This window comes from Castanea sativa, chromosome 10 (assembly GCF_040712315.1).
Source record: "Castanea sativa cultivar Marrone di Chiusa Pesio chromosome 10, ASM4071231v1".
NCBI lineage: Eukaryota > Viridiplantae > Streptophyta > Magnoliopsida > Fagales > Fagaceae > Castanea > Castanea sativa.
Genome location: NC_134022.1, coordinates 8,840,122 through 8,911,981, shown reverse-complemented (window position 1 = coordinate 8,911,981; position 71,860 = coordinate 8,840,122). Strand labels below are relative to the sequence as shown.

The 71,860-nt window shown below is 34.6% G+C and overlaps 5 protein-coding genes, 2 long non-coding RNA genes and 1 pseudogene across 9 annotated transcripts; 6 read left to right on the top strand and 2 right to left on the bottom strand.

Moving 5' to 3' along the window:
* The first annotated feature begins 15,544 nt into the window (after window positions 1–15,544).
* On the top strand, window positions 15,545–23,823 carry LOC142613330 (GATA transcription factor 26). Of its 2 annotated transcripts, none has more exons than XM_075785637.1 (8): window positions 15,545–16,096; window positions 18,549–18,920; window positions 19,735–20,167; window positions 20,536–20,608; window positions 20,925–21,028; window positions 21,839–22,025; window positions 22,133–22,241; window positions 23,244–23,823. In XM_075785637.1, exons 1-8 carry the CDS (start codon window positions 16,057–16,059, stop codon window positions 23,552–23,554), a joined length of 1,629 nt encoding a protein of 542 aa, XP_075641752.1. In that variant the 5' UTR covers window positions 15,545–16,056; the 3' UTR covers window positions 23,555–23,823. The 2 variants fall into 2 exon arrangements, with proteins under 2 accessions (XP_075641752.1, XP_075641751.1); XM_075785636.1 differs by having other exon boundaries at window positions 22,127–22,241.
* Window positions 23,824–31,522: 7,699 nt separating this feature from the next.
* LOC142611977 (histone-lysine N-methyltransferase, H3 lysine-9 specific SUVH6-like) lies at window positions 31,523–32,299 on the bottom strand. The gene has a single exon (XM_075784119.1). It carries the CDS (start codon window positions 32,297–32,299, stop codon window positions 31,523–31,525), a length of 777 nt encoding a protein of 258 aa, XP_075640234.1.
* Window positions 32,300–44,184: 11,885 nt separating this feature from the next.
* On the top strand, window positions 44,185–45,768 carry LOC142614247 (uncharacterized). The gene is made up of 3 exons (XR_012840388.1): window positions 44,185–44,292; window positions 45,463–45,541; window positions 45,616–45,768. It is a non-coding gene; the product is annotated as an uncharacterized LOC142614247 (long non-coding RNA).
* An 85-nt stretch (window positions 45,769–45,853) lies between these two features.
* LOC142614246 (uncharacterized) lies at window positions 45,854–46,477 on the top strand. Its single transcript, XR_012840387.1, has 3 exons — window positions 45,854–45,927; window positions 46,155–46,283; window positions 46,352–46,477. It is a non-coding gene; the product is annotated as an uncharacterized LOC142614246 (long non-coding RNA).
* Window positions 46,478–48,083: 1,606 nt separating this feature from the next.
* On the top strand, window positions 48,084–50,870 carry LOC142611976 (structural maintenance of chromosomes protein 4-like; annotated as a pseudogene).
* Window positions 50,871–58,899: 8,029 nt separating this feature from the next.
* LOC142611975 (uncharacterized) lies at window positions 58,900–60,753 on the bottom strand. The gene is made up of 4 exons (XM_075784118.1): window positions 60,676–60,753; window positions 60,448–60,585; window positions 60,160–60,294; window positions 58,900–59,562 (listed from the first exon to the last, which is right to left on the bottom strand). Exons 1-4 carry the CDS (start codon window positions 60,751–60,753, stop codon window positions 58,900–58,902), a joined length of 1,014 nt encoding a protein of 337 aa, XP_075640233.1.
* Window positions 60,754–63,974: 3,221 nt separating this feature from the next.
* On the top strand, window positions 63,975–68,146 carry LOC142613676 (uncharacterized). 2 transcript variants are annotated; one of them, XM_075786125.1, is made up of 2 exons: window positions 63,975–64,098; window positions 64,702–68,146. In XM_075786125.1, exon 2 carries the CDS (start codon window positions 64,710–64,712, stop codon window positions 67,977–67,979), a length of 3,270 nt encoding a protein of 1,089 aa, XP_075642240.1. In that variant the 5' UTR covers window positions 63,975–64,098; window positions 64,702–64,709; the 3' UTR covers window positions 67,980–68,146. The 2 variants fall into 2 exon arrangements, with proteins under 2 accessions (XP_075642240.1, XP_075642239.1); XM_075786124.1 differs by having other exon boundaries at window positions 64,679–68,146.
* A 1,653-nt stretch (window positions 68,147–69,799) lies between these two features.
* On the top strand, window positions 69,800–70,522 carry LOC142613615 (large ribosomal subunit protein uL24z-like). Its single transcript, XM_075786041.1, has one exon. The coding sequence runs from the start codon at window positions 69,892–69,894 to the stop codon at window positions 70,330–70,332; it is 441 nt and encodes a 146-aa protein (XP_075642156.1). The 5' UTR covers window positions 69,800–69,891; the 3' UTR covers window positions 70,333–70,522.
* Window positions 70,523–71,860: the final 1,338 nt, after the last annotated feature.

Below are 71,860 nucleotides of genomic sequence, written 5' to 3'. Positions count from 1 at the left end.
CTGACTGATTCCCCCTCTTTCTTTGGCCTTCACCCCCCTTAAATACTTCTTTTCCTGATGCTTTATCCACGTGTTGCTCAAACTCCATCCCCTCAAGATATTTCTTCTCTTAGTGCCTTTGAATAGTGACCAGAAGTTTCAGTTCTACTGTTCAAGGGGTCACTTCCCCATTAATGCGGCCAGAGAGGTAGGTGCAGAGTCTTTAATGTGGAGGTGGCAGCCTTTGCTCATGATATTTTTCTAACACCGGTGTATCTAGAAGGTTCAGGGTTTCCCCCTCTTAACCAACAGTCTTTTCGGAATTCTGCCTTGACCTTCGTAGTGAATCTTCGTGTTCTCTTGGGTCTGTCCGAGGAGAAACTGACCCTCGGATGTGTCCTCGGACCCTCGGCGTATGGGCCGATTCGCAGTACTAACAAATTCTTAGCTCAAGAACAGATCGGCCCTCCTTGCTAGAGCCCAAATGCCCAAATGCCCGCTGGGGTCCTTTTTCTCCCCACAAGTATGTTACTCTTTGGTTATGATTTTTTTTTTCCTTTTTTACTTGGCAACATTATTTTGTTTTTCTCCATGAGAAGAATATTGAACATATAAAAAAAATATTTGATTTTTAGTTTATGGGAAAGCCAACTACAAAATGTTAGTTTTATTATTAAATCATGGTTTTTTTTTTTTTTTTTGCTTTGGCCTCTCAAAGTGAAATCATGCTTCTTGTCCTTTAATATTATAGATTTTACTTTTAGGTTGACTCGAATTAACCTAATTGGTTTAAACCAACTCATGGCAAGATGAACATACGGATTTAAACGAGTTTGAGTTTTTAAAATATGAATGGAACTTGTTTGAGATGAAATTTCTAATATTTAAATGGGTTTGAGATCGTAATATATAAAACATTTAACAAGCTTGGACTTGAAAAGGATTTTTCATCCAAATCCTGCATTTTCCCATCCTAACTTCATAGACCTTCTCAAAAAAAAAAAAAAAATCAGGTTTTCCAAGACACATGGCTTTATATATATAAATGTATAAAAGTTGAGTTAACGTACACCAGTGGCGGAGCTAGGATTTTAGTCTAGAGGGGGCAAAATTAAAAGACGATATTAAAAGTAAAATTTATCTAAAAAACATTAATCAACAATAATAACAAAATAAATAAACAATTGTAAGCAAATATGAATATATTTCATATTATTAAAATAAATAAACAAAAACAACCAATTCATAACTACTAAAAAATTTACAAATTGATGGAGTAAAAATATGATTAGTGTTACTTAAAAAATATAATGAATAAATGTTTGAAATTATTTTTTGTGATTGGTGACATGCCAATTTGTAAGACATAAGTAGTAAAATTTGTAATATTTCTAGCATCATTCAAAGATAAAATACTATAAAAAGTATCATAAATAGTAAAAATAGTATAAATAATGATATAAAAAAAAAAAGTGAAATAGGTGGTTTGGTCACTTTCAAGTTTTAACAAGTAGAAGTCTTTTTTTCTTTTTTTCCTCCATGTGACTACTAATACCACACAAAAAAAAAAAAAAAAAATCTAGTAGTCAGGGGGGGCAGGTGCCCCCCCTCGCCCCCCTCTGGCTCCGCCAATGACGTACACATAGTGTAACTAATTAATAACTTGTTATGTAATTTGTAATGTGAAAATCCTATCGTTAAATTATATATTTTATATGTTCTTAACATTTAATCAATAAACTCATTTTTTATGCATTATTTTTAAATATAAAAACTTGAATTTAAACAATTGATTGATAATATGACTATTAATCTTTGATCACTTTAAAATTTTGCAAGTATGAAGAATACACAAAAATAATGTAATCTAACGGTGGATTTTTCAAAATTTGCATCTACTTAATTGGATTTGATTAATCTGCACTTAAAAAAATAAATTGGTTTAATTTATAGATTAAACTACTTAGAAGGTCAAAATAGAAGAAGAAAAAGAAAAGGTTACAATTGCTACGAAGTGGACACTTTTTTTTTTAGAAGAACGAAGTGGACACTTTGCTGTGGAATAGACACCAGTACAAATTTTACCTAATGAGTGAAAATAATATAGAATATAAGTTGAGATATAAAATTAGTGATTGTGATGAGCAATATATATATAGTGATTGTGCTAAGTAAATATTCTAAGTATCACATTTGCAGCAACTTTTACTATTAGCTTAATAACTTTTTATTTACAGTTTTTAATGCAATTCTTATCGTTCTCATCAACTTTTTTTTTTATTGAATTATTTCTATTAATTTTTAAGTAATAGTTTTTCTTTTTAAATCTTAGAACATGTTAATTATGCCATAAGAGCATTTGTATCAATTTGTGCAAAAATTTATGTTTATTTTAATATAAAAATCTATTTTTTCTATTTTACATCATTACTTTTCAAAATCATACACATCAAATTATATATTCTACATTCTACTTTATTTAAATAATCATTCTTCATTCTTTGTTTATTATTATCTTCAGAGAGAGAGAGAGAGAGAGAGAGAGAGAGAGAGAGAGAGAGAGAGAGAGAGAGAGAGAGAGAGAGAGAAGAAGAAGAAGAAGAAGAAGAAGAAGAAAAAAAAGAAGAAGAAGAAGAAGAATAATTTGATGAGACGAGGTGAGAGAACAAAAAATTAAAATAATGATATATAAAGTTATAGTAATCGTATATATTTATACTTTACACATCTCTTAACTTCACTGATATGAGTGATTTTAGGGCTCAAATGTGCAAATTTGACACCTAATACAAGTGCTCTAACGATTCTATAATACACGACATTGATCGAAAGAATTTTCTAAATTTCTGTCATTTGAGAGTTTGTGATGGGAAAGAGCAATATATGAGTGAATAGAAAAGCTCCACAAGTCTCATCCTTCGCAAGCCATCTAGGGTTTCTATGATATAAAGAGTAATCTCATTTGCAAGTCAAGGAAGATTTGATGGGATTTTCCTAATATCACTTCAAACAATGAACTTAATTATTAGTCTAAATTTGGTGCTACTTGATGAGAAGGCAAGATATGAATCAAAATAATGAAATTTATTTTAGATCTTCAAATACGGTTGAACTTTCCTTGTTTTGAATTAAGTTTGGTTCTTAGGTGTTGGGCTTTGTGGAGCCTAGTTGTGTTTGATCCAGTTGATGATCTGACCCGACCCTACATGGTTTTTAACGAGAGATTTTCTGAGGCTTAGTCCATGGTTTTTTGGCTTATTTTGTAGCTCATTATGAATCTTGTGCGCAGGATATAGAAAACCATTGTTTTGGTAATTAGGGTTTCTTGTTGTTGTTGTTTTTTAGAGAATGAAAAACTTTATGGCCACACTTTGTATTTTTTCCTGATAATAGTGAAATCTCTGTAACTCTATGGACGTAGGCAAATTGCCGAACCACGTAAATACTGTCTTATGCGTGTGATTGATTTTTTATTTGGCGTATGTTTTCTATATATATATATATATATTTTTTTTGTTTCTCACAAGTTTGGGAATTTTGTGTTAATTCCCTACACTAGGTTGGTTCTAATACCAGCATTAATTTTTATAAGATAACATTTTTCATGCAAGTATTTGAAAGGCTTTTATTGACCGTTTTATAGATATTATACAAGAATGAAAAATATACAGATTTAAGTATTTCGTAGTTGTAGAAAAAAGGACGTCTATAGTATTGTGATAACGAGTACATAATTAGATTTATGCAACATATGTAAAGCTGACAAGTATCTTCCTACTAAAAAAAAAGTTTCAAGATATTTAAACTGGCTTTATATTTGTTTTAAATTATTTTATGATATATTTGGGTTTTGATAAAAAGTTGGACTTACATGATGTGCATTTATCATTAATATAAAATAAGTTTTTCCTGTACATATGATTCTATATTAATTTAAAATATTTTTCTTCATTTATTTTGTAATCTATAATTAATGCTTAAAATTAATTTTTTTTTAAATTTACATATGATATTTATTACATTCTTTAAATTATATTCTATATAATAAAAATTGGGTTTTAAAAGTTGTGGTTACTTCAAATTGATATCCTACCTAATTGTCATGCATATTGCTTTTAATAATTATTTTAATATTAACATTTTCATTAACATTTTTTTAATCACAATTTTTTTTCTCTTATCAACTCTTTATTATTATTGTTGTTGTTGTTGATAGGGGTATTCACGGGTCGGGCCGGGTCTGGTTTGTGCCCAACTCGGACTCGACCTGATTCTCTCAGATGGGGAAAATTTCGACCCGCAATTGACCTGTGGGAAGTTTCAGATCAATCGGGTCGTATCGGGTTTCGGGTAATAATCGGTCAAGTTTCGGGTTTGTGATTTCACCGGATTTTGGTCGAAATCTTGCCGGATCTCGTTAGATCTGGCCGAATCTAACAAGATTTGACCGATATTCCTTCGTATCTATGGAAATCTAGTCGAAATCTAACGAGATTTGGCCGAGTTAAAGTCGAGCTTACCCGAGTTTGGTCGAGTTTGAGTAGATTCGAGCTAGATTCGCTGGATTTAAGCATATCTGAGTGAGGATTTGAGCGGATTTGAGTTAAGGAAGGCCAAACGTGGCCGGATTGGAGCTGAGAAGCCCAAACTTCGCCAGATTTCAGCTTCTTTTTGAGGTTTTGTCGGGTGGGTCGGGTAGATTGGGTTTTTGAGGACGAAACCCGCCACTTGACCCACTGAGGTCGGGTTCTAAAGATTGGTATCCGTCATCGACCCGTCGGAGGTGTCGGTCCAGTAGTGACGGGTCGGTTCCAGTCGGGCTGATCAGGTCCGGTGGGTCTCTGGGTACCCTAGACAGTCCTAGTTGTTGATGGTGGTGTTGTTGAATATTTCTTGTCAACAATTTAGTAATATTTTTCAATTTTAGTAATTATACAAGTTTTATAGGTCGTGAGGTCTTTTGTTCTTACTAAAAAAAATGGAAGCATATCCCTGCTTTACAAATCCTAACAACCCCGTTTTTGTTGCAACTAGTGTAATAACTACATTCCAACTGTGGAATGCACATTTACGAAGGCAATGATCACCCATGTAACCTACATAAGGATAGCATGACCTCATTTACAAAGGTACAAGAAAAGCTCGGACTAATTTCATATGCAAGCATTTTCACATAAGTTCTAAGAGATCTCTGACTTAAGCATTGGAGACACTTTAGCTAATACCATGGTTGTCAAAATTCTGATATGGATCTTACGATCCTATGATTTTATGATCCCACTTACCTAAAACGATCCGGATCTTTTAAGGATCTTTGCGATCGTTCAGGATCGGTAGGATTGTACTATTCAGATGATCCAATCGACATTGGCTTCTTGTAATCTTCCTTAACTTGACAAAGGACTCAGTTGGACCTAATGAAAAATAAAATTCCAATAGACAAAGTTTTTTCACTCTAATGTAGAAAAAGTGTCAGTTGGACCCATATAAAAAATATTCAATAAAGTGTCACGTTTTGAAGTTTTTGACCTCTTTAAATGATGCTTACAAATGGATATAGTGATGTATGATAATTATATCAATAAATGTATAATTTATGTGATTATTTAACATACCAATGCACATTTTTTGTTTTTTTCTCAAATAATGTAGGATCTTACGATTTACGATCCACGATTCCACCTACCTCCCACAATCCTACGTAGGATCCCAATTTTGACAACCTTGGCTAATACCACACTAATATCTTTCTATAGTATTTTCTTCTTGCAAGTCTTCCAACGATTCGTGATTGGATGAATTGCTCACTGAATGGACAATTAATCACCATCCTCGTTATAATCATCCACACTTGGCTTGTCCACTTAGATGACTGATCATGCATTTTTTTTTAGAATACTAAATATTTTAACACATACACGCGGAGAAAGGGAAGAAGGTAAATGACCATGCGGTTGATTGGTCTAGATAAAGAAAATGTAACAATCAGGATACAATTAATTCATGATTATTTCCAATAGTCATGAACTTGATGACCCGCATCTGTTACAATTAGTGTAATAACTACATTCCAATCATGGAATAAGCATTTATGAAGGCAATGGTAACCCGGGTAACCTATATAATGACAACATGAGCCCATTTGTCTCTCTCTCAAAAAAAAAAAAGAAAAAAAAAGACCCCATTTGTGAAGGAAGAAGAAAATTTTGAATTGATTTCATATATGGGCACTTGCAGCTAAGTTCTGAGATATCTTTGACTTAAGCATCAAAGACACTTAGGTCAGTACCACATTGGTGCCTTTCGATAAGATTTCCTTCATGTAGGTCTTCAGACACTTTTCTTTGTGTTTAAACTAGTAGCTTATTGAAATATTTTGCATCATCAATATATGTTCAAATTTCATACATGGATGTGTTTGCCTTGCAAGTTGTGCTTATCTAGAATTAGGGGTGAACCTACATAGCCTTCAAAAAAAATGTAATACGTTCCCCCACGGGATTATAACAATTAACAATCATTGGTCTAGAATAATGTAACATCTAACTAGCTATAAGAGAATCTCAAAAGGCCCTTATTAATAGAAGTAATAATAAATTTTTACCAAAAAAAAAAGTGATAATAATAATATGCATAAAGGAAATTTCGATCCCGTAATGAAACTAAAAGGAGAAGTGGCAAGCATATATAACTGAGATATTTTTTTCCCCTTTAATATGAAATTATCATAGAAGGATTTATATTGGTTTATAGTTTTACTACTCTTGGATTCATAGTTTTTGTCAATGTTGAGTCATGGAACTGTACTAAATGCCATAACTATTTTGTTTCATTTTTATTCAATTGGACATACATTATTCCATTTTTGTTTTACTGCACTATTCCTTACTGTATTATTTTGCTGCTTACCATATAGTTAAATATAAGTTGAATTTTCTTCTTTGATTTTACTCTCCATTATAGATTTTGGACATTGTTTCTTTTGTAGGCCTAAAAGTGTTACTGTAGTTGATGGATTTCTATAAGTTGGTGTTGAGTTCCAAGCTTGATTCTTAAATACAAACTTGGGTATAACAGGACCAATCAAAGTTTTAAATTCCGTTCCCGAGACCGTTCTTGATTGACAATTGGAATGGAATATTCTGGTACCGGTGTGTTACAGTGCACTGTTTCAAAATTACGCACCGGACACACACACACATATATATTTTTTTGAATCAACACACATATAGAATTTATATATTTATAACTTCATATTTCATTATACCCAATTAACCAACACAAAATTTAAATATGATATGCAAATAAAATTAGTTAAATGATAAATTTGGGTTTCAATGTTTAAAAAAAAATCCAACATAGTTCAGAATATCTTGAAATAAGCCAGAGTTTACATACCAAAACAACCAGAATTCATCCAAAAAACTAGAATAGTCTGAAACAAACTGGAATTTATACCAAAACGAAACAAAAAGGTAAGTGTACCGAATTAAGCACCGAAACGAAATATTCCGGCTGATACAACTGGAATATAATGGAATTTAAAACATTGATACCAATCTTTCATCAATTAACACTTAACCACGTCCTAAGAAAAAAGATACCCCAACAATATTTTTATTTCACAGTACCATTCCTTACTATATTGTTTTGTCACTTACCATATTCCATATAGCTTTATATAAGTTAAAGTTTTTTGTTTGTTTTTACTTTCCTTTATGGATTTTGGGTTTTTTTTTTTGGTAGGCCTAAAAGTGCTATAGTAGTCTACAGACTTCTTCAAGTTGGTTTTGAGTTCAAGACTTGACTCTTAAATACGAACTTGGTTATAACAAGATCAATCTCTCAACAACTTAACCACATCAAATAAGAAAAAGAAAAAAAAAAAAACAATAATTAACTTCTTTTTTTTTTTTTTTTGAGAATCAATTAACTGAAATTTCTTTAGGTAGACACACAATTAACATTTTTCTCCTCCATTTTTTTGAATTTCTTAACTGTTTGTAGTTATGTGCAGCCATGTATTATACTGTTGTGGGTAGGTGTGGTGATTAGCATGAACCATGATGCAACCATGTGTTGTCATTGGGCTTTTAAGTCAGCTCCAGGCGGGTGGCGTCTAGTGGCTCTATTATATCCGACTGAGCCAATCACCACCCCACACACGTCACTACTTTGATGGCTAAAAGTGGATTATGGTCAAGCACTTATGTTCTCATTCATGAACCTATTTCGATTTTGGACCTAAAAAGCTAGTCTTAAGTCTGTGACTCACGAGCCCACTAGATGATTGAAACAGTAAAAGGTTATAGTGCTTTCAATAACCCAAAAAAATAAAAACAAAGAGGGGTTAGGATTTAGTTTTTTTTTTTTTTTTAATGGAAAAGTTGGATTCAAATTCACTATAGCTTGAAGTAATCTACATGATATATACTTTGATTCTCATTTTCTTTTTTCTTTTTAATTCGATCATGTCTCTCACCTTTTTTGGCTTTCAATATTTGATAGAGTTGAAAGAGACCATTGATATCATTATCTTTGATTCTTTGTTGAATTGGCCTACAAATTGACAAATTAGCTGCAGATAAGTTTTAGATATCTATCTCTATAAAATTCAAGTCATTAGAATTCTATTAAACAAATTGAATTTTTAGTATAATGTTGCAAGCACGACATTAGAATTAAAGAAGAAAGAAATTATATGTTTTTTTTGGTGAATAGAAATAAGTAGTGTTAAGCAATTAGAGGGCAAAACATATTCATGTAAAAGGTAATGACAGAGAGTAGAATGTTTTGGTACGGAGAGAGGCTAAATTCTATGTTAAATTTGCACATACCATTTTATAGATTATATATTAAAGGGTAAACTCCGTATTTGGTCCCTATTTTTTACACTAGATTTTAATTTTCTCTCTAATCTTTCAATTGTGTTAATTTGATCCCCTAACTTTTTAGTGTTGTGTCAATTTAGTTTCTATCGTTATATTTTAGATGGAAACTATTGATGTGACTAACAGTCAAAATAAAAATTAGTTTATGTTGATACAGTAATAAACTAATTTTTTATTTTGGCTGTCTATTACGTCATCAGTTTCCATCCAAAAGATAACAGCAACAACTAAATTAACACGGTACTGAAAGGTTAAGAACCAAATTGACACAATTGAAAAGTTAAGAATTAAATTAAAATATGGTGTAAAGAATAGGGACCAAATACATAGTTTACTCTATATTAAATCCATATGGATGTGATGCATTTCCTTATTTCTTAAGTCATAAATGATTGACACATCCTAATGTTTCTAACAAAAATATTTGGGGTTCAAATCCCTCAAGGGTAGCTCCATGTTGAAGACAGTGTGATTGTAGGACCACCTTGACTTGAAACAAAATAATAATTATATATAAAATTTTAAAATTTTAAAATTTTATGATTAGTCTACCCTTAGAAAAAATTATAACCACCTTAAATTTTTTTAAGCCCAACAAAATTAAACTTCGGTCTTCTTAACAATATATTAGACTCCTAAAAAAATAGCCCAAAAAAAAAGTGTCATTGAACTAAAATTTAAAAGAAATATAGCTTGAACATTAATAACGAGATTATCATGTAATGATTTCAAAATATTAAATTGTAAAACTTTATATATTTATGTGTGTGTGTGTGTGTGTGTGTTTTTTTTTTTTGGTCAATATATAAAATTATAGTTTTATTAGATTTTGTATAATTTAATTTTCTTAATGACCACCCTTGAAAACAATTTCTAGAGCCACCACTGAAATCACTCATCTCTCATTATTACTACTAGCTTGTAACCCCATACATATGTATGGATATACTTAAAAATATATAATAAAATGCATAATATAATTCTTATATATATAATTTAAATATTATTGATAGTCATTTTTATATTTTGTTAACTTTAAAATTTTTTTTGTAAGGATATTGTTAAGTATAAAATGTAAATCGTCCATGTTTTTTTTATTATAAATTATTATGAAGTACTTTTTTTTTACGATTCATTTATTCTAAGCTCTTTAGTTTTTGTACTTAATAACTTACCTAGATGAATATTTATGATATGATCTCACATTTGATTCTAAAATTAAGAAATAAAACTCTTTAAGAATAAAAAATTTAGGACACATGGCACAAAATTGGAACTCTAATTTGAAATTCTAATTTGAGTTTCTTTTAACTTCACCTATTATTATATATATAGATATAGATTAAATTATCATCCTTTTAAAAAATATCATTTTCCTGCCATTTTTATTATAAAATTTTTTCTTAACATTTCCACTTCATGTCTCAAAAGTGAGCAAAGAAATAAATGTAGAATATCCCAATATCTTCCATCCAACTGATCTAACAATTTTAATGAATGCACTTAACATTTATATATATATATATATATATATATATATATAATATAAGTTTTTTTTCTTACCTTTTATTTTCTTTAATAAAATTTTATTGATATTTTTGAATTATCTGCCAAATTCTCAAAGCACTATCCATTTTTACTATATGACAATAATTGCTCTTTGTTGACATGAAGGGAAAACAAGACATTTGGACTTTCTACTGAAGTGGTACCTCTCTTGCTTCATAGAATTGGTAAGTTCAAGATTTCAATCATGTGTAATGGAAGGGATGAGTTTTAAGAGTATAGTAAGGCCTACCCTCATTGTAGAGTCATAGTTGACATTTGATTATAACTATTATTTTTTTAATAAATTTTTTGAAAAGGAGGTAAAAGGATAACACAACAAGAGCATGCTATCATTTCTGGACTTTTAGCTTGCATTATCTTTATTGCTTTCAAATTTATTCTCTACTTTCCTCTAAATTACTCTCTCACACACCAACTACTCAACTTTCTGCTTGCTATATTACCAAATAAACCTCAAATTCCTTCCAAAACAGGAGGATTGTGCATAGGTACAGGAAGAAAATAAATGTGCTGATGCTTTTATTAGAGCATTCACATTGGGAATGACATATGCCATATGTAGAAAAAATTTAGCATAAAAGCCCAAAACTCCCCGCACATCCGGACTTGTAAAAACTAATTATTGTAAAAAAATTTGCAATAGTACTATAGTGCAATTCTAAAGGTAAAATTGCACTGTAGCTCAATTTAAAAAAAAAATTGCAATAGTACTATAGTGCAATTCTAAAGGTAAAATTGCACTGTAGCTCAATTTAAAAAAAAAAAAAATATATATATATATATATATTTTTTATTCGCTTACTTTATCAATTCTTCTCTCTCTCATCGGGTTTTTGGGTTTTGGGATATATTATTTTATTGTGTAGAAATATTATTTTAATATGTTGTATTGTAAAATAAAAGTTGAAATGATAAGAGTATTGTAAAATGGTATGGTATAATTGATAAAGTAGTCTTTTGAGATTGTAAAATAAGATGAGATAAAATTTTGGGATGTGAATGCCTTTAGGCTCGATTTCTACTTATCATGTATTTTTACTGTTTTTGATAACTTACCATCTGTGATGGAGATTTTATTAACTTACCACCTGTGATGGAGATTCTATTGTCATTGGAGGTAGAAGGTAAGAAGTGTAACAGACTTATTTCTATTTAGTAATATGCAAATTCGTTTATGCAAATACCACAAAAAAAAAACCTCAAATTCTGAGGGTGTTATGCTGAAAGATAAAAATCTTCTAATAAAAAAGAAAGTGAAAAAAAAAGTAAAAAAAAAAAGAAAAAGAGAGAGACATATAATGGCAAATTAAGAAATTACTTTGTACGGCCTTCTAATTTTTCTGTGAAAATATAGCCAATATTTTGTTGTATTAGGAATCTAATCCCATCACTCATGTGCGCACTAAACTTGTCTAAACATTCCTTATGATATTATAGAAAAAAAATTTCTCTCTCTAATTTATTATTAATATGAAAATCAGAGTTTACTTAACAAGATAATACGATAGAGAATGGAGACAATACCCATGACTCATTGATTCACAAGTCTATATATAATTATATTATATATAAATCTAATGTTTTACCTAAGAAATAAAAATATTAAGTATATAAAGCCAAAAACAACTTACTAGATACATCTAACCACCTAATAGAGGACTTTCTTTACCCTCTACAATTTAGTATTAAACAAGAGATCCCCACCTACTGGTTTTCTACATTGGCTGATTTGGTGTTATTATCTAAGTTCCATTACCTTAGATGTGCAACAATTATTATCTTCTTCTACAAATTTTATTATAAGATCACTTAAACATGATTTAGGTATAATTTAACCAACAATCTAAACCAAAAATTTGACACATAATTCCATCAAATGGCTAGCTTACAATCTTTTACTAGTTTTTTTTTTTTTTTTTTTGATAATTACAAACATATTACTAACTCTTTTATCACAAGACCCCTAAGCATTTTATGCATAAGGAGGTATCGATTAAATTACAAGATTTTTGGCTGATCTTTCACTAGCTTGTTGGCTGGCTGATTTGCTTGCTTGGTGACATATGGACCAAAACAAAGCCATGGTAGATTTGGGCAACCAAAAATCTCATTAGGGCAAAGTCTTAAAAATTAGTTTTATGCATAATTAACACACATTCTAGTCTTAATGACAACACCATAAATAACACTAGTAATGTGGAGTTACTGGTGAGGGGATTATTCCAAAATTTAAGCTTTTTTATTATTTATTTTTTTATGAGTCTATGAGAGGTCCATTGGACCTTTAAATTATATAATGTGAGATAAGCCAATAACCATTTTTTTACCTTCTTTTAAACACTCTTTCCTAATATACATAGAATCCAAACTCTAGATTTTCTCTGCTATGAAAAAGATTTTTTTACCACTAATTGAACTGATAGATTGCCATAAATTCCAATAAATTTCAGGGATGGGTATTTTGAGCACTTTATTATTTTAGCATAGTTTATGGATATCCAATACCATAAAAAAATTGAACTTGACCATTGGTTTTACCGGAGATTAGGTCGATCTTCTGCCCTATTAAAGACGGCTTCTGTTTCGACTTTCAACTTTCCTATTAAATTAATGACACAGAACTTCCTGTGACTATGCACATGACTACAACCATGCACCTTAATTCCTTAGCTGTCCACGTGTCAGTCACAATAAATCCTACTTCATGGCCCCTATAATGATATTAGGGATCTAAAGGATTTGACATTTTTGTAAAAACTCAAAAAATCAGAAATCACTTCAACTAATTCATCATTTTCCGTGTAATAACAAATTGTAATCGGTGTAAATTTGTTTTTCACATGAATATATGGATGTTTCTTTTACTCTATACCACTGGTAAATATATTATGAAAAAGTTATTATTAGACTTATTCTTCTCTATTGAAATTCTTTGAAGCATTCACAGAAATACTTAGGTGATGAGATAATTGATTTAGAATGTGATGTAAATTCAAATATCATTAGATTTAATTTACTATATTATCAGTTCATGAGACATTTATAGATATATAGTGAGATAATCTACCCAAAAGATTGCGGCATTACTATTATATATATTCAAGGAAAATACAAAGTATCGAATGAGTACTTACATGGAATATTTACACTCAAAATGAAAACAATGAAAGGGAGGAAAGGAACTCGATCAAGAACCAGCAGTTATGAGCTCTGCCATGGACCCACTAATGAGTCTGACTATATATTTAATTTTTTTTCAACCTTGATTTAGTGTTTTAAATATTAAAATTTTGTTTTTCTTCTTATATATATATATGAGGTAATGTATGGCAAATTTTTCAGCAATTGCGTGTTGACCATCAATCTGGCATGTTGAACTAATTTCCACCCTTGATCATAACCAACATTGCGTTTCTTGAAGGATTATCATAGCCAAATCTTCTTCTAATTTTTTATGTTATCACAAGCCAATTTTTATATACTTCTATGTTGATTCAGCCCAAAACAGATATGTTAAAGACACATGGAGGATAATGACCATTTAAGAGAAGCTCATCAAGGCCAAATTGGAATATGGTAATAATTTTATCAAATAAAATATAATAAATTGGGCCCATCTAAAACAAATAATTTGACTGAATGAATGGTCTCTGATGCAAAGATTGTAGTAAGTAAAAGGTATGAACAACACTATATAACAAAACAGGCAACACAATTTAATCAATATAATAACAAATCATGTTACTTGGCATGACGTTTGGGATATTGACCTATTTTTTGGCACTCAAAAAGTTTGATGTGATTATCATTTATCAGTCGTTGATTTTGGGGAAATTTTTTTTCATGAGCTGTATGTCAATTGGGTTTTAGATGCGTGATCAAAAATATTTTTGATGAAAAGAAGCATCTATCTAATGGCTAGAATGTCCCTAGTCATACCTTTTTGGTGCAAAATTTAAGAGGTCGGAGAAGCCAACTTCTAAAACACATGGTAGGCAGACTTATAAATAAAAAAGAGAAAAAAAAACTACATGGCACCAAAGGAGTCAAATTCATGGGATGCCCACTATGTACTATTGTCACATTATTGTCCTCTTTATTTTTTTTATATGGGTATTCACAATATATATATATTTCATAATTATTGATGTAATAAAACTTGATTACAACAACATTACTTTTAGATAGGTTTAGTGTTTACACTATTTTTATATTTGTGAAGTATATTTTTGCTTTTGAATTTTTATATTTATACTCAATAGCCCTAAAATAAGTTGCTCAAATCACCCTTAAAACCTAAATTGAAACAATTCTCAAAAAAAGAAAAGAAAAGAAAGAAATACCCATAAACCTAAATTGAAAGAAGAAGAGAGAAGCAATGTTAATCTGGTGGGGTATCTCTCAATGCTCTCATTGCAATTGTTAGGCAAATGAACGATGGCCAAGGGATTTGCAACATCCAATGGTCACAAGGCCGGTGACTTTAGGCTTTATTCTTTTCAGAAAGACCCACTAAATATTTATCAACATCATGTCATCACACACCTAAGAATATATATATAAATAAAAAATATTTTAGGTAAAAAGGAAATAAAGAGGAAGAAGTCTAAGAAGGAAAATATATGAAGCCAAACAAACTCTCCTTGTTTCTTTCTCCTTTTCTTTCTTGTTCTCTAGCTATAGCTTTTCATTTTTTTTTTAAATATCTTTATCAAAATTTCAGCACTTCTATAATACCATATATTAGTTTTTTAGGAGAAAATTTTAAACCAATAAAAATAACTCAAATTCCACTTTAATTCTGTGGTCTTATTTTTCATGGGGCTTTTTTTTTTTTTTTTTTTTCTGACTAAAAAAGTTATATAGGGTTTTGAAAATTTACAAACACTCAGCTAGAAAAGTCCATAGTCAACAGGATATAGGCAATAATATTCTTCCAAAGTTCTACTTCTACCCCTCACCCCCTTTTGTGGGTTAAAAAGAAAAAAATTAAGTTTTTTTTTTTTTCTTGAAGTTTTACATTCTAATAAAAAAGAATTGAAACCTTTCAAAAAAAAAAAAAAAAACATCAAAATAAAGTAAAAGAAAGCTGAACATTTTACTTCATATACAATACAACAACAAGAGGTCACATACAACACACACAGAGACCCTCTCTCTTTCTCTTTCTTCTCTCTCCCATTCCACCTTCCTTTTTTCACAACCATTTATGAGATTCCTCCAATGGTCTTTTCTTTTCCATTGGATTGTACAGATTCCTAGCTGAAATACCCATCTTAATCCCTATATTTCTTGTTCATTTTTAGCTGTTCTTTGTGATTTTTCTAAGACTGTAAAGACATTAAAACTCTTCTGGGTCTCTTTGGCTTTTGCTGTCTTATGCAAACTCTCTTTCTGGGTTGTTGCAGAAAAGCCTTTGTACCCAGTATTATTATTATGCCACACAAGGCTTGAAAAGAACAATTATATATTTTCACACTATTTTTTTTTTTTGTAAAAAAAAAAATTAAACTTTTGTCTATAAATTGGTGCTTTTTATTTGCTACTTTTTTATTATCTATTTCTGGGTGAATTTTCTTTGAATATCTTTTTCTTCACTTGAGGAAAAGAGAGAGACATGGGCAAGCAAGGGCCTTGCTGTCACTGTGGAGTTACAAGTGAGTTCTTGTTTCTCCAATTTTTATTTTATTTTATATATAATTTGAACATAAAATAAAAATTGGTTCTTCATTGCTTTAATTTTCAACTAAATCTTATGCAAATGGTTTTATATAAATAATTCTTTCATGAAAATGAATAACTGTGTAGGAAAGGGAAGATATTACCTGGACAAAGGAAATGAATTTACAGTATGTACTGCTCTTGTATTGTTCTGTTTGCATATTCCAGAACCACAAGTATTCTTGTTTTCAGTTTGAGTTTGTTCATGAATTTATTTTTTAATTTTTGATCGTTTCCTTAACTCTGTACTTTTTATCTCTTTGTTGGGGTTTCTCTCCTTTGACTGTCTTTCAAGTTTAAACTAATCACCTGTTCAAAATTGATTTTTGAGTCTGTTGAATACTGGGTAGTTACAGAGTCTACACGTTACTTGTAGTGCTTTCCCATTGCTCTCTAGGTGTTTGTGAACTAAAATACCAAGTCAAACTGTAGTTTCTGTTGGTGTTTTTGCTAACTTTAGGATTCAACTCACATAAATGTCCCCTTTTTGTGATACCCATGTGTCATTTCCTTTTTGCCTTGGACTATGTTAATGATAGGTTTCTTCCTGGTGTTCCTTCTAAACCATTTCTTGCTGTTTGTCATTGGAGTGTGTTTGTGCTACCATTCTCTCAAACTTCACTGGTCATGGTTACTCTAAATGCTCACGGTTTTAATAAGAACTACTCCTAAACCATTTTCGTTTTCATTGGGATGAAAATTGTTCTGAAGCTTAAACTGTTCCTTTATAATTGCAAAAGAGTTTGGTTTGTTATCAAAAAACCTAGTGTCAAGCACATTATCTTGGGTGCTCGTTCAACATTGAAGATGTTCTTACCTATTTTCCACAACTTCAATAGCTCACGTCGGCTCAACGAAGTTCAATTTTAATCATTTGAGTTAGTACTACAAGTATTCCTTTTGCTTATGAGTCTGTTGAATAGAAGTAGAGCAAAGAGGGTAAAAGCTTATTCACATTACCAATCATTGTTACCTTCTAGTCTGTGCTTCAACCGTGTGAGCTTAATGTTAAAGTGACTCAAAGATTTAACAAAGCTTAATTGGTTTTGGGAATTGCCAATGACCTTTAAGTCAAATGGCATTTCCTGGTGTTTCAAATAGAGCTATTAAGTGTTCCAATCCCCTTCCCCACTTACAATGTATCAAAAATTGGTTTTGGCAACTACTTCTGACAAATGGTGCTGTTGTGAGGAAAACCTCAAGAGCAATCCAATTCGTTTTGATTTGTTTGTTACTCAGTGCCCCTTGTCTCAGTCATTTGTTAATGGGTTAGAGTTCACCTGTTATATCAAAAAGAAAGTCCTATCTTCTTGTCTAGTCCATCTAGCCTTATGCCACGGATTCCATCCTGTATTTCTTCCTGCATTAAGAGAAGTCCATATAGACGTATGCCACGGATTCCATCCCATGTTTCTTCCCGTATAAAGAGAATTATAGTGGTACCTCTCATCCTAGGTTACATTGGGAGAAGTGGCAACCTGGGTTTACATTTTTAAGTATGGATGGGAAACTATTGTTTTTTGAAAGGAAATGAAGCAATGAACTAACAATCTAAATCCGCCACATGCTAGAAAAAGGTACTTGCAAACCTGACAAATCATTAGTTGCAGGTAATGTCCATGTGAAACTGCTGACATCCATTTGTCCCATTCATCTAATTGTAAAAGTGATTTTTTGTTTCTATCTCTTCATAATTGCCATGCACTCTTTCCTTTTTAAATTTTTTTAAAAATAAGTTGTGCTTGGCAACTCATTGATTAAAGGTCAATGCTACTTTCATTCCTGGTCTGAGCTTATGCTCAAACACTATTATACGTTTGGCTGACCAGCTAGAGCTGAGCTATGTTCTAATTTGAGAGTTTTGGGCTTTTCCAATCCTCTTTTCCATAGTCCAGCTATTATTAGTTCCATGGAACCAGCTGCTCTTATATTGTTCTTTTATGTGATAAGAGTCATAGTTAACCATAATGCTATTTAACAGGCATTGCTTCTGAGCATATTGCTCTTTGCTTGTACAGCTGGTTAAAATGCTGGAATCGTTGTCTCATTCCAATCTCTCATTCAACATGAAACTCTGTGGGTGAATACAAACTGTCATAAAATTGTTTAATCTTTGTCTTGCAGATACGCTAAGCTTTGTCCATATAGTTTTGTCATGGCTTGTTTGCACATTTTTCATCTTCTAGGCTTATCTCTTCTTGATACATTGATGAGATGACACATCAGTTTGTGGGGTTCTTTTCATGTTAACATGACAAATGAAATTGGATTAATTTGAAGTTTTAGATGAGCAATTGCTTAAAGTTCATCTGCTAATCTGTATTATATCTCTCTTGTGCTTAAAGTCATTTTATTGTACTGATTGCTGACAACTAAGCATTTTAACAGGCACTCCTCTTTGGCGCAATGGTCCTCCTGATAAGCCAGTCTTGTGCAATGCATGTGGGTCTCGGTGGAGGACAAAGGGAACACTCGCAAATTATACCCCTCTACATGCACGGGCAGAACCTGATGATTATGAGGATCACAGGTATTCCAGGGTGAAAAGTATATCAGTAAATAAGAACAAAGAAGTGAAATTGCTCAAAAGAAAGCAAAATAGTGATAATATGATGGTTGGAGTGGGTGCCCCCGATTACAACCAGGGTTTTCGAAAGGTGATAGATGAAGATACAAGTAATAGATCAAGTTCTGGCTCGGCCATTTCTAACTCAGAGAGCTGTGCACAATTTGGCAGTGCAGATGCAAGTGATTTGACAGGTTGGACACTCGCTACAACTAGTAGTCTTGGGGCCTGTTCCTTTATTGCAAAAAGAGATTCTATTTTGTTTCATTAGAGCAAAGTGATGGAGTTTACCTTATTTTAAAGTAAATGGAAGAGTTTTTAATTCGTTTCCAAATGTCTAATTGCCTGTTGCTATTATAAGTTTTATGTTTGGTATTAGGGAAGAGTGGGTTCAGGGAAAAGGATCCATAATAAAAGAGAAAAAACAGAGAAGAAGACACTATGATATGTAGTTTGCGCCTTTGCGGCAAAATAAGATTGATGTCTTGTTAGATACAAGTCAAAATAAAAGAAGCAACCTCCTCTCGTTTTTCAGAACGCGAAACTCTGGAAGTTAGCTGCTATTCACATCATGTTCATCTCTTATTGGCGAGAAATTCATGGTTTTATGGTACTAAGAAAAATCATAATGATAAATGCCTTATTTGATTAGTATAATTAACTCCATCTACATGTTTGTATTCCCCCTTTAATCTAATGGAGCCCAAAAGTAATTCAACACCATTGATTTTCCTTGATCAAAGTGCTAGATGTGGCTGACAGTTCTAAGTGCATTTTTCCTGTATTCAGGTATGGTATTCATTGTTATAATTTTTTTCTGCAGGTTTTTCCTTGGGAATTAGATCTTTATCTGAATGAGTTTTGGTTATGGACTCATTTTTAATCTGTTTTATTTATTTTTTTCATCAACTTTTGATTATTTTACTGTACCTGCATGATGAAGTTTTGTTCTTTTATTATAGCTTAGTAAATCTGACTATATTTGTCATCCAATTGGTGTCCTTCCAGGTCCAGCTCAGTCAATGGTGTGGGACTCAATGGTGCCTTCTAGAAAGAGGACCTGTGTGAGTCGTCCAAAGCAATCTCCAGTTGAGAAGCTTACAAAAGATCTTCATACAATTTTAAACGAACAACAGTCTTCATATTTCTCTGCATCTTCTGAAGATGATCTGCTTTTTGAGAGTGAAACACCAATGGTCTCTGTTGAGATAGGACATGGAAGTGTTCTCATTAGGCATCCGAGCTCAATAGCTCGAGAAGAGGAATCTGAAGCTAGCTCACTTTCGGTTGAGAACAAACAATTTCCATCTAATGAGGCTTATTCCCACTATGCAATCACTTCTGTACATAATGGAAGCAAAGGTGTCAATTTCCCAAGTCCTGGGGTCGAAAAAATTAAGAATCATGCTGGACAAGGGATGCAACCAGAGCATCTTAAAAGGTAACTTCTTCCTGCACTAGTTTCAGAGCTTGTATGCATACTTAAGTATGAAGATACATATGCAGGTGTTGTCATTCAACTTAGAAAGGAAGTTTTATACTTGTTGACCTCCAAAAATTTTTAGTACAATAGAATTGTTATTGGTAAGCATAACTATAGTTTCATGTCCCAGCATCGATACAGAGCCTGCAACTTGTTTCAAAAGCAATAATAGAAATGTCTTTGCTGTGTATTTTTCCTAGAACACTGATCATAAGTGTGACTGTGAGTCATGGACCATATGTGGAGAAACTGTTACTCCATGGGCAGGGAAACATATTGAAATCATCTCTCACCATAATTAATATTTCTTCTGTTTGCAATTACAGGGACAAGTCTCAGAATGAAAACCTACAAATCCTGGCCAGCCATAATTCACCACTGTGTAATATAGATTTGAATGTAAGTTTTGTTCCTATGCTTCTCCTTTGGTTGTGCCACTGAAGCTGATTTTTTTTCAAATTTGATGTTATTTAACTAATAGCAAATGCAAATAAGGCCTGCGATCAAGTTATCCATTTCTTTAGGAAGCAACCTAAACCGTACATAACTTTATGCATAGCACTATGTGTGGTGTTCACAAACTTCTGAATTTTTGTAATGGTTATGATCCCTTCAATTCTTGTCTTATTCCTATATCCTATTGCAAAGTGATCCTGGACCCAAATTAATTGATGTGTTGAGGGCTTATCATAATTGTAGTTCATGTTTTGTGTAGGATGTTCTAAACTTTGAGGAGTTAATGAGAAACTTGACAAATGAAGAGCAACAGCAATTACTGAACTATTTATCTCCAGTTGACACTCTTAAAGTTCCTGATAGGTTGGCATCCTTTTTGTCATATAATCTTGACATTTATCACTGTTGACCACAAGATACTTTTTCCATAAAATGTCATTTGCAACGATGAGCATTTATTTATTTTTAATTTTGCAAGATGAAACACATTGCATATGCTGTGTTTCATCAATATGTCCTTTGCAAGCATGAATATGTTAAATCCATGTTAGGTACGTATAAAACCATTTCATACATACATTTGCAATAGAGTGGACAATCCAGTCTTTTGGAGTGGAGAAATATTGCTGCATGAGTTTAAGTTATAGCAACACAGATAGATGCACACACTGACACACACACTCCTGAATCCTGATGCTTCAATTCTTTTTGATAGTCACTTAGTATCCAAAGAGAAAGATTAAATAAGGTGAGCTATGGTCTATGGTGTTCACCTTGTTTGGTATTTACTGGGTAATGCCAAAGACTGTGGTGGAGCTTTTAGCATGTTGGCAAGAAAAGTTTGGCCTTCATCACAATGGTGTTATTTGGATGGCTGTCCCTTATTGCTTGATGTAGTGCATTTGGTGGGAGAGAAACAACCAGTGCTTTGAGGGTTCAGAAAGGACAGTAGCTGACCTTAAACTTTTCTTCTTTAGAACGCTGACTAATTGGATGTCCATTGTAGGAAGCCATTCCATTTTTTCAATCTATGATTTGATGGGTGTTTGTAACTTATGTACTTGATTGTTATGATCCCTAGCTGTATATGCCGTGTATAGATTTGAATAAATTTTACATTACTTATCCAAAATAAAGATCCTGCCCTCATGGTTGTTTAATTGTTGCATGCAGCCTCAAAAGCACTTTTGATAGCCCTCAATTCAGGGAGAACTTAATTTACTTTCAGCAACTGCTTGTGGAAGGGGTATTTGACAACTCCTTCTCAGGAGCAAAATCTGAAGACTGCAAGAATTTGACAAGTCTTGCAATATGCAATTCGTTGAAATGCAAATGGGTTGAAAGCTATCATCTACTTAAGGTTTGAGCTGGCTTTTAAACTCTGAATGTCATTAGATGAAAATTTTAAAATTAATTGATTCTTCCGCCATTGTATGGCAACTTATTAACATCTTTCTATAGTTGCAGAAATATAAAAATAGTTCTGGAGGATCTGTTTTAGGACCCAATGCAACTGCCTCAAGTAATTTCATAAATGTCAAGAGATTGCGTGACAGCCAAAGCCAAAATCTTCCAGGTTTGGTGAAGATTTTATTTTTGGCAGTAATTTGTTGAATGGCCTTGTTTTTTTGTCTGAATATATCTGGTGGAAATGGAAACACTTCAAAGGGTTTAACTCAACCTTTTTTTTTTGATAACTCAAAAGGGTTTAACTCAACTTGGATTTTCTTATGCTTGGTTTTTCCTACGAGGAGGAAAATTACTTGAGAAGCCTAAAAAGAGCTTCAAAAGTTGAGTCAATGTCTTTGCCTAATGACTACTAGGTGTTACTTGTACAACTGATGTAGTGAAAAGATCTTCTTAACATCATCTGCAAGTTTTTCCATCCAGTTAGAAAGTGCATACAAACAACTTTTCAAAACTTATGTTCTTCCGTTGTTTTTGTTCCATCTTGTTTAAGTTAATTTTATTGTAATTATAAATTATATTAGTAAGATAAAGTTTATGAATCACACAGACACGAGTCTAAGCCCCCTTTTCTCCTTGCACTTCTCAATTCCTCTTGACCTGTCCACCAATAAGTTGTATTCCATCCTTGTGGTTTCTAGGTTAATTTGGCAGTTGGCATTACCTGGAAATACACAATCCTCATAATCGCCTTTGGACTGGACATGGGACACCGAGGGTTGTTCCTGTTAGGCATTTTATGTACATAAGCAAAGGCAATATTCTCTCATATTTAAACTAATAATAGTAATTATTAATTAATTATGGGGCCTTTAAAGTGCTCTTGGACTTGGAACCCCAAGAAGGCATACTCATAAGACAAAGCAAATATGAATTTATTTTCACCAGAGAATGGATAATTACTGGAAATTTACCTCACTCCAAACGTTCAATTACAGTGGTTTTGAAGTATGAGATGATGACTAGATATGCTAAAGCCCCATGGACAATTTTATTTTGTAGATTGTAAAGTGAGCAGCATTATCACTTTAAAACTTCATAAAATGGTAATATTTGCAATAACATTAATATACACTGGAATGGTTCTTAAAGAGTATCCTGCATCTTGCAGAAGTGAAGACTACAATGAAGTGCCCAAAAAGGATGATTGTGAAGGCTAGCTATGAGAACAAGGAACTCATAGACAATGATAGTTCTTGCTTTAGTCCAAGAAGCCTATTTGCTTTGCCAACTGAAGGTAGCTCCCTCACGTTGGATTCTTTCAATTTTGTAGAAGAAAGTTCTGATCAGGATTTGCTGCTGGATGTGCCATCCAATGGCTCTTTCCCACAGGCAGAGCTCCTTCACCCATCTTTAAGTTTTGATGGCCAACAGGCAAGCACTAGTAGTAGTTCAATATACCAACATCTTGTCCGTCGCTGACAATGTAAACGGTTTCTAATCACTAGGGCTATATTGTAGGTTTGCCTTTGAAACCTGTGACTTGGATTCACATATTTTGAATGGTAAACAGGAAGTCTGTGAATGAGGTTTGCTGGTTGCTCCTTATATCTTTTATCCTTTTTGAACTCGGAATAGTAAGGGATGAATTTTGTGGGCTTTTTGTATAGGTTACAACAGATTGTAATATATAGCTCATAATACGGAACTGGTAATTCCAGAGTTTTGTATGCAATTTCTAGTTTGTCCTGCAAGTAACCTAAAGATACCCTATTGTAGGGTTGCTTTATTTGTACTCAATATTTTAGCCAAGAAAAAATGAAAAGAAAATATATGTGCTTTAAAAAAAGGGTGTGAAAACTTTGTGGGATGCATGTGAAGGAAGTGGACGTTTAGCCTGCCTTTATGGCGTGTGGTCGAGTCCTGCATTGTTCAGTTGGCTGATTGCATCATAAGATTCATAACAATCTGTCTGCTATCCACCAAAGGATAAAAAATACAGAAAAAAAGAAAGTGGTGCTTATATAATAAGGTTCAGAGTTTGACCTTCGTTTTAAATTTAATCTATAAGTTTTAATGTACTTAGTGTTGATGTTATTGATTCAAATTTGTTGCTATCTGTATCTGTAATATTTTATTTTCATTGAAGGTAACTAAGTACCACACAACACTTTGGTTAGGAAAATCTTAGCTTCTAGAGGCTTGAATATTTCACCCTTCTGCCCTAGACTTGGCTTGAGTACAGAATTTATTGTGCATATGCTTTGTGGCATCAACATTGTTTTGGAACAATTCGGGTATTCTAAATTTATGTATCTCCTCCTTTGGTTCACTCCTTTATGATTGGTTTCATGTCAATTGTAATTCTTTGATTATACTCCATGAACATATTGGTTTTCCACCCAAGCAAGCAATTCTTTGGGCCTCAAGCAAACTTTTTGGAGAATTGCTTTCATAAGGCCTTTGAATTTTTCCTGGTTTTGGGGGTAGTTATATGGGGTTTTTTTTTTTTTTTTTTTTCCAGAGAAAAGTTTCAGATTGCATTTATCAATAAAGGCTAAATTTTCCATCCAGTGGTACATCTTCCATCCATGATAAAATTGCTTGTCTAGCTAAGGAATTGGCTACTGCGTTCCCTTACTGATGAACATAAGAAAAGCTAATACATTAAAACTAAGAGGCTAAGATCTTTGAATCTTGGATTAAGTGACCGAACATGGTAAGAGAGACCACCGCATCCCCTTGGTGCGGTGGTCACTCTACAAGTGTAAATGCTTGTAGGGTGTGGGGGGTAAGGGCCGGAGTTCAAGTCTCTATGAAGGAGTTTTACACACATACATTTAGATTAGGCTAAAGTAGATATTATATCTTGTATAAAAAAAAAAGAGTAAAAAAAGAAAAAGAAAAAAGAAAAAAAAAAAAAAAGAACATGGTAAGAGAGTTTCCTGATCTTTGGATTAAGTTCAATGAACTGAGGGGCCTCTTCTTTAGTTGGAAAACTTCAAACCGTAGCAATATGCGGTCCAACTAATATTTACTGATTCTAAGAGTGATTTCAATTATGTAAGATTTATTGTTTTTTCAACAGGTTTACTTTTATGAAGGAGGAACGAAATAAGTAAATTTGGAAGTTCATACTTCATGGCAATGTGAATGAATAAGAGGAAAATAGAAAAGAAATTTAGTGTTCTATTTTATAGACAAAATATAAGGGGAAAAAAAGTGGTGTAGTGATTTGATCATACTACGTGTTTTCAAATTTGAAAAATTGTATGATAGATAGATATGTTTCATGTCTATTCAAGAATGTAAATATCATTTTAAAGATAAATGAAATTAGTATTTGTCTTTATCTATTTGGTAGTCTCTCTTGTATAAATTTAAATGTTGACAATGTATAAAAAATGGTAATGAATTTTTGAGTTACAAATTATTATCTAGCCTAACGTGGAGGTTTGAACTCTCTTGAAGTAGTCCATTTATCAAATTATGAGGTCTTGATTCTCTCAAAGCAACTAATAAAAAGTCAGGTTCTTAACACTCACATAGTAGTCAAACGTGTTTTCATTGGCTAGTAAATAGTCATATGTGTGCTAACTTGGTGCTTTGGGAAGATCATAGGCTACTAATTTTGTTTTGTTAAATTATCTTCTCATTTAATAACTTGGTGGACTTTAGTCTTTGACTTGTTCTTAACATTTTTTTATTATTAATTATTGAAATTAGCCTTTTCAATATATATTCGAAGGTAAAGTTGTTTACCATAACTTCTCTCAAACTCTACAAAAGTGAGAAAGCAGAAAATTGGCCCCAAAACTTAGTATGGCCTTTTTTTTTTTTCTTAATTACCCCCAAAAATGACCTAAGAAAGTCCAAAAGTATTTTGGAAGTGCTTTTGGATCAAGCCTAATTGATATATGGTAGTAAGGATTTACATCACTATCTAAGAAGTTTGCACGCAAACCCAAACCCAATACAAGGAGGAAAATCACAAAGAGAATAAATTCAAGTAAATAATGGTCAGAAGCATAAACAAATACCCATACATGTCTCTTTAAATACACAATGCATTTTCATCAAGCGGATGGTAATTCAGATTTAATACAAGCAATTGCAAATAGTTTATAAGCGTTCAACCATTCAAAATTTCAACAACTGTTGAGTATTAAATCGAACCAAAATAGAAACCAGCAAATGATAAATGGAACAATTAGAAAATCGTAAGTTTTTTTTTTTTATTAAATAATTTCAATGGAGGGCAACAAGGGTGCAAAAGTACATTAAAAGTATACAAGAGACTTTATAAGGTTTGTGTATATCTATTTTATGCTAAAAGTAAGTACCCTCTAGTAGAAATAAAAAAATTTCAATTTTTTTTTATATATTAAATCAAATGACTGAAATGAGAATTATTTAAGCGGGTTTGAATTAACTCAATTAGTAAGTTTCTGTTATTGAATAAAATATTTATGTTCAAATTTTGTCTACATCAAAATTAATTAATGTTTTAACCTAATAATAAAGAATAATCATAATAGAAAGCACACTATAAGTTCAAATTTTATTATATGTAAAAAAAAAAAAAAGGCGAGAACCATTCAAAGATGATTGAAAGATAAGTGTTGGCCTTTGGTGCAAGTAGCAAAAGCTATGTACATGTGTAATTCAAGTGGGCCAACCATTAGCTATGTGCTTGTGCAATTCAAGGGGGAATATTTACCGACATATTTGGAATCATCTTTTAGAGTTTGTAGAGCCTTTTTGGCGCAACTAAACCAGCACATACCTTGCCCAGACCCAGACAAACAGATGAGGATTCTCGGAAGTAAAAAACTATACAAGATGTGACTATCATGTTTTCTGGACCTGCTTTGACTGATTCCTTCACTGACCACTACTGTCATAAGCTAATTTATCAGAGGCCATGAATTGTGAGCCATTAAGTTATAGCTCAAAAACAGCAAGCAAGTTGACTAACGAAAGACACAAAATAGAGTTGTAGACAGTACAAAATATAGTTCTAAACAAGTGTTACTGTACAAAATAGCAATTACATTGCATACTCACTACCTCTACCTCCCTAATTTGAAGCTCCTATCCTCTCCATTTTGCTTTTTGAAAATAGACATGGTCCATCTGAAAAACACCCTTTTTCCCATATTGGCTACCCCATCAACAGCTCCCAACAATGACCCCAACAGGCCAAAACAAACCCCCTTTTCCATTTAGCATCTAAAATTTACAACCCCTAAAATTAGTCGATGACCCACAAAACATACTACCACTTCTTCCACCACGGTAAGACCAAAACCTCCATTTTTTTTTTCTCCAAACCTACTCATCTTCACCATCAAATGCTTCAAACCCCTTTTCCAGCCACCAACACGGCCGCGGAAAAGTCACTCCACGCCGCATACAAATCTCTAAAACACTAACACTCTTAAGACCATCATCCTTTTCTTCATCATCACACCTCTGTTTTAACATTTTCAACACATCCAATATTGTAACCTCCTTCCCAATTACGCCGCGATTATTCTTCACTCCCTCTGCTCTGTTCTCCTCCTGCGCCATTGACGCCGGCAGCACGCGGTACCTCTTGCTACCATTCGCCTTTTCGCGCAACTTCTCCTGATTCTTCTCTTCACCTTCTTCCCAATCGTCTTCTTCCAATTCAGAATCAACAATTACGGTATCGCCATAAGGAAACTCCAGCTTTCTCTTTGTCGAGCCTTCCATGGAAATTTGGGCTTCTTCGTCTTTGTTCTCTTCCACCGCCGTTTCTTCAATAATTTCAGTATCTTGATGAGTCAATTGAGCCTCAGAATCCAAATTTTTCGAAAGCCCTAATTTCTTCGATTGCTCCGAAAACCCTAGATCAGAGTCCTTCCCCAAATCAACAGCCTCATCGCCGTCCGTACAATTGGGCTCGGGAGCGCGTGGTCCGTTGACCTCCGGATCATCGGCGGCCACCGGTGGCTGCTGTTCTTCCGAGTTGGCGAGTAGGGAACCCTCGGTTGGGGTATGGAACAGGTCCTGAGGGGTACTATCGTCTTTTCCCCCCTCCTCCTCCTCCTCCTCCTCCTCCTCGAGAGTCTCTGGCAGAGACACCATGACGATCCCCGTGGACTCCACTTCCACTTCCATGGGCTGGGTCGGGTCGTCGGAGTCTTCGTTGGCGCCGTGGTAGGAGCATCCGTCGGGTCCTGCAAACCCGCAGTGGCGTAAGCGCTCCTCTTGCGATGCCGACACGTGGCAGAGCTCCGTAATAAAGGCAAATGGGTCGTCCATTTTTAGGGTTTTGGGGTCAGCTCCGAAATCGGAACCATACGAAGGTTTTACCGTTTTGTTTTTCATATATATATATATATATATATATATAAATTTTTATTTATTTTAAAAAATTGAGCGGAAATTTAAACGGTTATTATTTTGAGTTTTAGGGATTTTTATTTAATTTTATTGGGTTTTTCTTCCCGCCTTTTTTTTCTCTTTCGGTTGATAAATTTTGATGGACGGTTGGGCTTCGGCTTTCGCTTTCGCGGGTTTCACTTTTTAATAACTTTCTCGAAGCGGTGTCGTTTATTGTGAACTTCTTGGAAGTCTTACCGTTGTTCAACATCAACCCTTTCCAAAAAATAAACGGGGATTATCAACATAAATTGCAATGAATAAAACCACCGTCACAACAATTTTACAACAAAATTTAAAGTAGCAAATTATTAATGGTAAGTAAAAAAAGTGTTTAGCTCAGATAAGAATTTGTTGTGTTCATAGTACTATTCAGTTACAATCAAAGTCCAATCCTCACAATTATAAGATTTTGACAAAAATGTAATTTTAATCCCTACATTTTGAACTTATTCTCGTTTTGGTTCCTATGTTTTAGTCATTCCTACTTGAGTCCTTGAAAAAAAAAGTGTAAAATGCAAAACTGACTCTCTAAGTTTCTTCAGATTTCATTCTAGTATTCTAACTTTGCTTTTGTTCATTTCAGTTTTCTAACTTTCAAGTTTATTCAATTAAGGTTTTTCCATCAACTTTTGTTATATGTTGTGGTTATTTTTTCAGTTTTGTAAATTTTTCTTCAAATTTTTAAATTAAAAAAAATTCAATTAATGATTGAAAAATATTTTTCAAGATTTTTTTTTTCCAAAGAATATTAACAAAAGTTAACCGAAAGGTCTTAATTGAATAAATCTAAAACTTAGAGGACTAAAATGAACGAAAATAAAATTAGATTACTAAAATGAAATCTGATAAAAGTTAGAAAGTAAATTTTGCATTTTAGCCAAAAAATAAAAATCATGTCCAATTTGGTTCCTGCGATCAACTCACTAACAGAAAATTTAGGCATGGCAAATGAAGTGCATTGTTGACATGTTAGATGTTGACAAAGCTAATAAAATAATAATATAAAAATTTATTTGATTTTTAAAAAATTCCATGTCATCATATAAATAATTAAAAAAATTCTAAATTTATATTTTATATTTTTTAAAAAATTAATTAAAAATATTATTTTCATTGGAATATGCGGAAGAACATGTTCTTCCCCCAATCTTTGGTAACATGTTTAGACGGCTAATATGGCACAATAACACTGTTTTCTAAAATATATATCAATTTACCACTATTTCAAAAATATATAAGGATCTACCACTTTTTGGATACTTGAGTTTGAGGAACTCGAGTTTTCCATGATATTTGAGTTCTATAAACTCGAGTTTCATGAAAAAAATTTCTAGCAAATTTGAAGGCTATTTTTTCAAAGAACTCGAATTCGTGGAACTCGAGTAAGATGGAAAACTTGAGTTTCCTAAACTCGAGTACCCCAAAAGTGGTAGATTCCTACATATTTTTAAAACAGTAGTAAATTGATATATATTTTGGTAAACAGTGGTATTGGGCCATTTTGGCCATGTTTAGACCCTCTCACTCTCTTCCATTTCCATTTCCAATTACAATTCCTAACCAAAACCAAACAAATCCTCTTCTTATTTACAATCATGTTTTTCTTCCTGGTTGAGCTTTAGAAATAGAGGTGGTGTGGGTGAAAAGAGATCTACCACCGCTGGGCTTGAAAGAATGAGAAAACAGAGGGAGATAGAGTGACCTAAAGAGAGTAAGACACACTGGCAAGTACCATTGGTGGTGATGGTAAAGGACATCCTCTTCACTCAGATCCAAGCTAACCTCCGCTCCAATGACCCCCTCGATGGTAGTGGTGGGTTGTTTCTCTCTCTCTCTCTCTCTCTCTCTCTCTCTCTCTCGATTGTTTGATAAGTGGTGTGGTGGTGGGTTTGATTGTTTGTTTGGTGGAGGGGTTTTTCTAGGTTTCCGTGGAGGTGAGTCGTTCGTTGGGTTTGTGTTTGTGTTTTTTTCATAAGAAAATTGCTGGGTTTGGGTGAAAAGAAAATTGCCAAGAAAATGTTGTGCTGAAAATTTTAAGCATCAGTTTGTTAAATGTGAGTTATATAGTGTTTCTTTTGAAAGAAAATCCTGATTTTCTGGGGAAAATGTTGATGATTGCTCAAGGAAAATTTATGAGGTTGGTTGGGTTTGTTGTTATTGTGAGCCGAATTGGCTAGGTTTTGTCTGTGTGTGAGGGGGGGGGGGGGTTGTTTCATAAGAAATTTTTTAGTTTTGGGTGGAAACAAAATGTTGTGATGAAAATCTTAGGCATCTACTTTTTAGATGTGAATTTTTTTAGTATTTGATTTTAAAGAAATTTTATGGGAAAGATCTTGAATGCCTAGAAATTTTTGGTGTTCTTGAGTTCTTGTTATCTAGGTTTATGTTTTGTGTATTCATGTTCAAATTTGAATCCATGTATTTTTATGTTATTAATTTTGTTAAATTTGATAAATTAATTAAAAAAAAAATCAAATGCTGATGTGGCATTTATTATTATTATTATTTTATTAGTTCCATCAGTATCTAACATGCCAACGATACATTCTGTTTGCCACGTATGGATTTTTTGTTAGTAGGTTGGCAGTAACGACCAAAATTGACATGATTTTTTGTTTTTAGGAACTCAGGTAAGCGTGACAAAAAAGTAGGAATCAAAAAGAGAATTGGCCTAAAATATAGGAATTAAAAGTGCATTTTTGCCGAAGATTTTTCTTCTACTCTAAATGTATGGTGAAGGATTGTTGATACAAACATTCTAAGATAATAATGTTTTGACGAGAGAGGCCTAGTGTATTAGTTACTTTTGCATAAAGAACAATGTTTTCTATAGTCATTTCTCATTATCTCTGGAGTCTGGACTCATATGGATAATTAGGAATGTCGTAAGAATGAATGAGAGTGTCTTAGATAATAGAATGATTATACAATGAGGTTTAGATTTAAAACACCATCTTCTTATAGCTAAGTCATCATAGGACGTAACCAAACAAAAATACAAATGTACAATGGAACATAAAGCATCTCATTAACAATTCAAAACTTCTTCAATTTTATCCAAGAATTTCCAGATTGATCATCCATTCTTACCAAACGAAACTTATAAACTCGAAAACCATTGGATCCAAGTTCTTGCCAGTACTCTCGCACCATGTACAATCCATCATAGATAAAATTTTCACCCATCACATTAGGTCTCACTGTATGAGATTTAACCATGCGAATTACTCGAACAGGGTTCTTGGCATAAATACTATTCTTCAACGCAGCATTTCCTCGTGTAAGCTTTTGATCTTCCGATGGCTTCTTCTTATAAGCCACATTTCCTCCTTGACCCATATATATCAACTCCTTCGACCCCACCTGGTTTTCATACCCTCCTGAATCTACAATGCTTGTGGCTAGACTTTGCTCATTTACTTTCATGTAATCTATGCCATTTCGAGGTGGACGATGAAGACCTACTAATTTCAGTTCTATTCGGTACTTGAATCTATCACCAACATTTACCCCTGGGATGTTACCAAATTGATGACATGAGAGATTGACAAAGTTTATATTTTTCTTGAGAATATTATATGCTTCCATATCGATCCTCCTTGTATATTTTTCATCTTGTATAAGCTTCCAACACGTAGCTCTAAATAATTTCAAAATCTCCTCCACCCTTTTGCGAGCACTACTATTTTCTTCAGCATCATCACTTTTACTATGCATCTTCACTTTTGAAATAGCATTTTTACCATGTGGAGGAAAACCCCGAGTGGCTGAAATTTTCCTACGTTTAAAATCTCTCTCTTCTTTGTCTTCCATAGTAAAATCGGTCCCCGTAAGAAATCTAATGAAAAAAAAAAAAACATTAGTATTATATAATTTCATTTTTTATAAATAGTTTAAACAGTGCTAAAAGGGGAAAAAAGTTTGTGACATTGCTAATTTCATTTTTTGTTCCATGTGTTAAATCTTTTAAACATGGGCCAAATTAGATGAAAAATATATGTATGGGCCAATTGGCCACTCCTAGAATCCTACCAATAATTACATTAAATTATAGTAATAGATAGTTGATGTATGACTCATTTTACAAGCCCATTTGAAATGCTTGTGTGTACGCGCGCCCTCGCACGTTTTATATTTTAACTAAAAAACATGAATTAATGAAGAACATTCTCTTCTTTGTCAATATCAATTAATATCAATTTTTTTTTTTTTTAATACGAGATAAAAATTTTACTCTAACCTAATCTAAGTATATATAGACTTGAACTTCAACCCATACTCCACAAGTACGGAAAATTATTAGGTACTTCTGGAATATTATAAATGTATACTCTCTCTTCTCACATGAATGATAGGCCCCACTATGAATTTAATTAGTAGAACTCACCATTCATGTGAGAGGAGAGAGTACACATTTATGGTACTCCAGGAGTATACAATAATTTTTTCACAAGTACTTATATTTGTAGAGTGACTATAGCACCAAAGATAGACGGTGGTTTTAATATCAATCTTCTAATTAAGTGGCAGACATGCTCTCTTTTATTAAGAAAACTGGGGTTTGAATTCCCCATCTCATTATATTTTTTGTTTGTTTTTGAGAACACCTTTCTCATTGTTGTAGCTATCAAAAAAGAATTCACGACATCATTTTTCTAAAACTAATGTATTAAGAGGAAATCATCAACACTTAGATTCAACAACATACACTAACATCTTAAAAGAGTCATGAAAAGGTATAATATTGACAAAAAACAATATCATGGTTAATTGTAAAGCTATCACTTATAGAATACGTCTCACAACAACAAAATATACTTTTAGAAAATTTCCCATTTAGACGAAGTTCTATAAAATTTCTATTGGTATATCTACATTAAAAAAAAAAAAAAGTTTACATCAAAGACATCATTTAGAGCTTTCGATGCATTAAGCAAAACTACTCATCCCAATTATGACATGGTGAGCTAGCTATCCCATCCACAAGATTTGATTAAGATCACTGTATCTATAATTGTTTTCTAACAATACAACATCATAGAGACAATATATCACAATTTAATGATTTCATTATAAATGAAAGTATTCACAATTTGGTTGCTGAAAATCATCCAGATCCCAAATTTGATAATCTTAAAGAGCTAAAAAATTTATTCAGAAAAAAGATTAAATTACAAGAAAATTACATGAAATAACAAATAGATAAATGTACTAAAACAAAATTTACAACATTTGCTCAAAAAAAAATTTACAACATTTTCCATTTTAATATTCATGAAAAATATAACAACTTGTTTTTGATAGAAAGATATTAGAAAATATTGCAAATTCATATACCATAAAAATTGTTTTCCACAAATGTATCACAAAAAGAGAATAATATATTATTATAGTGGTAAAGAAAAGAAGCACAGAATGTTGAGTCAAAAAAGAAAAAAAAAGAAAAAAGCATACACCTCATATATTAAACAAAGTAAACAACTATATTGTGATCAGCACCATAATATTTTGCATGATAATTATAACATTCACATTTATTTTGAAATGGTCACAAACAAATACATTCAATATTTTCACTCCAAATAAATAAGATTAAAAATTTTAAGGATTAAATATGCATTCTTTTTCTTAGAGTTAATTTCTCAAAAACTAGAAAGCAAGTGGTACATACATTTGAACACAATTGATTGATCTGAAGTCAAGAGTGTTGTAGCTCAATTGGATTGACACCTCCTAGTATGTCATCCAAGGTTCAAATCCTCCCTCCCCTGTTGTAATTATCAAATCAAAAAGAAAATAGATTGATAAGAAACATACCATACAAAAAGAAAGGATCAACAAGAGCTATCTCACATTCATGTACATGTATATAAAATAAAAATAGCATTGTCAAAATATACCAAAAGATCGAGAACTTTGATCAGAGTAGCATGCTCCTTGAGTGTTTTTTTTTTTTTTGGTGAGTTATCGATCATTATTTTGCAAATGGGAGATAGAGAGAGAGAGACAAAGACAATGCCAATATGTAAAGAGAAATACTATGTTTATAACAATTTCACAATACTTTCATAATAATTAAATCATAGGTGTCAAGTTGTTACCGGTTGTAATTGATGGATAAAAAAGTAATTTTAGCGTAAGTTTAAATTATAACCAATAATAACTTACCACCTATAATTTGTTGTCAAAATTTTGTCAATACATAAAAGCGATAAAATTTACAAATATATATATATATATAATTTATTAGTGAAAATTTGGTGAATATATAAAAGCGAAAAAAAGAAAAAAAAGAAAAAAAGTTGGATCTGAAAGTTTGACATGGTCTTTTGGAGAATCCAATGGCTAGCATTGGTCTTAACTCTTTTAAGGCATGCAAATATAGGTAACTGACCCTTTAAAATAGGTAACTATTAGGTGGTTTGTCAAGAAATGATGGTCCAGGTTGCTCAAGACGTAGTTCATTTATGATTTATCTAAATAGAATCCCACTATTAATTTTTGACGGAAAATTCTAATAAAAATAATAATTTGTGACAGAAAATAACATTGGTTTGGCTCTAACAACTTGTTATCACTTATATCATATTAATAGCCAAACAAAAAAAAAAAGACTTCAAATTGTTCATATGAAAAAAATTTGGAGACAGAATTAATTTGAAAATGTTTGTTGGCATGTTATAAAAAGTCTGTCAGTAGTGAATGGTATTAGGTTAGGAGAGCCACTACTTACTAACTTCATTCAAAATTAAAGTCAGTTTTAACTATTAATTTTTTTATTATTATGTAGAAGTCAGTTTTAATTGAACAATAGAAATAACTAAATTAGTAATAATTGTATGGTTTAAATTTAATACAATGTCCATGGTAGGGCTTGTCTGTTCTGTCCGTGCATCCTATGGTACTACTTTCGTAAAGAGGGCATATTAATACAAATAAAATAGATATTAATTTTTTTTTTGAGAAACATAAAATAGATATTAATGGTTGGAGTCTTGGAAAAAATAATTAAAAATTTGTTTAATAAAAAAATGGACCTGCACCTATAAAATTTTAATGTGATAATGGATTTTTTTTTTTTTTTTTTTGGGTGGGAGTAGTTATTATGAGAAACGGGTTTGGTCACATGTATGGAATTAATGTGTCAAAAGGTGAACTTATATCGGACAATGAAAATAACTAAATTGTAATAATTGTATGGTTTAATGCGATCTCCATCTCCTTAGCTCTTCTGTGTCTTCCCTGCATTCTATGGCACCACTTTTAGAAAGAGGGCATATTAATACAAATAAAATAGATACATATTTTTTTTTTGAGAAGAAAATAAAATAGATATTAATGGGTTGCGGAAAAGGATTCCAATTTTTTCTTCTTTTTAAAAAGGTTGACTCATAATTATAAAATTTTAATGTAATGTTATGTCAAGAGAATTGTAACTTAACTGTGTGGGATTTTTTGGTATTTTCAAATAAGATATATATTCAGGGTTCAAACTCTGTACCTCCAACTATCAAATTATTAACAACAAAAAATGTGATAATGGATGGATTTTTTTTTTTTTTTTTGAGAAAGTGATAATGGATGTATTTGGTTACATGTATGGAATTAAAGTGTAGAATGTGAACTTATGTAGACAATTTAATTAGTAAGAGAATCAAATTTAGGTATCATATTAGATATCGTGACAAGTACTACTTTAACTCTTTAAGGCTCTATTTGGTTGGGGAGATAGAAAAGTGAATGATGGAAATTTTTTTTTGTTTTCTCTCACTTGTGTAATTTGTTGGGAGGAAGATAGAATAGTAAAAGGATGAAAAACTATTGATAAGAAAAACTCATTCTGCCATTTACAAATTTCAATGTGATTGGTGGTTTTCATAAACATAATAAATGAATGTTGACTTACTTTTTTGTGATTGGTGGATTTTCAAAGTTTGTAATATTTTTTAAATCACTCTTTTTTTTAATGTTTTTTTAATATTTTCCTTTTTTATTTGATAAAAAATTTGTTTTTTATTTATTGGCTACTATTTGGAGATTAGATAGACTTTGTTGATTAAAATTTGGGGGTTTACTTTCACTTGAGGGCCTTAGGTGATTACCTAACTGGCTTAATGTTTGAGTTGGCACTGCATTTTCCCTCCCAACCAAATAACCAAAAACCTTATTTTTCCTCCTATTTTTCTCTCTTCCTTTTCCATCCTCCCTCAAATCACCCAAACCATAAATGAAGAATAGAGCTCTCTAGTAGTAGAAGAGGGCTCTTATGGTCCTTCAATAACGAAGTTTTGACTTCCGATCGAAAATTTGAAAGGCTAAACAGCCTAAATTTAATCCTACGTCTAAATTGGTTAATACTATACTAGCTGTTTTCTCTTTGAGCACATATACTAGTCTTTTCACATGTATTATATTTTTGTTCAAAGATTTTTTTTAATAAAATATATAATATTGGTAAGTTATAATTACAAGCAATTTTAAATTCGATGTAAAACATGTGTTCTAAGTTTATAGAATTTGAAATTTTAATCATACTTTTCTAACATTTTGATGGACAATTTTGAACATGAATTCAAATAGAATAAAATGATGAAAAAGAATATATGTGACCGACTCTAATTAATCTATTGAAAATCCATAATCAATTCCAAAATTTTGAGACTAATAAGGTTTTGTTGTTGATAGGAAATTTTTTATTTATTAATTTACCATTATGTACTTTATTAGTCTTATTGTTAAATCATTTTTATTAGGTAATAAGATTATTTCTGGAAGTATAAACTCAAAAAATTATTCCAATTATATATTTAGATATACTTTTCCAAATTGGCAAATTATTATGTAATTTCCTTAAAATTTTAAAATAGTATATAAGTGTTATGTTTAAATATAGATTTTTTTGAGTAAACAGTAATACTTATTAGAACATACACGAGAATGGTAATATTATTATTTTAAACCGGGTTTATAATATATTATATAACCAGAGTACAACTACAAAATAACTTAACTTTTGTAGTTGTAGACTGGGGTTTTAAACAGCGGACACTAGTACTAGACATACACAACCAATGTGGGATAAATATCTCTATTTTTTTTTAGTAAACAGTAATACTTATTAGAACACACATGAAAATAGTTTAAATATAGATTTAATTCAAGATAAATGCTCTTTACTAATTGTAGTAATTATAATTGATGGTTATGTAACTTGGATAGAGGAAAATCTTACTATTATTGAGGATAAATGCTATGTCCTCAATAATTTCATAACAAATCTTAAGTGGTAGATTGTTATGAGTGAGTAAAAAAAATAATTTAAATTGTGGATTCAAATTAGAACTAATAACAACTTACCACATATGATTTGTTGTGAAAGTGTTTTGAAAATATTGTAGGCGTAGTATTTCTTATTATTGAGTCAGTTTTAATCTAAGATGTAATATTTTTATCTTCTCTTTAATAAAGTTACCAATCTTCTTATAAAAAAATTTATAACCTACAAGTCTACAACAACAGCCGGGTTTACCTTATAATATATTAAACTTGTTCGATAAAAAAAAAAATTATCTTATCTAGTTAAAGAGAGTTTTAGTGGGGGAAGAACAAAATATAAAAAAGTTCAAAAAATGCCGAAAGTTTTGTATCATCCCTCAAAAAGGCTAAAAAAATAAGAGTAGGGCTTCTCGTGTTTGGTAGCACGAGTAGAGCTCTCTCTCCACATTTTAATTTGTCCATGTTATGAATGGTTGCAATTATTGATCAGTTTTAGTATCTTTTTGCATCTGATCTATTTGATAAAATTTTAGTTTTTAACTTTTATATACAATTTTTTTTCTAAATCGCACTTTTTAAAAATAAAAGAATATTTTAACACATTTTCAAAAATAAAAAATAGCAAAAGCTATAACCTAATAACAAAAAACATACTTATACTCTGTTTGTTTTGAAGTAAAACATTTAACATGTAAAAAATTTTCAGTAAAAATTTTTTAGATGTTTGGTATGAAAAGTAAAATTATTTAAAGTAAACCACAAAAACTGATAGCTCAACACTGAAATTGCTAGTGTCGGAGGTCCAGTGGCTAGATCCCTGGAACCAGCAATCAGAGTAGTAACTCTGGCAATTGGACTGTTGATGATCACTACTGGAATGGTATTTGCGGTGACCGAACTGCCAACACTAGTAGACAAAACAACGTCTTTGGTTATCAGACCTTCGGCGTCGGTTGTAATGCAATATCTCTTTCCATCAAACCGCTGACACTTGTCGCTGGTGTGGTGTCTCTAGCCATCGAAACATATCCAGTGAGTTGTCTCAGACCATCGAACTAACAGCATCGATCGTCGATGTAGCGTCTCCTGCCATCGGACCATTGACATTGATTGGCGGAGTGGAGTCTTTGAACACTAGACCGTCATCGGTTGAGGAGCAGAGTCATCGGCCACCAGACTGCCATCACAGGTTAGCGGAGAGGAGTCATCAGTCACCAGATCGCCGGCACTGATGACTAGTGTGGAGTCTCTGGCCACCAAACTGCCGGCACCTATCGGCTATCGCCAAAGCAATGTCTCTAGCCATCAGACTGGTAACCTAGCAACCAAATGGAGGAGGGGAAGCCATTGTGTATTTTTGAAAAGTATTTTACCAGATTTTCAAAGGTAAAATATTTTACAACTTTTTATAACAGATTTTACTATCAACTGAAAATATTTAATAAGTTTGATTATATTTTACCTGCAAACAAACGCTTGAAAAATAAGAAAAAAAATTTCGAAAAATATTATATCAAAACAAACGAAGCGTTAATGTTAGTTTCTTCATTCGTGAGTTTACCATCTTCATGCGGTTTTCCAATGCATTCCACTAGTTATCAACAGTAACAAAAGTTTATGTGAATAGTGGGCTTAGCTCTCCATCCTATACCCCCAGTCTTGAGGTTCATTCACACATGAGACATGGCAAGACAACAAAAACAACCCCAACATCACTAGCATTAGGGGTTGTAAAAACCCTCAATTACTATTTTACAACCCAAAAGCATAAAAAAAAACCCACTACATTCGGGTGGGCATACTCACTTTTTTTTTTTTGCAACCTTTCTACGGTGGGTTCTAATAAATAAGAACCTATTGTAGCAAGTTGTAAAGAATTCTTTAATATAAAAAGATTCTCTCTCTTCCCTAATATTTGAGTTATATTTTATATTATATTAGATAGAGTAGGTTTTTAGATGTTAAAATACCAATTTTTATATCGTCCTCGATGCTAATGCTTAAATATTCCCACTAATAACCCCACAAATACAAGCACATTAAAAAAAAGTTATTTACTCGAAATAAGAGATTAAATAAAAGAGGAAAAAAATCCAATTGAAACAAGGGCGGACCTACATACGGGCTGGGGGGGGCCATGCGCCCCCCCCCCCCCCTCCCACCCCATTAAAAAAAAATTGGTATACAAAAAATTAAAGTTTGCCCTTAAATATTTATATATATATATATATATATTTGTCTCTCATCCTCTAAAATATTTAGACATTGACCTACAAGAAAAGAAATAAATAAAAAAAATTCATGCCCCTTTAACTACAAAAACAAAATAAAAAAATAAATATGGACTAAACAAAAATCGTGCACAAAATAAGAAACATTTATTTTGTATGTTATACTTTGTTGATGTGTTATATAATATGAAATGTTTAAAAATACTTATTTTGTATGTAATATTTTGTTGAATATGAAATAGATGTTAGTTTTTATTTTCATAATTTTTTTTTGGTTTTAAGCTTTGGCCCCCTTCGGGTATGAATCTTGGTTCCGTCCCTGAATTAAAAAAAAAAATCATATTCTGTAAAATTAGTATTCATATTTTGTATTTTTTTTTCTTAAAAAGGTCATGTTTGTATTTAAATTATAAATAATTTTGGTTAGAACTTAAATTTTATATATATATTATTAAAAAAAATTGAACATCCACATGTGAAGAGGTTAGTAATATATGCAGTGGAAAAGCCAAAAAAATTTATTTGAGATGTCACAATTAACTTTAACCGTATAGATATGTAATATTCTATTTTGTATATCTAATTACTCTACGCTATTAAAAATAAAAAGATATATATACACACACACACACACACGATAGGATTTGAAAATAATGCTATCATTATAATTTATTTGTAGAATAATTTGAAAAATTCTTTTTATATTTTATGCTTATATTTTTCCTTTTTTAAATTAGTAAAAAATATTATATAATCTCAAGTCATATGTTATTCACTCTATAACTATGATTTATAAGCCATACAAATATTATATAAAACACTTTTTTTCCCTACAATTTGTTCACAGTATATTGGATAAATAATGTGATTAACTCAATTATGCAAAAAGAATAATTTAAGATAAAACTATTTTTGTAAAGATACAAGTAAAATAATTTAAATAATTATTTTATATTTATGTTTCTATTTTTAATTTTTTAATAAATTATAAACAATATATAGGCATAGATCCCATTGGCATGCACCAAATACCTGCATATGAGGTTGGGAAGTGGCTGGCGGTGGCGGGGGTTTTGAAAAATTTTGAGGGCAAAATTGTCATTTGGTTTGTGTTAGTAAAGTTAATTGCGTGGCTTTTTTTTAACAGTTGTCAATCACCTATTGGATATTAAATACCAAATAAGGTGCTGACCAGAGAGGTCAGGTTAAGGTATGAGAAATAAATCTAAAAAGATAGGGGCAAAATAGGGAACAAGGAAAATAATGTTATAGTTCCCAACTAGCCGTTATTTTTGAATGATACAAATACAAAATCCATCCCTCTGTTTTGGTCTCTCCGAATCAGAGTCGGATACGGTGAGGAGTGACCGACTCTGCTTTCATTCTCCCACTCAGAGAAGGATATATGTTACAATGTTTTTAATTAATATAAATACCCAACAACAAACCCTCTCTTCCTCTCAAAAAAAGAAAAAAAGAACAAACCCTCTCTCTCTCTCTCTCTCTCTCTGTTTCTAATTTTATCTCTGAAACTCACAGAGAAAACCCACTTTGTACCCCACAATTTTTTTGCTTTCCTGAGTGTAGAAACAGAAACTAAGATTCTTGGAGGCCAATTCAACTTAAGAATTGAATTGGGAGTCTCTTTCTCGTCTCTGTTTTTTGCGGGTTGCTTTATCTCTCTGTAACTCACAGAGAACTCATCATCAAAGCCATGGCAACTCCCGGTTCACTTTCTGAGTGTGATTCCTTCAATGAACTCAAAAGGGAGTGCACCAGAGATGAACAAGTGGACTTGGACTTGCTCACTCTTAGGGTTTTGAAGGACTTCATTCTATTCCTCTCTAAAAAACCTTCTCTGCCTCTGCCACTGACTTCAGGAGAGAAGCAAATTGAATATTGTTTCAAACCCACCTGGGGTTCCTTCCAAAGAAAAAGATCGAACCTTGCTTCTTCCAAGCCTCGTACCCATTACCGATTGCCAAATTTGAACGTCAAAAGGAAGAGGTTTTCTCAACCCACTGGCATTGCAGATCCGGAATGGAAAGGCAACAAAGAAGACCCAATTGAAGAAAAGCCACCAAAGAAGCCCAAATTGAACCCAACGCTTTCACGTTCAAACCCATCACCAAAACTGCCTCAAAATTTGCAGAATATCATCGACACAATGGGTGGAACCCAATTGGTTTTGGTCATACAGAAAAGTCTCACTAAGACTGATCTAAACCGACATAACGCTCGGTTGTCCATGCCTTTAAGCCAAATCAATGGCAGTTTCTTGAGGGAGGCAGAAAGAGAATATCTGGATCAACAACAAGCAATGGAAGTCCCATTCATGGAGCCCTCCGGTAAGGTAAATCAAATTGTTTTGAGGCAATGGGACATGCCCAAGGAGTCAGGGAAGAAAAGCTCATGCTATGTGCTGATAAAATCTTGGAATGAGGTGGTGGAAAAGAATGATCTTGGCAGAAAGCTTAACCAAGTGATCCAAATTTGGTCTTTTAGAGTTGGTAATGAAATTGAAGATCAACTCTGCCTGGCTTTTGTTGTGGCCAACACAGGGGGAGAACAATGAAGGAGCAAATAGCAGCAGCAGCAGCAGCAGGCAAGGAAGAGATATGGATTGACACTAATTTTGGCCTTTTCAATTGACCAATTTTCTTGTAATTAGATATTTTGTTTAGAGTTTGTTAAAGAGAATGTCAATATGTTATGACTCATGACATATTGTTTATTAGAATTTTTTTTTTAAAATTTGTAATTTTTAGATAGGGGTCTATTGTCAATTAATGTAAAGAGTCTGTTCATTGAAATTTTGATTAATGAAGTTCCTAGAAATTTTGATTAATGAGACTAAGCTATATTTTGGTACACAATGTATATGCGTAAGTGGGTTTTTGATTGATTTGGAATGCTAAAAGGAAGTGAAATTTCACAAATTGAACTGGGGTTTCGTTGTAAAATTTATAAGAGAAATTTTATAGGCCCAGACGAGACCTAGTAATTTAAATGGTATGGATTCCGATAAAAAAGTCGAGCAGAGTAGATTATAAACTTTTAAAAAAGTGAAATGCCAAATATACCCTCTTATCTGATTGATTTCAAACCCACAAAAACAACTTCAAACTTCCATTTCTCGTGGAATTGGGGTACGAATTGATGGTGGACGGGTCGGGCTCGGCGGAGCCAAGTCCCGGAGCCCCACTGTTCACAAAGAGATGGTGATGTGAAACTTTGTGTTCGGGAAGCGAGCAAAGCAGGTAAGATAGGTTTTTTTTTTTTTTTGGTTAGCGAAGATTAGTAAATTTTTTGGGTCTAAAGAAAAAAATGTGTGGTTGAGAGTTAATGAAGTTCAGGAGTTTTTGATGCTTTTGTTAATGATAATTATGTAACATTTTGGCTATAAATTGTGACATGGATAGGATACTTGTATAGCTATGATAGGCACTGCATTGGGTTTATTTGTTTTGTGTTTGGGGGTTTATGTTGTCGCGGTTTAAATGTGCAGAGTTGAGTAAATAAAGCTCCTGCTTTTGTTAATGAAAATTATTTAAGATTTTGGCTTTTAATTGTGACATGGATACTTATAGAGCTATGATCGAAACTGCATTAGGTTTATTTGTTTTGTGTTTTTGGGCTCATGTTGTTGTGGTTTAAATGCGCAGAAGTGAGAAAATAAAGTTCCTGTATTTTTTTTTTCCTGCTTTTGTCAATGAAAATTATGTGAAATTTTGGCTTTTAGTTGTGACATGGTTACCTATAGAGCTATGGTCTGGCTTTATTTGTTTTGTATTGTTTTGTGTTTTGGGGTTCATGTTGTTGTGGTTTTAATGCGCAGATGTGAGTAAAGAAAGTTCCTGTATTTTTTTTGCTTTTGTTAATGAAAACTATGTAACATGTTGGCTCTAAATTGTGACATGGATAGTTATAGAACTATGATTAATGCGGGCTTAGGTTTATTTGTTTTTTGTTTGGGGGTTCATGCTTGTTCCCAATTTTCTCTTAGTTTAAATGTGCAGATGTGATTTAATTGTTCATGTGTTTTTCTACTTTTGTTAATGAAGATTATGTAATGTTTTGGCTATAAATTGTGAGATACTTATAGAGATATGAAAGACACTACATTGGGTTGATTTGTTTTGTGTTTAGGGGATCATGCTTTGTGCCTGATTTGTCTTCACTTAAATGTGCAGATGCGGCTTAATAAAGTTTCCGAACTCATCTACAATTCCACTAATTTCCAAAATTTGGATAGTGCAGGTGTCTCTGTACACTTCCAGGAGATTGTTGACTTGGTAGGTAAAAATGTTCATCTTTCTTACATGGGTCATGTTGCTAATAAGTAGTTTTCTTTATCTTTTGGTTGCTTGTCTGAAAAAAAAGCTGACAAGATGAAAGGATACTAATATTAACAAACCCAATTGATTTTCTTTGTTTTAAAGGTGATATTTGTTTTGTGTGGTTAATAGAAAAGTATTTAAATTTGTTTATTCTATCTATAATTTCATCATTTCTCATGCTCTTGTTAATGATTACAAAATGATGAAACATATGAAGTTCCAGGGAGTGACTTTGTTATTAACTGAGTTGCTTTTCGGGATAACTCCGATAAATATTATATAAATGACCGTCCAAGTAATTTTACTGAAGTTACCCAGAAATTGAAAGGGAAAGGGGTTGACCAGGACAACAACCGTTTTTTGATTCTTCAGGTTGGATACTTATTATGTAGTAGTTGTAGTTTGAATGAGAAGTTTGTTTCCATTGGTTGTAAACTTTGCTTCTTGGGTGTTGCCGGGGTGAAGTTGAGCAAATTTCACTTATGAAGCCAAAAGCTCAGGGACCCCATGATGAAGGTTTTCTTGAATATCTTGAGGACATAATTGGTACCAACAAATATGTCAAAAAAAATTGAGGAAGCGTATAAGCAATGAGTAGAATTTGCATGTTAACGTAGCTGAAAATTTACCCTCTTATTCCTGCTTGCTACGTCAATTTCCTATTTTTAATGATGCACTATGTCTATTACTTGTGTTAGTGCTAATGCTAATTGGAGGCATAATTCTTGTTAGTTAGCTGAAAAATTGAAACGTGAGGATGGAAGGTATAACTTGCAAATGGGCTGTTTATGGGAGCTAGCCTTTGAAATGTATTAATTGAAAGAGCATTTGATGTGATAGCTTGATACACAGTGTTCTTCATTAAGATGAGAGCATGCATCCTTCTAGATGATGCTGTCATTATCAATTTGGGGTTTTTATTTTTATTTATATTATATGAATTTACTTTCCTGTTACATGCCAAAAAACTTGCTTTCCTATTGGTACATCTTTGATGCTTTCTGCAACTATCAAATATGTTGTCACTTTGTGCTCCACTTTATTTAAATAAATATTTTTTGCTCATTACCCAAAATCGCGTTTTGTCAATTTTTTGACTCCTGTTATTGTTCTTTTCCCTGTATCTCAGGTTAGAATCTCTTAATGAGAGCAGGTCTGGAGTGGTGCAAATGGTTAAGTTAGCAGAGAAAGAGAGAGATAGCTTGGAGGTATGTAAATGTTATTGCATTTTGCTATATCATCCTATGTTTGATTTTGCTGTTCATATATTTCGTTGCAACAGGATGTGAAGAATGAAGCTGAAGCATACATGCTAAAAGAATTATCTTTCTTGAAATGGCAAGAGAAAGCCAAAAAATTGGCTTATGAAGATACTGATACAAAACTCGTTGAACTATGAGCAAACGTTACCAGTTTAGAAGAAAACCTGAAGACTGAAAGGTATATGTTATGGAATCTTTTGCAATATGTATGTTCAGTTGAAATATATATATGATGAAGAGTTTGACATCTTGTATCAAGGAGAACATACGAGAAAGTCATAAAACGTTGGGGGAGCTTGAAACTGTGCATAACAAGTACCTGAAGAGACGAGGTTTGCTGAAAATGGATCTTATATTGTCATAAACAATTGCCTACAAGAACCTATTAATATAGTTGGCAGGGTATATGATTGTGTCATTGCGAGAACCCTTATTATATCGATTTTCAAACCATGCGCTAGCCACTATATGAAATGACATGTCTGCATTGAATGTTTACTTAATTTACTTTGATCTTATGTAAAGGATCCACTATTTACCTTTTCTTTTGAATAATTAGGAACTTGATAATCAACTTAGAAACTGTAAGGAAGATTTTAAGAATTTCAAAAGGCAGGATGTGAAATATTGGGAAGATTTGAAGCACATGAAGCAAAAGATCAAGAAACTTGAGGATAAATTGGAAAAGGTATGGGAAAGACATTGTTCACTTGAACTGAACATGGTTATCATTAACTTTTTGGCTTCCCATTTCAGGATTCAGCAAAGATTAATAACTTAAAAAAAGAGTGTGAAGACTCAAAAAATCTGATTCCGGAACTTGAGGAAAATATTCCAAAACTGCAAAAACTGTTGCCAGACGAGGAGAGTCTTAGAGGAAATTAAAGAGAATTCTAAAGGTGATTTAATTTTTTTTTAAATTTTATTATTATTATTTTTTATCTTTTTGGTTATGAACAATAGGAATATGTTAGTCGTCATGTTCAAATCACACTTCAAAGAATTATGTGCAGCAGTATTATGTTTTTAATTTATAGCTGTTTGTGTATGTTTCACACCATTGTAAAATATTATTGTTCATTTTCAGTTTTATCTTCTAAAAAATTATAGGGTTTTGTCATAAGCTATGCCTTCAATTAAAATTTTAGATTCTCATTATATTGCTTTGTGTTTCTTTAGGTCTATATACTAAGTATTCTCTAGCTGGATTTTTATTTTTATCAATATGGTGCCATCCCCCATGGTAGATGTGATAACATTGCAAAGGATGCCCAAATAACATATCATGGAGTTCTGATATTCAGAGTTTGTTCTATGATATACGTGATTTATATGGCTCTAATATGTATGGCATAACTTAGTATTTCTCTACAACTGTTTTCGGAAAATTTTTAATTTATTTTCTAATTGAATTTGGACGTTTGATTTGGTAAATTTTAAAGAAATCCTCAATATCATTTTCAGATGGGATTAAGAACTTTACTAATAAAGGATTTTGAAATTAACTTTGCTTGTGCCTGAACCTGTGAAAAGGTCCTGCCCTTGGCATTTTCAACACATTTCAAGTTGGAGTTATTCTGTATGCCTCCCCCCCCCCCCCCCTAAAATCACTGTATTATCTATATTGAATTCTTCTTGGCTGTATACATATATATTAGGCCTTTAATTTCTCTTTTCCTTTGTTCATTGTTAAGTTACACATGCACCTAGTGGTCTTGGACCTACATACTCACCTTCCATCCCATTATTATGGGAAAATGAAGTGCTAGTTGAGCTATAGGTCTTAGGCACCTTTGATTATTTTTTTTAATGCATAAATCGCTCCTTGTTCAAAAAAAAAAAAAAAAAAACCTGTAAAGAAAAATCACCCAATTCCATGGGGAGAACCAATGAGAAACCAAGAAGTTTCTTTTGTGACATTAGTGTGGATGCATGCTTATGTTTATTTTGTTTATTCTTGGTATTGTATGTAATCTTTTTGTTGGTTGGGAAATTGATACCATTTTGATGAATAGGTAATCCCCCTTGAAATAATTAGTGTAATACTGTCTCACCTCTAGCAGACATGGGCATGTGTAGCTAATTATTGGAAATGTTACTTACCCCTGATTGGTCAATAAGCCGTTGAAACTAAGATATTGTGCTGAGCTTGCAAAAGTTCGTGCTGAACTAGAACCTTGGGAAAATCAACTAATTGAAAATAAGGGAAAACTTGAAGTTACATGTACCGAAGGCAAGCTTTTGGGTGAAAAGGGTGAGTTATGGTTCTTTGATAGTATCTTTTAAATTAATTCTAAGGGGCGAGAGCATTATCTACTTGTTAGTGTCCCCTTATTTTTCTTTCTCACATATAAATGCAAAAATTTGTATTAAGCACTTCATTATTTGTCAAGCAATTCATTTCTTGTGTTGATTGACATTGTGGGAAGTAAAAGGTCCTATAATATGAATTGTGTAGCAGAGATTAAAATATAGTTGGCTGAAAGTGATGTTGTTGTTTCAGCATGAAGCTGGTCTTGCAGCATTTGAAGATGCTCAGAAGCAGGTGGATGTTATATTGGGAAAATTAAAAACAAAAACTGCAAGCATTTCAGATATTCAAATTGATATAGAAAAGAAGAAGCTTGAAGTATTGGGAGCTTGTAAAGTGGAACAAGTTTGTGTTTTCATCATAATTAATTTTAATTTCAAGTTCACTTGTTGCTTTGCCATTAGGAAATATGATGATAGTACTTGACACTTATTGCAGGCATCAATCAAAGAACAAGATGCACTGATTCCTATTAAACAAGCTATAAGACAGAAGGTTGCAGAACTTAAGTCTATTTTGGATACTGAGAAGATTCAGGGATCAGTTCTGAAAGCAATCTTGCAGGCTAAGGAGTCCAACCGAATTGAGGGAATATATGGAAGAATGGGTGATCTTGGTGCTATTGATGGTAAGTCTTCTGCTTTGTTACTAGTTTATAATCTTTGTTTTCTAGCAATCTTTTCAAGATTAACAATGGCATAAGTCCAATTTTTGTGATTTGTAATTGATGCCTTTTCTTATACCTGCTTTTCCACAAGACCACAACAGTTCTTGTCCTAAATATACAGAACAGTACATGTGATTTATATGAGTTGAGATTTGCGTTTGATGTTTATTAAATTGTGTTTGGCTTTATTACTTTACCAACCCTTTCCAATTACTGCCTTGTTTTATGCATCGATGAGCTCATCATTTTCTTTACCAAAAAGTATGATATTAAATCCCATATATATATTTTTAATTTTCGAATAAAGTTTTTCTATTAATTTTTGTGATTTTCTATCTGCTGCTAAATATGATGTTGCCATATCAACGGCTTGCCCTGGACTTGATTATATTGTAGTGGAAACAAAAGGTGCAGCACAAGCATGCTTGGAGCTACTTCGGAGGGAGAATCTTGGTTTTGCAACTTTCATGATATTGGTACCAAATTTATATTACCGTCTAAACAGTTACTTTAATGTTTTGAGTATCTGAAAGACCTTGTTTACTTATAAGTTGGAATTTTGAGTACCTAAAGGACCTTGTTTACTTATAAGTTGGAAGGTCGACTGGTTTATTTGTTTGATCCTAGGAAACTTGACTGAAAATTTTCAGAACTTGTGACATATGCTTTGAATCTTTTAGGCCGAAAGTTGGTTGAATCTCTGTGCATGAGTTTGATATCTCCAGTTTGTAGATCACTCTAGTTTAAAATTATGACAATATAGATTGTTCCCATTGAATCTGCTAGCTGGTTTTGAAATAGTAAGAAGAGACAATGTAGAAAACAAAGTAAATCTTTACATATTGTAGGATCTATGGGATTGTTCATTTGGGTTCAGGATGCAAAAAATTTTGGTTAACTTTTTGGTGATGTGCAACCAAAACTTGCAGCAATCAAAGGGGTTTTGAAATTTTAATATCACAACTTAATAGGATTCTGGAGTCAATAAATTTAGAAAATGATAATTCAGATTTGGTGGCCACTTAATAGTTAATGCCATACAATTTGTGTATGTATCATTTTCCTTCATATACGGTTGACTTCCATTAATTGAAGAGGACTTGTAAAACTATGACTACTTTATTTTTTATTTTATAATTTTGTATTCCTCTTGCAGGAAAAGCAAGTTGAATTTTTACCCAAGTTGAAGGAGAAGATAAGCACTCCAGAGGGAGTTCCACGTCTTTTTGATTTAATTAAAGTTCTGGATGAAAGAATGAAACTTGCTTTCTTTTCAGCACTGGGAATCACTGTTGTAGCTAAGGATCTTGACCAGGTAGTTTCCGGTCTTTATAAATCATTGGATTATTCTTCTGTTTCAAAATTGTAAAAAGTGCAGTGTTAAAGTATTGCTAACTTGTTTCTAAAAGCAAGCTGGTGTTTTGATAGTTTGGTATTGTGCTTAAAAAGTTTTTTTAGCTGCTTGTGCTTGGTTTATCTGGAATAGGTGCCATGGAGTAACTAAAGTTGTCAGTTTATAAGTCTTTAATTTCTTTTTGCTGCTGTGTGTGTGCGCATGCACTTTCCTAAAGAAAATTTTGTGCAGTCTACCTTATGACAAATCCTTTTCAACTGGAATCCAAGACAAATGAGAAGGAAATTTTAGATGCTTTACTGCTGATAGAATCTTAAGTGAAATGTCACAATGTAAGCAAACATATTCTAAGAGATAAGAAATCATTTTTTAAGGCATTGGTCGTCTTAACCCTGCCATACATTGTATTAGAAACGTAAATCTATTTATACCAAAAGGAATTATCATTAATGCCTGATTTGCATTGATCCCTTGATGAGGTTAAATCATCAAGTTTCGCCTGTGCGTGGTTTCCATCTTATTGAGGGTAGAATAACCAATATTGGGGCAAATAGAACTTGGAAGTTCATATGGTTTATTGGAGATTTCACAATTATGTTGACTTGGGTCTGGCAAATTTTGAAATAGCTTCTATTTTCCAATTTTCAGGCTACACGTATTGCATACAATTTTCAGGCAACAAAGAATTTCGACGTGTGGTAACACTTGACGGTGCTCTTTTTGATACATTTGGTACAATGAGTGGTGGAGGAAGTAAGCCTCGTGGTGGCAAAATGGGGACATCTATTCGAGCTTCTAGTGTGTAGGGAGAAGCTGTTCAAATGCTGAGAAGGAACTGTCTCTAATGATTGAAAAATTGAATAGCATCCACCAAAGAATTGCTGAGGCAGTGTGGTGTTCTTAAGTCACATGTCATTTATTTATGATTGTGATTTATAGGCCATATATGTGTGTGTGTGTATTGTACAAGCATCAAGTCTAGGCTTAACCCATTAGTCCTCGTATGATTAAGAGCCCGAGGACCCAGTTTCAAGTCTAGGCCTAATCCAAAATCCCCGGTATGGTTAACAGGTCGGGGCCCAATATCAAGTCGGCAACAACCCATCGGTCCTCGACTCGCTGAGACCAACTTCGGCCTAAGCAGATAAGAATGATAGTGCCTTGAGGGAAATTGCTTGCTGAGCACCATTCGACAACAATTGCAAGTTTCAAGAAAGTCATGTCAGTCACGAGTAGTTGGTCCCATATGGTCAAAAATATATCTCAGAGAGACCCACCAATATGGAAAATTACCCTTTTATCATGACGACCCCACAAAAAGAAGTTTATAAATAAAGGCCGATGGTTAGAGGGGAGGGGGCAGACATTTTTGGAAGGGACACATGAGAGAGAGAGAGAGAGAGAGAAGGTTTCAGCTCGACACAGCTTGAGTCTTCTTAGTGAGCATACACACGAGTGAAGAGCATAGAGAGTGGGCCTTAAGCACCTTCCCCTGGGCCGTTAGGTTGACCCAAAGAGGTTTTCCCATTATGGGAAATTCCATACCCATAAAAAAACAAGTAAATTGAGAACTTACATAAAACATGTCAAGTGTCTTGGGCACAGGCACCACACACACCACACACACACACACACACACACACACATATATATACATATATAGTTTATTTTTTTTTTTTGAGGAACGATTTATAGGCCATATAAATGTTATATGAAATGCCTTTTTCCCCCTACAATATGTCGACAATGTACTGGACAAAGATTAAGATTAAATCAATTATAAATTATAGACACATGATTAGAACAATTAAAAACAAAATGTCACTATAAAAAAGCATATAATTGTTGATTAAAAGTTTAAAAAAAAAAAAAAAACCATAGTTGGAAAGATATTATTACATTTTACACAAAAAAAAAAAAAATTAAATATGTAAGGTCACAATTTGCACCTGGACCCAACAGTGTGAAGGGAACCGACCCAAAAAGCTCAATACAATGAAATTTCTAGAGAATGGGCTTGAAACCTAGGTTTTATTGATATGAGATAACACAAATGATAAGCTAGATCTGCGATTCACATACAACAAGAGGTTTACGTAGTAGAAAGTCTTCTCGGACGTATGCCAAGAATGATTTGTATTGCTTTTCTTTGTTCTAAAGATAGATTACAATTTTTGGGTCATCCTCCCCCTCTTTTTTCCTTTTATATCATTCTCCCCCTTCCCTCCATCTTCCACGTATGGATCAAATCCATCACCAAGATACTTGTTTCATCCACCGCCCTCTTGAAGTCTTCAAACAATAGCTATAAAGCTGATCATCACTGTTTAGATGTCATTTCTTCATTAATGCGACTATAGATGTAGGTGCAGAGTTTTAAATGCAGTGATAGCAACTTTCCATAAGATATTTCTCATTGGTTCTTCCTCTCTATGCCTTTGGGAAATACCTCTTCATCCACGAGACTTTTTAGTATGTCACTCTTATCACCATGCTGTACCTTTTGACCTTCACTTCACTTAGCCGAGGAGTTACCCCTCCTCAGACTATTTTCCTCAGATGTTCTCGCCACAGTTTGCCTATGGGCTTTTAAGCTCGGTACCATTACTTCCAATAAACCCTCCTCGGACAAATTAATACCCTCGGATCAGGCCCAAGGCCTAAAAACATATTCTAACCCTTCTGCCCCCACAATAGCCCCTTAAAAATTCATTCTTTCTCCCATCGGAGGAGAAAAATGAGGTTTTGATTTAAAACCACAACCTTCACACGCCTCTCCAACCATTACACGTGAGAATGTCATCCTACTCCTTTTGAAATTGCTCCCAATGCCTCGAAATTCATACTGCCCCTATTAATTGCTCTCAGTAACGCCCTGTCTTCCATGTCCAATGGTGAGATGTATATCCAACGGTTCGGGTTTTTCTTCAAAATTTGAGCGAGATAACTCCCATTCAATGCCACCTCCCATATATCAAAACGCTTAGAAAGTCGCAACTCAATTCATTACTTCAGAAATCAATCAAATCCTGAGTCTCCTTCCTTGTCTCTCTTCACAAGAAGCTCGCGAAGAATTGTCTACTCATTTCCCGTAAGTTTCCCCTTTTTAAATTCTTTTTCTCCTCGGCCATAGTCCTCGACCACTAATTGTATCCTTTCCCTTTCTAAATTTCCATTTTTATTCCAACCAAATGGATAGATTCAAATGTCTAGTAGATACCAACGCCGGTATATAGGGTTTCTGAGCCAAATACCGCATCCCTCAAGAAGTGGGTTTAAGATATTGCCCCCCAAAAGCTATAGCTGACGATAGGAAAGAAAGGGAAGTTGTCATTCCCATAATCGCCTTTTTAGAGGGTGGGATGACACTTTCCATGAGGAATGTAACCAGTGAATACTTACGTAACCATAGATTATGCCCAGACCAGTGTACACCTAACATGTTTAGAATTTTAGGTTGTGTCATGCTCTCAATGAGCAATGGGTTTAAGTCTCACATGGCATGATGTTGCTTATATGTATGAGTGTCATAAACTTAAGGGTGTAGGGTACTACCTCAAGTCTAGGTCTAGCATCGTTAGACTTCTATCGTGCCTTCCCAAATCTAACAAAGGCATGAAGGACGACTATTTAATCGCCTCTAGGGAGTGGTACAACGGTCCCCATTGTCTAGTCGAAGAGGGAAAATCAGGTGTGATTCCTCCCCTGGCCTGGGGTTTATTCCTTCTAACTTTATCATTTATATCGATATTGTATTTTATTTTCCTCTATTTTTTTTCTTTTTTTTTCTTTTTTTTGACACTTATTGTTGGTCTAACCATGTTTGGTTCCTCGGACATTTTTCAGACAAACAGCACGTGTTGCCCCGTCTAAGCCTATCCAGCATCGCGTAACTCAATAGAGTTCTGAGATCCGAGGTATTCGTGAGTAAAGACCTGCAAGTGAGGGCAGCCCATCTCATCTTGGGGTACGAATTGTTATCGAACACGTTCCAAGATATCGGCAACGCGATCATCGCGGGTGACCGGAGACGTAGAAGGATAGATGACTCGAAACCGAATTTCCTTGCTCCCCACGATTTACTGGACGACCCCTCTGTCATCCTATATGATCGCCCAATAAAAGCAATCCCTTTTTCGGCACGACTCAAGGCAAAAGTCGTCCGAGAAGAGTCCACATCCCTTCGCCTATCCCTTGAGGAGGAAATAGACTAATTCTGACTTAAGGAAGAAGAGAAACCTTCAAAGGGCCTGGTTGTCAACCTCTCGAACAAAGAAAATGAATCTGCTGAGGGCTCGGGTATTCAGGGTTTCATAGTTGTGCGGGTTGATAGCAGTGACGAGGAGGAAGAAGAAGAAATGTCTCAAAAACCAGGGATAAGATTGAAGGATCTTCTCGGCAGAAGGAATAAACAAGCCGTTGTGAAGGGCACCATGGTATCTTAGCCTTCTACCAACCTCCCACCCCCTCTCCCTCCTCTAGGCCCTCTTCTTTTGGCACCCAACCTTAAAAAGAAAAGAGTGAATGAGGTTGAAGAAGAGGAGTTGGCCCTGTAGAAGAAGCAGAAGCAAAAAAAAGTGGGAAAAGGCCAAGTCCGAGCCTCCTTCGTGGAGAGTAGGGATAGCCATGAATTGGCTGAGGTGCGCCAAGCTCAATCCCATTAGTCACCCTCATTGGAGTTGGATGGGGCTCCCATTCCCCGCCACTCTTCTATAAGAGGATTCCAAAAAGGGCACGCTCACTACCTGGCTGAAGCCTTGGAACAGCCCCTCCTTTTACCAAAGGACATGGAAGCCCTAGAGAACATGATGCAACCACAACTCTTCCTTTACCTAAAAAGGGATTTGGCTTTGGTATATGTTACTCAATTATCTCAATTTTGTTATTTTTATTGTCCTTTTTATATAAACTTTTTCATATGTACTTTCCTATTATTCCCATCACAATGTATTTGTTCACCACCTCCTCACAGGCTATCTAGGAGGTGTTTGTGGCCAAGAAATGGGCAGAAGATGCTCGGAATAAGACTAATGCCGAGATCAAGGTTAGGATTGAGACTGAACGAGCTCTGGGCCGAGCCGAGCAGGAGAAGAAAGAAGACTGACAAGCTGATAGTAGAGGGGTAGTTAAGGAGGAGTGTTAAGGCTGGGCTTAAAACAGCCGAGACGCAGGAGGAGGAGCAGCGCAAACAGCTTCTTAACAAAGGACAAGAGCTAGCCACTACCTAAAAAGATATTCTACGCTTGAAGGGTGAGCTACCTCAGGCCTAAGAAGCAGCCCGCACTATAAAGGAGACTATGGATGCTGTTTCACTAGCTTCCTACAATAAGGGGGTTGAAGAGACTGAGATTGGCTGGCCGAAGAGCTTGTTGAAGTGTGCAGGGAATATTGTCAACAGGTATGGGCAGAAGCCCTTAATATTGTTGGGGTCCCTGCTACCTCAGAATGGAGAAAAGCCAAAAACATGTGGACTACCCCAGACATCTATGTGTTTGAAGCCCTGCCTCCTCCTCCAACTACCTCTGAGTCAGCGCCTCCTACCTAACCCTCAACTGTCTAGGGCTCACTTTCACCCACTAAAGCATCTACAGGCTCTGATCAAGTTGCAGCCCAGGGTGAGGAGGCTGATAAAGGTCTGAACAAGAAGGCTGACCAGGTTGATCCTTCACTTAGGGCGAAAGACAAAGGAAAGTAAATTATGACCTCATTCGAAATCAAGCCTTCAAACGCTCCCCTCATCATCAAAGAAGTGGCCCCCAAATCCCAAGAGACTGGGCCTAAGCAAAAAGGGGAGGAGGACAAAACAAAGGCAGCTGAAGTAAAGTCCACAGAAAACCCTCCAGTGAAAACCAAGACATAACAACCTAGGACTCTTTCTCCACTTTTTGTTCTAACTTCAAGATAATTTTGTTTCTATAAGTTCACTGTTACCTTTTGTCCTGTGATTTTATTTCCAATGTAACCACATACACTTGCAATGACAAGTTCAATTTTGAGTTTTAATTTCTTACTGATTTCACTTACTGGCAATGTTCTACCCTTTATTTTAATATAATTTGTATATGTAATATGAATAACTTGGTGCACAAATGAACATTGTAAGTCACAATAATGCATTAGGTAATAGCAACAATCTGTTACGGAGATAATTTTATCTTATGGACTTATGCCTTCCATAAATAATTTGTATGTTGGAATTATACTGTTTATCGTGCAATAGCAAGTAGTTAAGGTACATAAAAATATACATGAACCCAAAACGAGAGGAATGTGGGTTGAAACAAGACCTTATGTAAAATTCAAGCACAAAGTAAATCATCAATCTTACCAAAGTATGTGGTCCGAGAGCTAAATATAGCCAAAACTTTATTTAGGGTCCGTTTGGATAGAACTTATTGCTGAAAACTAAAAATTGAAAACACTGTAGCAAAATAATTTTTAAATGTGTGAATAGTGCTGTGGGACCTATTTTTAATAAAAAAAATTGGCTAAAAAGTAAAGTTTGTGGGTCCTGTGAATAGTGCACAGGACCCACTTATGCACTGAAAAGGGGCTGAAAAGTCCACTATTGCGGCTACTGTTCATGCACATTGCATGAACAGTAGCCTTTGTCCCTTAAAAGCTGAAAAGCTGCGCAAGAAAAAAAAAGGAGTTGAAACGTGAACGTGCCAAACGTAAATGCAATAATTTGTATCTAAACTAATACTTAGTCCTTGGAAAGATGGACAGAATTGTTAATTTTCCCAAAGTAGTTGGTCTAAAGACCAGATACAACTAAGGTTCTGTTTAGCACTTAATAAATATATCAATTTCTACAAGATATGTGGTCCGAGGAGCCAGACATAACCAAGTTTCTATTTGATATTTAGAAAAATGAGCTGAAGTGTTAATTTCTCCAAAGTAGATGATCCGAGGACCAGGCATAACTAAAGTTCCGTTTAATACCTAATAAAGATATCAATTTCTACAAGGTATGTGGTCCGAGGAGCTAGACATAACCGAGTTTCTATTTGATATTTAGAAAAAATGAGCAGAAGTGTTAATTTCCCCAAAGTAGATGATCAGAGGACTAGGTGTAACTAAGGTACTGTTTAACACCTAATAAAGATATCAATTTCTACAAGGTATGTGGTCCGAGGAGCCAGACATAACCGAGTTGTTTGATATTTAGAAAAATGAGCTGAAATGTTAATTTCCCCAAAATAGATGATCCAAATAGCAGGCGTAACTAAGGTACTGTTTAACACCTAATAAAGATATCAATTTCTACAAGGTATGTGGTCCGAGGAGCCACACATAACCGAGTTTCTATTTGATATTTACAAAAGTGAACTGAAGTGTTAATTTTCCCAAAGTAGATGATCCAAGGACTGGACCAGACGTAACTAAGGTTCCGTTCAACACTTAATAAAAATATCAATTTCTACAAGGCATGTGGTCCGAGGAGCCAGACATGACCAAGTTTTTGTTTGATACTTAGAAAACTAATAATCAACGCAACACAATGATAACAAAACTAAGATGGCAGAAGTGCCTTTCATTAATAATAGCACTTTCGTAGGTTATTTACATTCCAAGGACGTTGTACAGCTTTTTCATTTAAGTCTACAAGATAGTATGTCCTTATACCAACTACTGAAGTGATACGATAAGGTCATTCCCAGTTAGGTCCCAATTTTTCCCATGCTAGGTTTTTGGCAGTACCTAAGACCTTCCTTAATACCAAATTACTAGGGGCTAATGGCCTTAACTTCACATGGGAATCGTATCCCTGTTTGTGTTTTTGCTGATAAGACGCTAGTTGAACCATATCATTCTCTTGCCTTTCCTCCACTAGGTCTAGGCTTTTTTCCAGTAAGTTGTCATTACTGCTGGGAATAAAGGAGCTCGTTCTTAGTGTCGGAAATCCAATTTCCAAAGGGATTACAGCCTCAACTCCATAAGTCATAGAAAATGGTGTTTCTCTAGTGGATCTTCGAGGTGTAGTATGATACGTCCACAAAACATGCGGCAATTATTCCACCCATCTCCCTTTAGCATCATCTAGCCTTTTCTTGAGCCCATTGACTATAATTTTGTTTACTGCTTCGGTATGCCCATTCCCTTGTGGATAAGCTGGAGTGAAATATCTATTCGTGATGTCTAGATCACAACAATACCTTCTAAAGACCTTACTATCAAATTGCAGACTGTTATCTGAAATAAGAGTATGAGGGATTCCAAACCTGGTGACAATATTTTTCCAGACAAACTTCTTCGCATCCACATCCCTGATGTTTGACAATGACTCTGCTTTGACCCATTAGTGAAATAATCCATTCCAACAAGCAGCCACTTCCTATTCTCGGCTGCCTTTGGGAAAGCCCCACAATGTCCAAGCCTCATTGAGCAAATAGCTAAGGACTAGACAGAGGGTTAAGGACACCCCTTAGTTGATGAATGTTGGGAGCGTACCTCTGACTCTGATCACACTTTTTTGCATAATCCTGTGCTTTTCTCTGCATATTGGGCCACCAATACCCTTGTGTAAGAGCTCTATGAGATACAAACTTTCCCCCTGTGTGACTTCCACAGATCCCTTCATGCAACTCTTCCAAAAGTAGCTCCGTCGCTTCAAGGTGTACACACAACAAATATGGTCTTGAAAAAGAGCATTTGTATAATTTCTGATCCTCGGATAACCAAAATCGAGGTGCTTTTCTACATATGTTGTCTGCCTCGGACCTCTCCTCGAGCAAAATATCATTTTTAAGGAATGACACTATAGGATCCATCCAACTAGGCCCCACCCTAATTTAATGAATTTGGATGGTGTCATTATTCATTCCAGTTTGTTTACATAGATCTTCAATAAGGATGACTCGTGGGAGGTCTTGTGCCGAGGATGTTGCAAGGGTGGCCAGTGAGTCAGCATGAGTGTTCATACTCCTCGAAATATGCAATAAGGTAAAAGATTCAAACTTAGATCATAATTACCTGACCTGGGTTAAATACTCTTGCATCCTCGGATCTCTAGCCTCTAGTTTCCCTTCCACTTGGCCCATGACTAACTGTGAATCTGAGAATATTTGCACTGTTTTTCCACCCATTTTCTGAACCATATCCATCCCCACCAATAGAGCTTCATATTCTGCTTCATTGTTAATGGCCGAGAATCCTAGTCTCAAGGATTTCTCAAAAGTAAGTCCCTCAGGGGACACTAAGACTAGTCCCATACCAGATCCTCTTTGATTTTCCGCTCCATCAATATACACCTTCCATATCAAACGTTCCTTGCACGTGATCACGCCAACTGATTTTTCATCCATGTCCAACTTTTTGACATTTTCTTCTATTGAGGGTTTGGCAAATTTCGCGACTTGATCAGCAAGGATTTGACCCTTCATAGAGGTGCGAGGCATATACTTGATATCGAAAGCCTCCAAGATGGTGCCCCATTTAGCAATCCTTCCCATGTAGTCAGCACTTCGAAGTATAGACTTAGGAAGAAGTTGAGTTAAAACAACAACTGTAAGAGATTGAAAATAGTGGGGAAGCTTATGTGTAGCGTACACCACTGTTAGGATCGCCTTCTCCAGTGGCAAGTAATGTACCTCGGCCTCATGTAAAGATTTACTCATATAATAAACTGGCATCTGTATGTTATTATCAACCCGTATCAAAATCAAACTAACAGCATGATCAACCATAGCAATATATGTGAATAGAACTTCATCAATTTCTAACCGAAACATAATGGGTGGTCATGAAAGATACTCCTTAAGTTGTTGAAAAGCTAGAGTACACTCTTCAGTCCATTCGAACCCCTTCTACTTATTCAGCAACTGGAAGAAAGGCCTACACCTATCTGTAGACTGAGAAATAAATTGGTTAAGGGCAGCAGTCATCCTTATCAACCTCTGAACTTCTTTAGGATTCCGAGGGAGCTGTAAGCTATTAATTGCCGTGACCTGCGCAGGGTTAACTTCAATTCCCCTGTGTGTTACCATATAACCTAGGAACTTTCCAGATCATATACCAAACGAGCACTTAGAAGCATTAAGGCGCAATTTGTCCCTTCGTAGCATCTGAAAAGTATCATTCAAGTTTGCTACATGCACAGAAATCGATTTACTTTTCACCACCAAGTCATCCACATATACTTCAATAGTCTTTCCCAATTGCTGCTCAAACATCCTGGTCATTATCCATTGATAGGTAGCCCCTGCATTCTTCAAACCAAAAGGCATCACCTTATAATGATAGTTCCATGTAGGAGTGACAGAGGCTACTTTCTCCTGATCATCAAAGCCAAGGGTATTTGGTAGTAACCCTGAAAAAGCATCCAGAAAACTCATCCGAGGATGCCCAACAGTAGCAACTAGCAACTGATCAATACGAGGCATTGGGAATGAATCTTTAGGACAAGCTTTGTTCAAATCTGTGAAGTCCACGCACACTCTCCACTTCCCATTCTTCTTCTTCACTACCATTGTATGAGCCAACCATTCTGGATAAAACACTTCTTTGATAGTACCAACCTTTTTGAACTTAAGTACTTCTTCCTTGATAGCCTCAGCATGCTCTTTAGATAAGTGTCGAGGTGGTTGCTTCCTCAGCACCACAGCCGCATTGACATTCAAGTGGCGACAAATGAAATTCGGATCAACCCCTGGAGCCTCATAAGCATTCCATGCAAACACATCCGCATTCTTTTTCAAAAACATAACTAACTCCGCTTTCTCCTGAAGTGGCAGCTGAATTCCTACCTGAAAGAATTTTTTAGGATCGTCGTCGATAAGAACCTTCTCCAACTCTTCACACGTAGGTTCTTCTACATCTGCCATCTTGGGTGTGGCAGAAAACATTGATTGCTATGAGCCCCCCTTAGTCGTGGCCGATGACTCTTGTCTAGGCTAATGTAGAATTGTAGCCGCCATGCATTGTTTGGCCATAGACTGACTCTAACTAATTCTTCAATTTGATCACCTGAAGGAAACTTTACCTTAAAATGCAGCTTTGAAGAAACCGCACCTAAAGCATGAAGCCAAGGTCTTGTAATAATGGCTGTATAGGGAAAATAGGCATCCACCATAATGAAGTCCATTTCCACAACCTCGGAACCTAACTGTACATGCAATCTAATCTAGCCCATTGGTACAACAGCCTTCCCTTCAAAGCTTATCAATGGTGAATCATAAGTCGTCAAATCCTCAAACTTTAACTTCAGCCCCTTGTACAGGTCGAGATACATAATATCCGCACCATTGCCTTGGTCCACCATTACCCTCTTCGCATCATAGCCTCCTATCCTTAACGTGACCACCAAAGCATCATCATGGGGTTAGATAGTTCCGATCTTATCTTCTTCCGAGAAGCTCAGAGTAGGTGGGACATTCCCTTTAATCCTCTTCGGCTCAGAGTTAGACTCCTCGACAAAGGTTCGTGCCACAGACATCACCTTGAAAGGACGAGAACCAGTCCTACTTGGAATAGCAAAAATAACATTGATCGTACCTAAGGGAGGCCTTGAAGCATTGTTACCCTAATTCACCGAACCCGAATGATCTCCCTGCCCATTGGGCTGATACAGAAACTGCTTTAACCTACCCTCCTTAACTAGCTGCTCCAATGATTCCATAAGGTCCTACGATTCTCAGTGGTATGACCCCTCTATTGATGATAATGGCAATGGAGGTTCTGATTACGCTTCATGGGGTCCCTGACCATCTTGTTGGGCCACTTAAAGTATGGTTCATGACGGATTTTCTCCAACACCTGCTGCACAGGCTCACGAAACACAATATTAACTATCTGAGAAGGGACTAGACTAGATTGCCCAGCAAAATCTCTCTAGGTCCTATTGTTATTGTATCTGTCCAACCTGAAATCCCTTCTTTCTGGGGGGATAACCTTCACTTTCCCCTTACCTTGCTGTTGATCTTCCTCAACTCGTTTGTATTAATCAATGTGATCCATGAGCTGACGTACACTCTTTACAGGCTTTTTGGTCAGAGATTTCCTTAAGTCATGCTCAGTTGGCAAACCAACCTTAAAAGTATTGATCGCCACCTCGTCAAAGTCACCATCGATCTTATTAAACATCTCCTAATATCTGTCAGAATATGTCTTCAGGGTTTCCCCTTCCCTCATGGCCATGGACAACAATGAATCCAAAGGCCAAGGAACTCTACTGTAGGTGATGAAACGAGATCTAAAGGCCCTAATGAGTTCCATGAAGGAATCAATAGAATTTTCTCTTAGGCCATTGAACCACCTCATCGCAACAGGTCCCAAGTTAGAGGGGAAGACTTTGCACATTAAAGTTTCATTTTTAGAGTGTATCACCATTCTCTAATTAAAATGATTCACATGTTCTATAGGATCTCTTTAGCCGTTATAGATAGTGAAATTTGGTTGGGTGAAGCGCCGAGGAAGCTTTCCTTTCTCTACCCTGCGTGTGAAAGGTGACTTGGAAATTTGGTGCAATGCCCTGCTCATAGCATCGTTTCCCAAGCCCCTGGAGGAAGATTTCTTGCCCTTTCGACCATGAGGATCATCCTCCTCATACGAGAAAGATTCACTAGGAAGAGTCCTTGACCTAGGCCTATAACTACTACCTTGGGAGTCTTCGGAAGAAGGGTTAGAAAAAGAGGGTGTTCGTCTCTGTCTTGCACGACGTAGCTTCTTCTTCGGATGGTTAATCTCTTTCTGCATGGCCTTAGCATCATCTTTGTGAGGAATTCTGCTTCCACTCCGTGAATGACTCCTAGTGGTGTGCCCTGTTTGCACACTGTCCTCCCAATCTTTCTCCCGCTCAAGATGTTGGAAGTGGTCTTCATGTTGGGACCCCAAAGACTTTGCATGGCGTGGACCTGAGCCTGCCATCATATTACCCTTCCACAAACACAAGATTTCCCACAAACGACGCCAATTGTAAGGTCAAAATTTGCACCTAGACCCAACGGTATGAAGGGAACCTGCCCAAAAAGCCCAATACAATGAAATTTCTAAAGAATGGGCTTGAAACCTAGGTTTTATGGATATGAGATAACACAAATGATAAGCTAGATCCACGATTCACATGCACAAGAGGTTTACGTAGCAAAAAGTTTTCTCGGATGTATGCCGAGAACGATTTGTATTGCTTTTCTTTGTTCTAAAGATAGATTACAATTTTTGGGTCATCCTCCCCTCTTTTTTCCTTTCTTTTTCTTTTATATCATTCTCTCCATTCCCTCCATCTTCCACGTATAGATCAAATCCATCACCAAGATACTTGTCCCAGCCACTGCCCTCTTGAAGCCTTCAAATAATAGCTGTAAAGTTGATCACCACTGTTCAGATGTCGTTTCCCTATTAATGCGGCCAGAGAGGTAAGTGAAGAGTTTTAAATGCGGTGGTAGCAGCTTTCTATAAGATATTTCTTGTTGGTTCTTCCTCTCTATGCCTTTGGGAAATACCTCTTCATCCACGAGATGTTTTAGTATGCCACTCTTATCACCATGTCATACCTTTTGACCTTCACTTCACTTAGCCGAGGAGTTACCCCTGCTCAGACTATTTCCCTCAAATGTTCCCCCCACAGTTTTCCTGTGGGCTCATAAGCTCGGTACCATTACTTCCAATAAACCCTCCTCGGACAAATTAAAACCCTCGGAACAGGCCCAATGCCCAAAAACAAATTCTAACCCTTCAAACCCACAAAATATATATTACATCTTATCACTTGAAGATAGTTTGGGATGGTTACTTAATTTTTTAGGATATTATATACTTACACTAATTATAATTTTAAATAAAAATCTTGAGGAGACCAAATAGTACTTTTTTCGAGGAACTAATTTTAAATATAAGTACACAATATGGATAAATAAATATATTATAAAATTGTTTTACAAATGGTTCTAAGGATTCCAATGTGATGGGATCACAATTAGATGTCGATAAACAAAATGTATCATCTTATTAAATCAAAAAGTCTCCTATTTAATATTTTGGCCGTGAAGAGAAAAATTCCACTTCACAAAACTCTTGTACTCTAAACTAACACTTAAATAGTTCATCACATGTCACCGTATTTACAATCGCGCCATCAATTCACAATTAGCCGTTGATTCCTCTAAAAACCCAAAATTCAACTCTGCTTCGTCTTCGCTCCTCCTCCACTATTCGTGCATGAAGATTTTCTGGTAATTCTTCGATTCCGAGCAACTTAGTTTGCCTAAAGTTTTGATGCATGTGTGGGGTTTCTTCAAATTTTAGCTCTAATTTGAATTTCTCTGAGAATTGGCTTAAAAGTCTGTTTGGATGCTCAGAAATGAGAGGAAAATGAAGGAACCGTTAAGAGTTTATTAGGTTCTTTTGTTAATACCTATGTTTATGATTGATTCCATTTTTTTTTTGCATTTGCTTCTATTATGATATTTGCTTTTAATTTAATTATTCTCTGAGGATTAAGTTTTGTATACATTGGTTGGGTTCATACAGAGTTCTAAAGTTCGCATTTTTTTTTTTTTTTTGCTTATTGAGAAAATTTTGGTATAGAGAATGATTAAATTTCTTAATGTTAGTAGAGTTTGCATTTTTTGGGATCTAGGGTTTTGTTGTTGTTGTTGGTGTTTGGTATGTCACTGTGTCAGCGTGAACAAGAATCTGAGGTCTTATTATAGATTGTAATTCATACATTTGTTGAATTTTGCTTTTTTCTGGTTGTCTTGATTTATTGATACTTATTTGGGGATTTTTTTTTTTTTTTGGGGGTTGTTTTAGAGTGCTGTTTTGATTTGTTTTAGGAGTTGGAATGGGGGTTATGGAGAATATGCTGCATTCAGATTCTCTTAGAACGGTTACGTCGGTAAATGGTAGTTATTCTGAAGGGAGGTTGGGAAAATTGGCAATGAATACTGGTCCATTTAAACCTAAGAGGCGTTCAGTTTCTGCTGTTCGTGATTTTCCATCAGGATGTGGACCACTTGGTAATCGAATTCAGTCTCCAGAGGTTTCTGAAACTTTGGTTTCTGCAAAGACACTGGAGCAAGAAAACGTTTTGACATCAGAAGATAAAGTGGTTGTCTCATCTGACCAGGGGAATGAACTTGAATCCGTGAAAATTGAACCTGTGCAAATACACTCACCAGTGTCAGAAGCTTTGAATAATGCAGTGCTGAGTGAGCCTGTGAAAGTACACTCACCAGTGTCAGAAGCTTCAAATAATGCAGTGCTGAGTGAACCTGTAAAAGATTTAGAAGATGCAGCCTTTGATTTGTCGAAGATACGTGTGGTAGATGCTTCTGCTTCTGCTTCAAAGGAAGAGATGGTTTCACCAAGTAGTTTTAAATCATGCTCACCATTTTATGGTCCCAATGATGTTCCCACTGGCAGTGGTTTGAAGAAGACCATGGCTAAAAATTATGCTTCACGAAGAACAGTTTCAGCCATCAGAGACTTCCCGCTCTTGTGCGGTAGAGATGCTCCGCGTCTTAGTAAGGAAGAAAGCCTGGAAGAGCTTGCTTCTCTGAAGAACAAGAGTTTGTGTCAAGATAAGTCTGATATGGATGACAGGCCCTCGGAAGAGATGAGAAAAGCTGATGTAAAGCGAATGGGAGAGGATGTTCAAGATGGGGATGCAGAGAAGAGTGAATTACAGGGGAATGTTGCTTCTCTGAAGAACAAGAGCTTGTGTGAAGATAAGTCTGATATGGATGACAGGCCTGCGGAGGAGACTAGAAAAGCTGATGTAAAGCAAATGGAAGAGGATGTTCAAGACGGGGATGAGCAGAAGAGCGAATTACAGGGGAACGTTTCTAGAATAACTGGAGACAAAATTGGAGCTGAATCTGATGGATGTGCTACTGAAGAAATCAGGAAGCAGGATGAATTTGGAATGGCTTCTGAGATGACAGTGCGACGGGATGATACAAGAGAAAAGTGCACTAGTCCTTCTTCTAAAACTGAAAGTAATCAACATCAGTCTGACCGCAAGTCCAAGACAACAGTTAAAAAAGAATCTAGGGACATTGGAGGATTGGAGGAAACAAAGGGGAAGGAGATTGTGGTTTATGGAAAGGACTCAAGTCTAAAGAGAAAGCATTCCAATATATCTGATTATCAGATCCAATTGCAGGAGGATTTTGGCAGTTTGGAACCTGAGTCGGAGGGGGCTGTGGTGCAAGGTCTGATGGCTGCGCCACATTGTCCTTGGGGGCAGGGGAAAGGGGCCTACAAACCATATACAGCTGGTGTTACTGGTCAAAGCAAAGGAAAGACACATAATTCTCTGCATCTTGTAAAATATAAATCAACTGTCAAGACAAAGGATAAAGCCGGAGTTTCTGGAGTGAAGTTAAAAAAGAAGTCATCTATCACAAGAAACACTGCTAATCATGGTATATGTCAAATGGTTAGTAGAGATAAGGAGGATTCTCTTGAGGAAGATGATGAATGTAAAAGCTTTCATATTGCTCCAAGACCTTGTAGTTTTGGTGTAAACCTTCCTCCCTTTGAACAGGGTACAAGTGTTAAACATCATGAAAGTGATGCAATTACCCGAAGCAAAGTGAGGGAGACACTGCGTCTGTTCCAAGCCATCTGTAGGAAGCTCTTGCAGGAAGATGAAGCAAATCCGAAGGCACGAGGAAATGGCAATAAGAGGATCGATTTACAAGCATCACAGATTCTTAAGAAGAACAGCAAATATGTTAACACTGGCAAACAAATCTTGGGACCTGTCCCAGGTGTTGAAGTTGGTGACGAGTTCCATTACAGGATTGAGCTTAATATTATTGGCCTTCATCGCCAGATTCAAGGTGGTATTGATTATGTCAAGCATGATGGGTTAATCCTTGCAACTAGCATTGTAGCATCTGGGGGCTATGCTGATGATTTGGATAATTCAGATTCCTTGATTTATACAGGTCAGGGAGGAAATGTAATGAATGCAGGTAAAGAACCTGAGGACCAGAAGCTTGAAAGGGGAAACCTTGCTTTAAAGAATAGCATGCAGGAAAGGAATCCTGTTAGGGTGATTCGTGGATATGATTCCTCAGATGGAAAAATGTATTTCTATGATGGGCTGTATGTGGTGGTGAAATGTTGGCAGGATTTGGGGCCACATGGTAAGCTGGTTTTCAAGTTTCAGTTGGACAGAATTCCTAATCAACCAGAGCTTGCTTGGAAAGAAGTCAAGAAGTCCAAAAAGTTCAAAGTAAGGGAGGGTCTCTGCGTAGATGATATCTCACAAGGGAAAGAGTCAATTCCCATTTGTGCTGTGAACACCATAGATGATGAGAAACCTCCTCCATTTAAATACATAACTAGAGTGATATACCCTGATTGGTGCCGTCCTCTCCCTCCTAAGGGTTGTGACTGTACCAAGGGATGCTCAGATTCTGAGAAGTGTTTTTGTGCAGTCAAGAATGGAGGAGAAATCCCATTTAATCATAATGGGGCCATTGTTGAAGCAAAGCCCCTGGTCTATGAGTGTGGTCCTTCTTGCAAGTGCTCTTCTTCTTGCCACAACAGAGTTTCTCAGCATGGTATCAAATTTCAGCTTGAAATCTTTAAAACAAAATCTAGGGGATGGGGGGTGAGATCCCTTAATTCCATCCCTTCAGGAAGTTTTATATGTGAGTATATAGGAGAACTCCTTGAAGAGAAGGAAGCTGATCAAAGAGCCGGTAATGATGAGTATCTGTTTGACATTGGGGATAACTACAATGACAGCTCTCTTTGGGATGGACTCTCGTCCCTTATGCCTGATGCGCAGGCAAGTTCCTGTGAAATTGTGGTGGGGGATAGTGGATTCACTATTGATGCAGCGCAGTATGGCAATGTGGGGAGATTCATCAACCACAGCTGTTCTCCCAATTTGTATGCTCAAAATCTCCTTTATGATCATGCAGACAAAAGAATTCCTCATATAATGTTCTTTGCTGCTGAGAATATCCCTCCTTTGCAAGAGCTGACATACCATTACAATTACATGATAGATCAGGTTTATGATTCAGATGGCAATATTAAGAAGAAGAGTTGCTTCTGTGGTTCTTTAGAATGCACTGGTAGGATGTATTGATGTAGCGTCACAGGAGAAGGTTGGATTTATGTTGAAATAATTTTCTTGTCTTGTAGATACCTCAGCGTTGTTTACATTGGCTCAAAATTTTTACTTGTAGACTCGAACACAAACAGTTTTAAGTAATCATTTACTCATCTCGACTTATTTGACAATTAAGGTCAAAATTAGGTCTCATAGCCAAAAGGCTTTCCTCTCTCTCTCTCTCTCTCCTGTTTGACAATGAGAACATTGTTTTGCCACTTTTACCAAAGAAAAAAAAGGGGACATTGTTGTGTCATTGTTACCACTTATGGGTGGTATCCTTTTGCACTCGTAGTATTTGAATGTTAATTAAGTAGTATTTAAATGTTAATTAAAAAGGCACATTAATAGGGATAACAGTGTTTCAGTATGTATGGTCATACAGAACTGCACAATCACTTTATATATATATGTATGTGTGTGTGTGTGTGTGTGTGTGTGTGTGTGTGTGGGGGGGATAATTCAATTATTGCAAGTGGAGGAGGAGGGGTTGAACCCCAAATTTTTTTATAAAAGAGATCTCTTTTTTTTGGTTAAACTTAATAGGAAATGTTAACTAATGCCTGACATTGGTTTATGAATTATTTTTATAAATACTTTATGAAAAAATGATAAAGTAATTAATTTTGTTAACAACTTTGAGTCATGTTAACGAAAAAGTATTTTATATCAAATGATACTATAAATGAAAGACATGTGTGTAAAAATAACTACTTACTAACACATGTCTTTCATTTGTTTGTGGATTAGTTTTTTTTTTTTTTACATATCTCACACTTATTGGATTTTGATACCATTGACATGGTATCATTTGATACCAAACACCTTCTCTTTTATGCAAAAAAAAAAGTCTCATAAGTATGGTCAGTGTCCTTGCCCCACTTAATCCTATATAACACTATGATGTGGGATTACTTGGGCACTAATGGAGCTTTTCACTAGTCAAGCTCACAGCTCCTGGTTGATGTGATGAGTCACAAGGACTTTTTACCGCTATAGGTGACCTCCCTAGTTGCATGGTTAACAGTTTGGATATTAATTAGTGGGCATTTTTTTTTTTGTTGCTAAATATTCAATTTTTGCAAAATATATTATTGAAAAGCTTTTGCCCCAAGTTATTTTATTTAGTAGTATGTGAGACTCAAGTTTAGCAAACTCGAATTCCAACTATAAATTTAGTTTAGTGAAATTGAGTTTTAATAGGTGTTCACATGGATAATTTGATGTGGTATTTTAAATGATGTGGTATTTTAAAATAAAATATCCCACGCAAAACTTAAGTTTACTAAACTTGAGCTCCATTTCTTTAACTCAAGTTTACTAAACTTCAATTCCATTTCTTTAATTTTTCTTAAGGAACTCGAGTTTCATTTAGCTGCATTTTTTCAAGTGGAATTCAAGTTTGACAAACTCAAATTCCTTAAAATTTTTTTGCTAAAATGAAACTTGAGTTTATTTAAGTCAAATTCAATATATGGACTCACGTGATCCATGTGAGTGCCAATTTACTTGTTTACCAAACTTGAATTCAAAAATGGATTATATAACTAAATAACTTTGGGCAGAGGTGTTTCGATAATATATATATATATATATAATTTTTTTTTTTGTGCGCAAAAACTGAATATTTGTAGAAAAAGTTCCATATTTAATCTTTTACGGTTTTACCACTCGGAAATTAATTTAGGCCGTTTACAAGGTAATCCCAAGTCCCAATCCAACCAAACTTACACAGCCCATACGGCCCACTCAAAATTCCAATAAAATCCCCACAAACCCTAGCACATTTATCTCTCTCTCTCTCTCTCTCAGTGTGCCTACCTTCCCTTCTCCCATTTGCAAAAGCCACAGACACACAGAGAGAGATAAGCTTTCGAAGCTGTGAAAGATGAAGTACAACCCAAGAGTCACGAGCTCTCGCCGCAAGAACAGGAAGGCTCACTTCACCGCCCCATCAAGCGTGAGGCGAGTCCTCATGAGCGCACCCGTCTCCACCGAGCTCAGATCCAAATACAACGTCCGATCCATGCCGGTGCGTAAGGACGATGAGGTCCAGGTCGTGCGCGGCACCTTCAAGGGTCGCGAGGGCAAGGTTGTCCAGGTCTACCGTCGCAAGTGGGTCATCCACATCGAGCGGATCACCCGAGAGAAAGTGAACGGCTCCACCGTCAACGTCGGTGTCAATCCTTCCAAGGTCGTCATCACCAAGCTCCGCCTCGACAAGGACCGCAAGTCGCTTCTCGACCGCAAGGCTAAGGGTCGCGCCGCTGCTGATAAGGAGAAGGGGACCAAGTTCACTGCCGAGGATATCATCCAGAACGTCGATTAAAATCGGTTCAAACTGATAACTTTTGTCCTAGATTTCTTCTCTGTCATTTCTACTTTTTGCTTTCGGTTTCTGAGTTTAGCATTTTACATTCGGATAATATATTTTTGTGCTTTTTGGGAATCTATCTATCTATATTATTATCTCTATCTTTTTGAAATGACAAAGCAGAAATGATAAGCATAATTTTGTTTGGAGTGTTGTAGTGAATATTGCTTGATTTATCATTAGTGGCATTGTATCCGAATTGGTTGCGCGATATGATTGGTTAAGGAGTACCATTACAACCTGAGACCTTGTTTATGAAACTATGAGGAAGTAGTATAGGGACGCAAATTTTGTGCCGTAACTTGTACCACAATGTACAATTCTGGTGCAGTTGATTGTGAGAGTTGTGGTCATAGAAGAATGGTAAAATTATCAATGCATGCTTTGTTCTTGAAGTCTAGTTTGGATACCACCTGAGAGAATGTGTTTTTTGGATGAATTTGTATATTATTCAACCAAACACAATGCTATCAAAACCATATTCAATCTAAAACAACGAACTACATATTCATCCCCTAAGAAAAAAAGGTAAGAAAATGATCCAGTTCAGGATGTTTTTCCTCGATCCTTACTTTACCCATGTATCCCATCTTGAACAATATGTGTTTGATCTTGTAGATTCTAGCGTTTGTTTCATACCATATATGATGTATAATGCTAGCCTATGCTAGCTTTAGAATGTCTTCAACTCTTTGCCTTTGAGATTAGCATTTACCCAATTAAGCTCAACATTTCAATCATGAATTGGTCTTCTTCTCATGCATTTATCAGGGAAAACAGTCCATAACCTTTTATTGAACATATAAGTAAAACCTAAATGATTACGACTCTTCATTATGCTTCTAAAGAGAGAGAGAAGCACACACTCTCACAGCATGTCTCTAACCTTGCAAGCCATTCTTGTTAGCTTGATTGGGAGCAGGATATTTAGCACAACCATAGAGAACCATATCCATTTCTACAATTTTACTTCAAACTCTTCTGTTCTAACAAGCTTCCAGAGCCTTATTAGATCTGTTCTCCTGATTTCAAAGCAGCCCCAAAAGATAATAGATAGCTTGATGCGTATTAAACAACCAACCATGAATCAACACTAAGCCCCTCTAGTTACAAGTTGAAATCCCATCATGCAGAACACTGGATGGTTTTGGAGCACAATTATTTGCTGTATCATAGATCACCCCTGGAAAATTGTCACCTTGCCTCAAATGATGCTTTATGAAAGGCTTACAAGTTATCTTATGCTAAGAGTTTTTCTTTCAACTCCATGAGCACTATGCTGGTATTGAAATGGTCAATAAGCTTCTATTCTTTTATTACACACTGCCTGTGTGCTTTGGTTCCCTGTATTGATTTCCTTATTCAATGAGCTTATATTACTTGTCAAAAAATAAGCTTCTTTTCCTTTAACAAACAGAACTCAGCAAGCCATCCGTCTTGAGTCAGGCCAAGTAAAAATGTTCCACATATATCTTATAATAGA

Bases quoted from the DNA above. Each gene is read 5' to 3' on its own strand.
- LOC142611975 (XM_075784118.1), bottom strand. From the start codon at position 60,753: ATGGCAGATGTAGAAGAACCTACGTGTGAAGAGTTGGAGAAGGTTCTT. The intron at 60,295-60,447 runs GTTGGTACTATC...CGTATTGATCAG, and splicing joins AAGTACTTAAGTTCAAAAAG to TTGCTAGTTGCTACTGTTGG. The intron at 59,563-60,159 runs GTGATGCCTTTT...AATAACATACAG, and splicing joins CATGGAACTATCATTATAAG to ATGCCAGTTTATTATATGAG.
- LOC142613615 (XM_075786041.1), top strand. From the start codon at position 69,892: ATGAAGTACAACCCAAGAGTCACGAGCTCTCGCCGCAAGAACAGGAAG.
- LOC142613330 (XM_075785636.1), top strand. From the start codon at position 16,057: ATGGGCAAGCAAGGGCCTTGCTGTCACTGTGGAGTTACAA. The intron at 20,609-20,924 runs GTAAGTTTTGTT...TGTTTTGTGTAG, and splicing joins TGTGTAATATAGATTTGAAT to GATGTTCTAAACTTTGAGGA. The intron at 22,242-23,243 runs GTTTGGTGAAGA...TGCATCTTGCAG, and splicing joins CCAAAGCCAAAATCTTCCAG to AAGTGAAGACTACAATGAAG.
- LOC142611977 (XM_075784119.1), bottom strand. From the start codon at position 32,299: ATGGAAGACAAAGAAGAGAGAGATTTTAAACGTAGGAAAATTTCAGCC.
- LOC142613676 (XM_075786125.1), top strand. From the start codon at position 64,710: ATGGGGGTTATGGAGAATATGCTGCATTCAGATTCTCTTAGAACGGTT.